Raw genomic sequence first — 51,724 nt, forward strand, 5'->3', positions numbered from 1 at the left:
TTTATTAATCTAGGGTAGTTAATATTGGTGCAGAAAACATCGATGGAAATATCGATACCGCGATGTTTTGGAAAAATGGAAAACATCAATGTTTATTTGGGACCATCGATGATTTGGTGCCATCACTTTTAGAAGAATAGAAGCAATAAAAGAGTGTAAAGGTTTGTAATTTGTAATTTAAAAGCCTAGAAGCCATTCTTGCCTTTGACTCTTAGAGTGGTCGTTTTAAAGAGCGTTTTGGGCATTATGAAACACGCACGGTTCCAAGGATTGCCACAAGGTTTTCTGACAACAAACCATGCAGAGCAAGCATGGAGGAGGAGCTTCAAAGTGCCATACAAAAGTCACGTGAATAATCCACATCAGCGTCGCAAACGCCTACACCACCAAATGATCCAGGTACTTCAACTTATTTTACTACGCTGCAATTGAAGTTAAAAACAAATATAAGTACATTGCGATCAGACGCCATTATACTGCTCAGGCAGCATACAGAGGCTGTAAACGAGACTGAAACTTGCGATCCACTAGGTTTCTGGAAGGTAAATTTTTATACCCTTGCAGGGTATTATAATTTTAGTCAGAAGTTTGCAACGCAGTGAAGGAGGCACCTCCGACTATATAAAGTATATATATTCTTGATCAGGATCAACAGCCGAGTCGATCTAGCCATGTCCGTCTGTCCGTCTGTCCGTCTGTCCTTCTGTCCGTTTCTACGCAAACTAGTCTCTCAGTTTTGAAGCTATCTGAATGAAACTTTGTAGTTAGCCTTCTATATACTCTCACTCGTATATATGTCGGAAGAGGCCGGATCGGGCGACTATATCATATTTTTACAAAATAAAATTTAACTTGTCCAGTTTTCAATAGAATTGGATCAAATTTGAGATATAGCTATTTTACTATGCTATACAATATTGCACAAAATTTTATGAAAATCGGACTACTATATCATATAGCTCCCATGAAAACGATCGAGAAATTAATACAATTAAATTTATAACTTTTTCAGTTTTCATCTGATTTTCATCAAATTTGAGGTATAGCCATTTTATATTAATCTTAAATTTTGTGTCAAATTTTATGAAAATCGGACGACTAAATCATATAGATGCCATACAAACGATCGTTAGATGTGGAGAAAAATTCACATCTGTGACTGTAAAACTGCAAATATAATATGTATAGGTGGATGAAATGAAAGCAGGTATTACTTCATTGTTTTTTATCACAAATATATATAATTTATATTGTATGGAGTCCTATTCATAGAAGTTCTATCTGCAAGGGTATATAAACTTCGGCGTGCTGAAGTTAGCTTCCTTTCTTGTTAATATTATTATTGTGACATAAATATGTACGTATAGAGTTTAAATTAAATATTGGAATTAAACACTTAGTATTTATATTTTTTGCATTACTTATAAAAATAAAGAAAAAAGAACAATATAAAGGGATCAAGCACTAAAAAAATGTGAACAACCCTGCTATACCATTCATCAGTAATTAATCAACAGTCAAGGCAGTGTTTTTAATGATTCATAGTTTAATGGCCATACATATTGTTAATGAATTTAATATGGGCATGTCCTAGGGTGTCATCAACAACAATTCATCAACAATTCAATGATTCATCAACACATCATCGTTGATTCATCAAGAATTCATCAAAAAATTCATCAACACTCATCGACAATTCATAAACGGCCGGCCATGGTGCTGGCGACGACTGCCGTCTGGACTATCGTCGTAACTGTATCGGTAGAAGTCGCAGTCGGCAGAGTGTCGGCTCGGTAGAAGTCGCAGTTGATGACTGTTGATGACAGTAACCTATTGATGACATGTGGTACTGCAGGGAACTTTGTGAGAGCAGGGAGAGCATTGTCGTTTAAATCAAAATATTAGCCTCATATTGCAAAATAAATCTTATAAACTGAATAGTCTTTGGCTAGATCGACTCAGCTGTTGATGCTCATCAAAAATATTTGTACATTTGTATATGCTTTATAGGGGCGGAAATATCTCCTTCATTGGAACTATAATACCATGAGCACTGAAAGGGGAGAAATGTTTAAAACGATGGCAACTTTTTTAAACAAGGAGCCGTTCTATGGCAGTGACTCAGCGATCAAAAAGAGACTTGATCAGAATGTCATTAATATGATTGTCAAAGACGTGCGCCCTTTCAGTTGCGTGCATGATAAATATCCAATCCGAACTTATTTTCGTGATGTAATATTTCCCAGGGAATATGATCAGCTACAGCGCAAAGTGCGTTCCGTTTATATAAAGTAAATTATGTGAGTTTAACAACAGATCTTTGGACATCTGCAAGAAACGATGGTTATATTACCATAATATGCCAATTCGTGAACCAGAATTTTAAATTGAACTCTGCAGTGCTATCTACAGCTCCTGTGGTAACGCCAACAAATCACAACGCACAAAATAATGCGGACCCAATAAAAGTGGTGTTGGCTCAGTGGCGTTTGTTATCAAAGGTAGTTACAGTCACAACGGACACTGATAGTACGATGAAGAAAGCGTGCGAGATTTTGCAATTCGAACATTTGCCCTGCTTGGCACATACTATAAACCAACAGGTTTAAGATTTTTTGAAAATTGATGTTGTTAGTAAAATTGTCTGTAAGTGTAAGGAAATAGTAATCTATTTTAAACAAAGCATTATAGCCGTTGCAAAGCTAAAAGAAGCACAGACAACTGAAGAGCCGCTTACATTAATATAGGAAGTAGCAACAAGATGGAACAGCGCTTATGAGATGATTAAAAGGTTGTTAAAAGTGAACGAATGTGTTACTTTAACTTTGATAAAACTGCGAAATGCACCGGCGCCGATTACAGAAGATGAATGCGAAGTTTTCAATGTGCTAGCCGAAAGCAGCAGCCTTTTCATGAAGCCACGCTATCGATTTCAACCAGCAAAAATGTTTCCGTATCGCTGATCATTCCCATTATCACAGAGATTCATCATAAAATTAATCAATTCAATACAATCACGCTTGAAGGGAAATTAATACATGACTATATTGACTATGAGAACTTTGAAACCCGAACAGCACCTCGGATCGCAACTCTAATTGACCCCCGCTTTAAAAAGGACGCCTTTCTTAAGTCATCAAATGCAGATCTCGCAGCCAAAGCGTTGAAGCAGGAATTGGTGTTCGCAATTTCCATCCATCCACGACGTCAACCAACAGCAACCTCAGAATAAAACAAAAATAATGAAAAAGTGCAGTCAAGTCCTGCGGATGCGATAATAGCACTAAGGCAACACATCGAAAAAGAAAACCTTGGAGGAAATGGAGACCTTCTAAAATATTGGGAGGTAAGACTTTAAAATTATTATGCGAAAAATGCTAAATAACAAATTTTATTATAGATGATTGCTGATGACTGCTCTTTAAAATTGGTAGCAGCTTGTGTATACAAGCCTCGTCATGCGAAGCGGAAAGTGTTCAGCAAAGCTGGACAAACTATTAATGACCGCAGGACAAGTCTCTCTCCAGAAGCTGTGGACAAGCTTTTATTTATTAATAAGAATTCACATTTCAATAATACTATTGATAGTCATATTGTTAAATTCCAGTTGTTTTTTTTAGAAACATCAATGGTTTTTATTTAAACATGGAAACATCGGTTGACGCACACATCAATGTTTCTGCATCCCTATCTCCAATGTTTAATATAAAGTTAAAGAATATAAGTTTCTTTAACTGTCTGCCAACTAAATCACATTTTTTTGTTGTCGACGCAAATTTTTTGTTTCGAAACCTAAAAAATTATATAGGTTTATAAAATAATTAGTGGATTCCTAATTTGACTAAATGACTGAATTATTGAATATATCGATGTATCGAAATAATGAGCCGATATTTTCATACGAATAGGGAACTACTTAACAAAGTCTGCGATTAAATTCGCAAACAGCTGATTTCAAAAGTTTTAATTTTCAAAGTGTAAATAATAGAGTAAAATAAAAATACAGCTTTTAGAGAAATTATTATCCATCCCCGAAATACCCCTTGGAGTTCTGGAACCAGCAAAATTTTTAATTCATCCTTAATATTATAAGAGATAATATAGGAACAGCTGTTTTCATTTGCCGATATTTTCAGTAATTCAGTCGTACAGGGGTCCCCTAATAGTCACTAATCACTAGGATAAAGTCGTCCGCCTTGAATAATTTGAAAATGTGAGAAAAGGGAGACGAACGGGAAAAGGTGTTAGCTTGCGGTGAGGAACATTTTTATGTACAAACTGTCGTTTTTGGTTCTTTGCAGACGTTGGATCATTTGTTTTATTAACAATACATAAACGCATGTTTTGACAATATACACATTTCGAAACCTTAGACTAAACAAAAATATACTTTTTTTTTCATTTCCATTAATACTCTTAACTTAATTCGAAAAGATAATTTTTTTTTTTTTTAATTAGAAAAATCATTGGCGCCAATTTCTTATCCCCAAATGAGTTAAAGGGTTTTGTACTTTTGAGAGCTCATAACACGTTTCAGAGAAGTTTTAATAGGTTTCCCTTTAAGTGTTTAAAAGTGCAAACTGTTAGAATTAAAATTACAAAATTAAATAGAGTTTATGCTGAAAGTAAAAACGGATTACCAACTTTCTTTTCTAAAAACGAAAGCGGTAGAAAGTGAAAACCGGAGCAGTCTTGTATGTGAATATTTGGAGAAATCGAAAGGGACCCTGCATTTTTGTACTCCATTGTCTCCAGAACTCTGCAATATTTAAATGTCGATAGAAATTGTTTTACTATGCCTTATATGTAGAAGATTTTTTTTAGAATACTTACTATGTAGTTTACTTGCGACAAGTATTTTGTTGCATTTTGTTACTGAACTCGTTATCCCAAATAACTCTGGTAAAGAGTTTGTGCCTTACTTTCACAGCAACAAATACAAATAAATTTCAAAATGTAACTAAATAAGTGTTTTATGCGCTACTAAAGTCACATTGGTATAAGTCAGCCCCAAGCCAGGATATAAATGTATATTTTTCCGGTTTTATTATTGCGTGTACTCCTATTTCTTTCCCATGTAATTTAAAACTTAAATTCAAGTAATGAAGATGAAGTCTGCTGTTCAGTTAACTGGGAATTATGGACGGCAAGCGGACATTCCGCAGTGGAAGAAGACAAAAGACCGGAGAACAACGGCGGATGCATTATTAATACGTGAAGGGAGAGCCAATCTGGGCAGTCCTTTCGTCTGAGCTGGGAGGCAGTGTGTGTGGCCCACAGCGAGTACACGGACGTGGCTCGGGCCGTGCCGTAGTCGGTGCGTAAGACGTCCTGCACTGCGAGCTCGTGTGTCGCTGCCTTTCCGGTGTGAATTAGCGTCGCGTGCCAGATGCAATTTCCTGTTGTTGTAAATTGCATCCAGCGAGGAGCGACCGGCGGGCTGTCCGGCATTCAGCTTCTGGAGGTGCCTTTAATTGCCGAATATGGCGCTGTCCGGGCTTATGAGCGCTCTTTAAATTGAAAGCACTTTGGCCACTTAACTGGCGCACACATCGCCCCAACTCGTCAAACTTTTAGCGGCCTTCGTCCTGGCGCTGATTCTGTGCATCAGCATTCAATTTGCCCCGTTGCCAACACAACTTGGAAAACTACAGCCGGGGCTGCGGCGGGAGCAGCTCCGAGCTCAACTATCTGCGGAAATTTGCTCAGTTACTTTTGTGCAATCCCCAAATCCCAGTTCAATTTTATCTATGTATCTATCTGAAACTGCTCGGCAAATAGCAAGCTCTTGTGCCAGTGTGTGCGGCTTGTATGGAACTGTTGACGTAAATGGACAACAAAGCCCGGCACTCAGCTGAGGCGCCCCTTGCCCTGATTCCTTGGTCCTGCCCAGCTGTCTGTTGTCGCTGAAGGGAAATGCATGCTTCGTTTAATGGCAACTGGGCTCGGGTCCATGTTTATTGCATTTTGCCTCTTTCTGTGGCAAATAAATGCTGCCGCCCCTGTGCCCCGTTGGCGGTTTTAAAAGGTAGCCTGCTTAATTTTTGTATTTCGTTTTCTTTTTATCACGACGCCCAGAAGATACGGCTGCAAACGTCTGGCCGCAAAGCTGCAGTGACTCTGTTGCCGTAGAATGAACCTTTTGCCTGGGCAAGCAGAGGCTTGATTGGCTGACCTCAACGCCTAGCGACCAACTAACCCCTTTGCCACCCTCGGCAGTTGCTGACGGTGCTGGGCTCTGAATGCACGATGAGTGCTGGGGGTCCTTGTTTGACCAGATTCATGCTTACTACGGCCACCGGGGCTGCTGGCCATCCATTCATGCTGCCTTTTTATTTAGTTATCCGGACCGCAGGCAAATACTTTGGCGAAGGCTCCACCACATCTACCTTGCGTCGGGGCCTGAGAAGCGAATGCGAAAGTTGATTCGGCATCGGGGCGTATACGCAATGCGTCCGTGTGCCTGTCAATTAGGGCTGGATTGTGAATCTAATGCAGCTCACAGGCTTGCAAGCAATCGATTTGTACTCTTACTCGCTCGCCCAATCCCTGCAGAGACCCGACTGCCAGAGTCGAGCCATTTGCGTGCAACTCCGCCGGCTTCATTTTTATTTGTTTCCCTCACTGCCAACCGACTGCACATCCTCCGGAGGGAGTTGCACAAAGCGAGCATTTCTCGCACAATTTGCGGACTGTTCCTTTGTACTTGGGCGGCGAATTTTGTTTGTGCTCGCACAACATTCTCCATTATGTGCCGGGGAGCTTACGATTTGCTCCAGTTTCGGTATCGAGCCAAGCCAGCGCAATCATTTTTATGTTATTCCCTCGAAGTCATATCTGCTTGTGAATGGATTCAGTTGTGTGCCATTGGTGATGAACTGCTCAGCTCTTCCGCCGCTCAGAAGCTAAGGCACCCGCTCACCGTCGAAAGTGTGCATCGAGTTAGATGCTCCATGTCCTGGCACTGGGAGCAGCTCTGAAAGTTCAGCCCAAGGCTGCACATGCGGCGCCCTCCCTATTCCCCAAAGATATCATTCACAACTGCAGTGAGTGTGTGTCTCGGTTTGCTAGGGAAATTTAAATACCGAATTTATGGACTACACAAAGGATACAACTCCGTTTCCCCATATTAACGACGTAAATGCTGCAGCTCGCCTGCTGTTTCTTACTGTCTCTGGCCGTTTCACTTTTAATTATTTACTGAAGGAGCTGGATATTAATTTTCCATTTTCATTTCCAATTACGGCTGGCTGCTCAAAGGGCAAAGAGCTTGCCTTCAGTGGAGCAATAAAGGCGACATTAATAATATCTGATGGAGAAGCGATGGCACACATTTTATACTGCTTTATACCGGTTACGGTGGCGCCACCGGAAGAGAATGTTGCATGAATATTCGATTAGTTCGCCGTCCAATGAGGCCATAAAACCCGATATGACGAACTCAAGGAGACTGGGTGCCTTATGTATTATGACATAGATTTTCCTTCCGATTTGGTCAGGCGGGAATTAATATGCCAGCGAAGTTGTACGGGCTAGTCAGGGGCAACATTTTTGGCACTGGCCAAGACGCTGTCCAAGTTGCTGGCTCCTTGGCAACATCTCAATTATTCCAATTTGTTCTCGGCCAGGCATTTCTTAATAATGACCAAGAGAATCGTGGCAAATAAAGGATCTGCCAAAATGGCAATTCCAAAACTTTTCCCTCCAAATTCTCGGGCTTTTATATCGGTGCATAAAATACCAAAAAATGAGCAAGCTAATTTCCAAGCGGAGCAGGGAAAAGTGAAATGCGATGTGCAATTATAGAAGCGGAGACAAATCCGGGAAGGGCCGAGGGAATAGCTCAATAAAAGGCATTCGATGAATTGACAAGAACTTGGCAAACTTAAATGTATAAATGCTCAAGGATGACTCTCGTTCCAAGACAATAAATTTACACAAAGCCCGTTAAGCAAAGGGCACAGTTAAAGAAGCAGCGGAAGTGCAGCTCGGAATTTTATTTCATTACGGACACATGTGGAGCCGAGGGCGAAGGAGCTATGCGGAAATGTCAAAGGCGACGGCAAGTAAATACTCCAGCTCCCGCCACTTGCTTGCTCGCTGTTCTCTGCGATATTTCCCGCATATTCAATGAGCAGAACAAGCAAATAAATTTATTCCCGCGCAGCTCTGTCCAAAAAACGGCATTCAATCAGCTCCACGTCGAGGACCGACGGGATTCAGAAGTCAAGCGGGCGCCCAAGGGCCCATAACAGTCCACCATCGATGGCCATTGCGCTGTGCCGCGGCATCCCCATCCCCATCCCCTCCTCTGGGCCTTCGGGGACATTTCGCTAAATCGGCTGTAATCAATCAGGGCCAAATTAAATTTCCCAGTGCCGCTTCGATTAAGAACGGAACAGTGCAATTGCTCGGACGAAGGACCTATGTATGTATGTGACACGCCGTTTGACTTGGACGTCGAAGGCCGAACGGGGATGCAGTACGTGTCGCAGTTTGCCTACGAACCGGCCTCATTTGGCGCTTCTAAATCCGACTCCAGATTTATAACCGCGCCGAGAGCCAGCGGGCCCGCGAGCACCGTTTACCGCCGGCTGATTGTCATTTTTCACACTGCCCATAGACGTCGTCATGATGTCCGCTGCGTGTGCGTGAGTTGAAAAATTTTTATTGCATACATTCCGGCCGTCAGCGTAATTTCTCACTTTTGCGATGGATGCAGAGCCGTGCGCTTTGTGGGAAGTTTATTAGGCGTCGGCACGGCCTGACAAATGGGTCTGCTGGGGAGGTAGGGACGGAGGGGGCCTCCTTTTCGAGGGAAATGGGCCATAATGGGGGCCAATTTGAGCTGGACGTTCTCATTACAGGGTATGGTTCCGTCTAGTTGCCAAAACAAACGGAATATATGCACATATATACTAGCCACGTCCCGTCTAGGTTAGTATTCCTCCCACCAATGGCATCGCAGTGCAAAGGGAGTTTTTCCTATACCCAGCAGGTCACTCAACGCCCCAGACGTGGGCAACCACCCACACTAGGCTCATAAATAAACTTCCAGCAACTCAAGATGATGAATTGTGTTGACGACTCGTTGGGGATCGCTGTTTTCTTTACCTAATTCACTAGGCAGCCTTTTTTTACGTTGTCGGGCATTTTTAATGACCGGTCTTTCATGGCCTCCAACTCCGCTTTTCAATTCCTCTTTCGCAGTCTATCAGTTGATTAGTCTCATTAACTGGGCATTTTGAAAAGTTTTCTCCCGTTAGGAGGTCTTCCGCAATCAGCCTCGAGGCCTTCAGCTTGGGCTGTCTGTGTGCTTTCTGATCCGATCATAATTGAAAGCGATGGACACATTGACACTGTTCTTGTGCGACACAGTGGAAGCGCTTGAATTCTCTTTGCATTACTTACGCAGAACAAGTTCCTGATATCCCCCAGGACGAGTTATATATATGTATGTACCTTCAGCGAACAAGCTAGAAAAACTTTTCCTTCGGTAGCTCGCACCCGTACCCCGATATTCGCACACCGTCGGCAGAAACGGAACCAAAACGCCACTAAATCAAAAGTGTAGGAAAGCAGCTCAGTGTCCGAGACTCCACTGCACTCTCCAAGTGCAGCATTTGCTACGTGAGAAAGTTGTCCTAAAAATTAATGCACTCTCCGCATGCAAGGGAAGCCGGAGTCGAAGCCGGAGTCGGAGTCGGAGCCGCCAGGAATACTCGCTGACGTCCTCAGGTCGAGCGGAAGTAGTGGCCCATAATGGCTCAAATCTGAATTATGCGGCAAAGAAGCGGAAGCCAGGGCCAGCGCAGGCCGGGCAGAGCAATGGGAATGACATGCGGACTTCCGACATAGGTCAGAAATCAGAAATCAGCATGCTAAGCACTTTGGCCCCACTCTGACGTCGCAGACAGCTGCCGTCCCTGGTCATCGGCTTTATCAATTATGCAAATGGCAAATTTAACACCTCGGCAACGTGGCACATACATACGAGAGTGCAGTTGGAGCGAGTGCGGCTTGGCCGGGTTAAGTTGGGCGAAGAGACTCCAGCGAGTCCCTGGGCCATAAATCTTGGGCGTAGGGAGTGCAGCGCTGCGACGTTGGCAGTTCGGCAATGAATTTAAAGTACTTTGTGTTTCTGGCGGAATTTTTAAGTGCTGCGGCAGCCCGGCGCTTGCCGACCTGACTGAGCTGTTTAATTTTACGGGGCCCGAGTCCGGATATCATGGCAAAGTGGATTTTTCCGTCAAACATAAAAGCAAAGTTTGCGCCGGCAATTAAAGGGAGACCCGGAGTGGAGTTGAGCGAGGCCCAGGAGCATGTAAAACTGCATAGCTCGGGACGCACCTGCCCGGCTGGACACGATGGAGACGATGAAGATGAAGTTGATTACGTGCGGAAATATTTTATGCGATTGCGAAAATGAAACACAAACGGCCAGCGGGCCATTAATTTAAATGCATGAGTGAAGGCGAAGGAATACCGCCCGAGTCGTAATATTTTTTCATAATTCTTTGTCGCTCTGCTTGTATAAGCATTTGTTTTACCACTCCGCCCACTCCCGCACTCCCGCTCACCCCGAGACACACCACACACCACACACTTGGCAAACTCCGTCAGCTGCTCCAGCTCCAGCTCATGGCTTTCCCCTCCTGCTGAGTTCAGCACAAAATGCCTTCGCTTATAATATTAAAATGGCCGGAAGCGGAAATTCAAAACGCCACTGCACGAGCGTGTATCAGTACGTATGTATGCACTTCATGGACTTCAGAGTGTGCGCGTGTGTTTTTACATATTTGATTCCGCCAGGGAACCTCAGGGGGCCGCTTGCATGTCGCACAGTATTTATAAAAGTAGTATGCGGGCATGCCAAAATAAACGCCCTGCGGCTCCAGACGGACTCCCAAGTCCAATGCTGCCCACATTCTGAATGCAGCTCAAATAACCCAGCGCTCTCCCTCTAGGCGCCTATTGTTTATTTGCCCTGCAACAAATTATAAGTACAGAATGTCGAAGGCTTCCTGGCGAGCGGTTGAATAATGACAGCTTGTTGGCATAACAAGCACGTGTCCGGGCAACGAAGGGGAGCCGGGGTCAATCGAGGCTGGCGAGAATCAGAAACCCTGGTCGCTGGTGCCTTGCATAATGACTCCGAGAAAGCCATTCGAAGGACCGACCAGTTCAACGACTGCAAACTTGGAAGCCAGACGGATCCATCTCCTGATGCTTAACAACACTTTCAGGCCCCAGGAGCCACCGCCTATTAAAATGGCGGGCCAAGGTCAATGCAAATGTCATGCCCAAGCCCAGGCATTCCGATATTATATGACATTGGTGCTTAGCGTGTCAATTATGTTCCGCCCGACAGCGTGCGAGCTTCCTGCGGATGGCCTCACCCAGGAGACGCTCATTAGTCGATTTGCGTTTTGCGGGCGGGGCTCCACGAGCGTGGATCTGTGCATCCGCCGGGACACGACCGGGCGGCATTCAGTGGCAGAGCTCGCTCCCACTGCATCTGGGTGATGCAACTTCAATATCATGTTCATTAAAATTAATGACTTTGTACATATTTCAGTGACTGCAATTAACTGCGTATATTGCCAAGGCCAAATGGTGGCATAATTTCTAATGACTAATGGATATTAGTTGACAAAAACTATCGAAGTCCCGACGCGGGCATCTGATGCCTTTGATGTTTACATGTCAAAGCGTCTAATTCAACGTTAAAACTGTCGGTTAGGTCGGTTAAGCAACTACAGTTGTAGGGCAAACCCGTAAAAAAGCTGCGTGTGATTATGCCCGACTCCCGATACCCGGTGCCTATAATTAAAAGCTAAATGACAATACCGTTCATTACTGAACGGTATAATTACTTATACGATAGATAAGATCAGAATCAAATAAAGAAAAAATCAGCAAATGCTTTATATTGGATCCCCCAACTGGAAATCACGACTCATACGGCTTACGATATGCTGCGAGTTTTGCCTAATTAAATATACATAGTTTTATTTCTAAAGTGTGACATCATTATTTGCAAACATACTTGATACACGCGTACAAGATAGAAATGTTGTCACCAAATAGTTCTTATCATATTCTTATATACCAAGATGAATTATTTCATCTGGATATACAGACTGACAGTCATACTGACGACTCGGCTGGTGATGCTCATCAAGCACTGTATATGTACTTTATTTCGACCAAGATTCTATTTGTCGCTAGTTCTAATAAAGATCTCAAAAACATGGTTTTTAATTGATCCAATCCAGGCATAAGCTTTTGTATTCAGTATTTTTTTTAATATTTACGTTCTAAAACTTTAGGTTAAAGAAATCAAAACAAATCGATTTGGTTTGAAAAACACTTTTGTCTTTTGATGTTTTGCACAAAAGTTATGTCACTGGATCCTGATCGACAGTCGAGCAAGTTTTTTTTTTAATTTTCTATTATTTCTTCTGATCCTTTTTAGTTAATGTGTTTACAATTAATATTAAATGTTCCATTGAGTTGTCTGAAATGAAATTTCTCTCTTATAGGAACAAACTTATTAATTAGGCACTTTTATTATACATATGCACGTGATTACAAAGCTTTATAAAACCTACTTAAAGGGCTCTCTACCTATCTGCTTCTCAGGAAATGAGTTATGGGTCCTAAATTAGCTTGCGCTCTCTGGAGTGCAAGAGCATTATACCACTCAAAGGCGTTTGCATACGAGTGTTTGCGAAAACTTTTTAATTATGCCAAGAACATAAAAATAAATTTATGCTTGCACTTTTTTATCGACCTTCGCCTAAGTGGGCAAGTGGTCAGAGTGGGCCAAGGGCAGGAGCGCAGGAGCCCAGGAGGGCGCCGTGCGTTGGCGATATGTTTTGTCTACGGTGAATTACGGCACGGACGTGATGATGCACTCCTCGCTAGCCAGTGCCCGGCAGCCATTGATGATAACTTTTTTCAGCACTTGCACTCAATACACAAATGTGCTATAAAATATGTGAAAAAATATTTCTTCTCTCACTGGAGTGGGCAGCGACGTAAATGGCTTTTGGCTTTACTTCACGGTGTGGCCCGGGCAGTGGCTCCCAACCAAGCTGCCTTGCCGCGCCCGATGTTGTGTTCTGCTGCTGTTTTCACTTTTTCTTTCCTCGATTCTCTGCACGGTTGCATCATCAATTATGCTTATCAAAACACTGAAGGGCTAAACTTTGCTGACCAACTGCTGCCCTTGCCAGGAGTGGGATTCCCCACCCCTACGCCCGCACTTAGCCTTCTGGGCCACGCCCTGCCCCCGTCCCCGATTGCCCCCAACTGCTGCAAGTGATTTGAGTGCACTCGACAGGTAATAAATATGAAGTGCTAAACACGAGATACGCGCATTTTTCTGCTTGCAAAACTTTTACCACATTGTGGCCAACAATATTGCAAAAGCTTTTAAACAATTGCCGAGGGCACGGAGCGGTGCAGGTCGGCCGTGGGTTTAGACAAGACGCAGCGCAGGAGACAGATACAGATACGAATGCCGACGGAAGGACTCGTGGCAGGCCAAGGGCAGAGCGTGAGCGGGCCGGGCTTAGCTGAGCGGATCTGTGCTGAATCGAACCGAGCTTAGTCCCGGTGCTTTCCAATCAATTACAACGGGCACGGGCAAATGCAGGGCGCAGCGAGAAAAGCACGCTCGGGTGGCACGGATTTACACAAATGCACAATAATTTCTAACATCAGCGAAAAACATGACAGCTTAATGCCTGCACGACGCAGGCAGAGGCAGAAGCAGAAGGGGGAGGAGGAGGAGCGCTCGAGTGCTGTGTGTGCACACCAGGTTGCACCTTGTGACCACAGAGCGTATGCGCAATTTGAATGATTGTTTTGCGTTCTGTTCGGTGTTTCATTTGTTTGCTCTCGCCGCGTGGGATCGGCAAGTGTGTTGATTACAGTTATTGCAAGTTATTTGCAAATTTATTGTGTGTGCTCTCGCCCTTTTAACTGTGATTGATGTGGCTTTGCCTTTGACGAAGCCACTGACTTTTAAAGTGACCTTTTTCCCCCTAATGAATTACAAATCTAGAGAATCAAATAACATATATAAATCTATTGCTTTATATGCGCTTAATGCATATTTTGATTCGAACTCGATTCGGAAATAAATTTAAAAAGTGTTTCTGTTTTCTTAGCTTCTCATGTAAATTGACCGATTTGACTTGACTGACTTGATAAAAAATACCTTTATAAAGTTTTCAATAATAACTTCACCTCAGGTAATATGCGAATTTTATATTCAAATGAAGAACTTTTGTCATTTTTCATTTTATTTTTATCTTAATTATTCGAATGTTTTATGGCACCTACAATGGATCAGGACTCCGTATTTGCATTGCATTCAGATTAACTTTTTTTTTTAAATTAGGCTATGCACAATTTTTGTACCCTTCCAGGGTAGTACAATTTTAGCTAGAACGCAATGAAAGATTCATTTCGGATCCAATAAAGTATTGCAGATCGTAATCTCATTAATTTTATAAATAAATAAGTCAAAACGAGCTAATATGGACAACTATATCAAAATCAAAATTAAAAAATGATACCTTTAAAGTACGTAAATTGGTTTTGTAGCTCTACAATTTATAAATGTATTAGCAATAAAAAATTGGGTCATTTAGTTGCAGTTGGATAATGGAAAACTGTAATTCTAATCGATTTTCACTGATTCAATGTCTTCTTGGGAGTTTCGAAACCTCGAAGTTAGTCGCCTTTCCTGTATACTTAATTTCCCTATCGTTGTATGAGCTTTTTATCTGAGATATATGTATAAATATTTATATATTTATATTATATATATATTTATATGTTAATTTTTTCAAAATTCCATTCCGATATTACGCGTTAAAGTGATCGTACCTGATTTAAAATTGACCATAATAGTTTCCTTTGAAGTTTGCTTATTAAAAAAGTATACAGGATGGTTTCGCCTCATATGGCTTTCAGTCCACAAAATAAATTGTCTATAAATCAAGTAAAGAACATACAGAGGATTGTACTCGACCGTGCGATGGAAGCTACCGAACGCGTTTAGGGCCTGTAATAAAATTCCAGCTTTATTGTGTAATAACTTCCATGTTTATTATCTGATTTTACTCAAATTAGGAAACGACCGCAACAAATTATTCTTTAACAATATTTACTTTAAGCCCAAATTCATGTAAGATAGATAGATAATATTTCGGGATTTTTGAAGGCGGAAACGTGCGGAAATTTAAAACAAACTCGATCTGCTCTTAACAAGTATAAAAGTTGTCATAAAGGTGCTACCGCTCTTATAGTCTCTGAGTTCAGTTCTTCTATACAGACGGACAGCGGGAAATGTCCAAATCGACTCGGCTGGTGATTCCTTGCAATTTTATAAGTATTTTACGGGTTCAGAGACACCTTTCCTTGTCTGTAGAATACGTTCTTGGTTGGCACTAAGCTATACTCAACGGGTACCGAGAATAAAATATGTATATAGTATACAGAGAAGAATGAAATTGAACAAACATTGATATGTTCTTTTTACCAAAGTGACCATTGCAATATTGCAAATAATATCGCATCGTTGACAATATTTTTCCTCCTGCAAGCAAAGATTGTTCGTATGTACAAATGTATACTTTAAGGAACTCAGAAAGTCGTTAGTGAAATATGTTTGCCAGCGTTGCAGCTCCAGCACGGGGCTGAAACAGGAGAGGTTTAAACAGGAGAGTCTGCGGCGAACTGGGGGCTGTGACATGTCATTAAAGTTAATGCATTGGAAAATTCGATTATCCAACATTTTTATAACTTCACCATAAATTGATGTCACGGCTGAGCTTTTAAGCAAACAGGCCACCGAAAGAGCCCGGCTTAACAGCTGTCACCGTGTGGCCTGCGGCTGTGTGTGTAACGTTGCACGTGTGATTGGGGTCTGTGCTTGGGGTTTGGGGTTTGGGGTTTGGGTTGGGTTGCTCAATTTCAATTTCGAAGGAGGTGGCAGGCTGGCGCTGAAATTAGGCGGCACTCACGGGGGCCCGAGTCTTAGAGGTTCGTGCGAAACTTTTTAATCAAAACGGCAAATCGAAAATAAAAATGGCAAAGTTTTCAATCTCACAAACGTCGAAGGCCTTCGACACACTCAGCTCGAAGCTGTCAACAGCCAATTTTGCCCATTTGGCTGGAGAAATGTGCGGAAAGGATCCGGCTTCGGCTTCGACTCGGCCCGCCTGAAGTGGCCTGGCAGGACCTCTCTCGCAGTGTGTACACTATAATTTCTTGCTGAAATTTCTCCATTACTTCTGCAGTTCAATGTTTTACTTTTGAGCCTCCTCCGTCCCCCGTCCCCCGTCCCCCGTCTCCCGTCCCCGTCGACCCTGGCCTGCGCCGGCACTTGTGCATGGCAAATTTACCCGGGGTTCATTTGATTTGCCAAAACTTTGGTGGCCACAAAAGTTTGCTTCTAGGGTCTGGTGGCAGCGTTCAATGCATTTGATTTCACAAACACACTCGACAAACTTTTCGCGAACTTAAGCGGAGGCAGAGGTTGCAGGGAGTGTGCCCAAGTGCAACATGGTCGCTGGCGAAATGAACGGCGGCGAGGCCCTCTGAATGAAATGTTGACAGAAAGTAAACTGCCGGTCTTAAGGAAAATGTCGAAAAATAATTGGCGCGCCGTTCAAAAAAACCAAAAAAACCCAAAAAAAGGACTTGAGCAAATAGGCATTCGACTGCGCGCGGGTGTGTGTGTTTTGGGCCAACAATGGAGTCCAATTATGGCGTGTTGACGTGCCGCCTTCACAATGGCCATCGATTTGTCGTTTGGCGAGAAGTTTGCTGGACGACTGCAAGGCGTGATTGGCAATTGCAAAGCCACGGACCACTTGAGGATTACTTACCGAATCGCATTTTCCATCTGCCCACTCCACCCCCCTTCCCCATAATGTATAAAAATAGATAAACGCAGGGAGCTTTTAGTTATTATTTAAATTACATTTATTTTCCATGATAATCACTTGATTTATTTGAATGCATTCCTGGGACACCATGCACTTCTCGTTTGGTATTCTGACGTTTCGCATTCTTGTATGTATGTACGAGCACAATGTAGTCCTTGTTGGGTTTATTAATATAATTACTATTATTAAATTCATATTCGTCAAATTGTTGCAAGTTGAAATTGTACAGTTATGCGCTGGAGCATTTACATTGAAAACATTTGAATGGATTTATACTTTGTTTGTTGGTTACTTTTGCCACGTCCCTCGTCCATGCCGTGAGTACAATACCTATAATAATTTCGTCTGCTCTCGCCAGTGACTTTTACTAATTAACGAATGGCCATTACCGGCCACTCGATGTACATATGGTAATAAAAATTATTTACAGTGGAAATGCTTAACAGTGAGAACCAACTGAATCCGACTCGCTCCTTCTGGACCGAGTCAAATTACTCGTTAATTGTCCAACGGGCTTTGGGCATACGCATACACATACAAACACATCAAGGAGGCTGTGAAATCGCTTTAGTATCGTTAGTTTATCAATAGTTAGTTTTATTATTTTGCAGTATCAATGATTACGCTACGCTGGGTTGTCCCCTGGGTTCACACTAAGGATCTATTCAAACTTCAAATGGTATCCCTTAACAGTTTTATGTTTGTAATTACGTACCGACCACGAACGAGCGGTAGTTAATGCTGGCTTAAATCTGACAACACATCAATTCGAATTCGAGGAGATCCCCTATGTGGTATTCTATCGTAAGTGAAGACTGCAGCCTAAGTGTAATAAACAGTCGAGAAGTTGTACATAATTCGTTACGTAGATGTTTGTTTCTTGATTGAGGGTTTTGCAACTCGTGGGCACGGGCAGGAACAGGATGCAGGATGCGGATGAAGTTCTCGAACAACACTCCTGCCCGTGCCGTAGCCGAAGACGGGACGGATTGGAGGTTGGAGATTGGAGCGTGTACGTTGCGGCGATTTCAGTGTCTTTATCGCTTCGGCTATTTGCCCGTAAAGTAATTAATTTTCAATTCTCTGATTGGGCTGATTGATGGAGTTTCGTTATCCTACACTCGACCCTGTACCCCTGGTCCTGCGACCTGCCCGCCTTTCTTTGCGACCAGTCCTCCTGCTCCCTTGTGTGTTTTTGCAATTAATTACAGCTTGTTTTTGACAGTTTCAAAGCCCATAAAGCATCCGCATATTCGTTCAGCGCCCCTCCTTTGCCACACCATCTCCGTCCCGTCCGCTGGCCCTGGCCAATATATTGCGCATTTTCAGTCGGTTGTATGCCTTGTGGTCGCTGGTGGTGTAGCTGTATGATTTCCGTTTTTATTTACACAATTTAAATTAATTTTTTCTGCATGCGGTGAGTGTTGTGTGTTGTGTGTGTTGTGTGTGTGGTGTGTGCGTGTGCGTGCTATGCCATTTGCAATAAAATGTATTTACAAACTTAATAACATAATTAATTAATATGGGTTGATGTTCTCGTTCTTATTCTCGCTACCGCTGTGTTCTGGGCTGCCCTTTTTATACTTTTAGTTTTCAATTAGCAATTAGTAACAGTTATATATGGCGTTTTAATGCGTGTTTTGTGTTTTTTATATAATATACCTCATTTTTAATGGACTCAAATTGGCTACTTATGCAAATTCCGCCTCCACTGAAAAAGTTTCAGGGCTGCAACGCATTCAACTGCTCGAACCGAGGCATTCTGAAGTGAATTTCCGCCGGGAAAGCCGGCTCACTGGGATTGCAGCATGAACACATACATACATACATAGCATAACTTACAGTACGTATCATAACAGTGAGTACGGCAACCGAGGAGTCGGGGCAAGTAATCCGGCGCTATTCGTAAACGCAAATCACATATGTATAACAAAATCCCTCTAAACATACTGTACACAATCAATGGGAAGTGAGTTGCCAACTAAACTAGGACTTATCTAGACTTGTCTGGATGTACGAGAGATGCCTGGCATACGTACGGTACACACATGTATGTACATGTATGTGCCAGCGATTGGATTAACTTGATTTTTACACTCGAGTGCGCAGCTCTCGCTGGGCTTAGCTTAGCAATTATCCTAGACTCGGGGTTACTCAGTTATTAACTCGGTTTCGGTTTAGGTTTAGGTCTAACGCTTGGAATAGCTTAAATAGGATTTCTTTGTCGTCGTGCTTCCGACTTCCGCTCCGGCTGCCGCCGCTGGCCCGTACATCCGCTTAGGTCAGGAAGATGCGTCTGGTGGAGAGCAGAGGAGGGACTTGGGATTTGCATGTAGCTGCAGATTGGCTCTAGGGACACTCACCTCACGACAACCGTGTTCAGCAGGAGGCAGGGCGCCAGCATCGACCTAAATATGTGCGTCAGGCGATCGGCCGAGGATGTCTTCCGGCGAGAGATGGCCGCCATATTGTCGCCTGCAAGTGACAGCGGGATAAATTTGAATTTGAATTAGAACTGAAATTTGTTTAGCGACAGACGGGCGAATGCAATTATGTGCACCAACAACCGTGCTCTGCATTTTCCCACCTTCATTTTCGCCTTAATAAGCTGCAGGCACCGCGCCATTTGCATACTTCGTTTAACCGTCTTATCATCATTGTAATTTCAATGCTAAAATAAGTGGAAAATCTGCCATAATGACAGGAAATAGAGGCAACTTAAGGCAGCCGACTTTTTTAATACCGCATACCCATTATATGACAGTTGTGGAATCTAACGGATCGACTAAAAATAATGCTACTAAAGCTATGTAAAACGTATTTTATACAGCAATGTCGTCTTCAACTTGCCCTGTGCCCGATGATTTAACCTACAAAATACGTTACATTGTTTCGTTTGAATCGAAGAAAATATTAATAATAAATCTATATAAGTATAAAACTTAAAGTACTGTGCCATCTCGATAGCTTTAAAGCTGAATTCATAGTTAGTTTAAAAACGGACAGACAAACATGGCCAGATCGACTCTCTGCTGCTTAGGAATGTACAGCAGCTTTCTTACTTGCTATTTCTCGTAATGATCAATTTGTAGTTTTTATCTAGTTGGGAAGTACTTCTGGGAAGGCTTTTGGCACCGCTTACCTTTCGAGACGAAGACGTAAATGCTCGCCGGCTCCGTGTTACTGGCGGAGCAGGTGTAGTTGCCGGAGTCGGTGATCTGGGGCTCCCGGATGATCAAGCGACTCTGTGTGCGTGGCCCCGGAGTGGTCTCGATGGTGATGTCCCGCCGGGAGTCGACGTAGTTGATCAGACGATCGTTCTTCTGCCAGTACACGTACTGCGGTGGTGTTGGACTCTGTGAGGGAGGTGGTTGAAGGGGTTCAGTGAGCCTGCGGGCTGCCTGCTTCATCTTTCGCAAACTCACCTTCTCAATAATGCAAACCAAATTGATTGTTGAGCCCATGTCGACATGCAGCTCGCCGGAGCCCAGGATGAAGGCCTCCGGCACAACCACTTGAAGATTCACAAAGTGCGAGATGATGCCAGTCGGTGTCGAGACCTTTGTGTTGGTCGATGGTGGTGTTGTCGGTTCCGTGATAGTGTGTCCGGGAAAGGGAGAAAGCCGGCAAGTGGAAAGAGCAAGTGCGGCAATTGAGTGCGATTGGTATTCGTAATCAACTCGAATCTTAATGCTTCAGTAAACTGCGAGCAGAAATCACCCTCCCATCCGCCTGACCCGGATCGAGGAGCCGTTGCGAGTGCAAGAAATGTTGCACTCATTGAAATGCAAATCAAACAATTTCAATTTGGCACGCAAAAATGAAACAAAAACGAATGCTTTCTATATAAGTGGAGCGCTTTCTACACGTCCCAACTGGTTCCGGCCCGGACCTCTTCTCCAAAATATCCGGCAGGCAGCAGTTGCTGCTGCAGCTTCTCCGAATCCGCTGCCGCAATGGAGGAGGAAAATAATCATTTCGGCATATTTGCATGCAGCTCTCGTTTTCCGCTCCGCCCCACTACACTCCGTAGTCGGTAGTCGTAGTCCGTAGTCGACGGTATGTATTCCGGGTATAGGAGTCCAAAGACCGGAGTCCGCAGTCCGGAGTACGGAGTCCGGAGGGGACATCCCATGACCCACTGACTCAGCCTGACTCACTGACTGACTGGTTTGCCCTGGCATGCGGCTTCTCATATTGAAATTGCATGCAAACAATTTTGAAATTGAAGCTACGTTTCCGAAATTGTTCCCCGCTTCCCTGGTTGGCCCTGAACCAGCCATAAACCCTCAGCCCTCATCCTTTCTCCTCCATCCATCTAGTCAAAGCAGCTCGAGTGGCACTTGTGCTGCTGCGCAAACAGAGTTACTGTCAAGTGTCCATTTCAGCAGTGTCTAACTTTGTTGCATTTCGGTTGGTTGTCTTTACTTCTTGTCTTCTTCCCTTCCCCCGGCTTACCCCATATCCGAATCCAGGTCCCTCCTAAGCTGTTTTCCTTCTTTCCGGACCGGGAACCCGCCCCTTCCATATTTGCATTCGTATGACTTTCGAAATTACTTGCGTATTACTCCGTCGGGGAGAAATAGTGGCCTGAATTTGTCAGTGTCCCGGCTATCCGGGCCCGTGTTCCGGCCATATCCGCTGCATCCTGCTGGCAGACAGTCACACGTTTTTGGCTGGCCAGTGGCCACAGAGGCGGACTTGTCAGCCTCATCGGCCGAACCCCCATGAGCACTGCGTTGGGACTGCCCTGTGTGGCAGGACTCGGACCGGCTGCTGACGACAGCTGACGAGCTGCCCGCGGGCAGGTGCCTTAAATCGAACCTTTGCATACAAAACTGGATTTGCATTTTACAATTAAATCATGTGCAGGAAAACAAATCGACGTGTCGTGAAATCTGCAGGAGCAAAAAGCTCGCCCGGAGTACTCGGCACGGGCACGGGGCACGGACACGGATGCAAGGAGGCGAAACGAGAGCGTATGCAAATGCGACTTTAGTTTATTTCAACTGCGACGCATGCATAAAATATGGAGCCATCATGGGGCGACCGCACCCACTCGTCCCTCATTCCACCCATCCCCCGTTCCGAAGGGTTGCCGCCCACTCACCTGGCACTCGTACATGCCGTGATCCCGGCGCTGCACAAATTTTATCTGCAGTGTCCACATGTTGGAGCCGGGCGTGTGCAGAATCGCGAAGCGCTCGTCGTTCGTGTAGAGCTGGGCCCCCGACGAGAGGATGTGCCAGTCCCGGCGACGGATCCAAGATATTTGATTCTGTTGACGAAAGGCGACGGCTTTATTAACGGCGAACAAATGGAAATCGAGTACTATGAAACAGATAATTAATAGCGATACAAAGTAGGCAGACAGACAGAGCCGTTCATGCAATTAGCGAAGCATGCGAATTTTTCTGGAAAAGTAATTAAAAAGTGCTCGGGAGTCCCACCGCTGCAACCGCATGCCCATGTCAGTGCCGCGATGGCGTTCCAGGACGCTTTGTGGCAGATTAAATTACGACATGGCTTTACGGGTTTATAAACTATTTTTAATGTTCCGAAGGACAGAAGCAGTAAAAAATGAAAACTTAAAAAAAAAAAAACGGGATGAAAAACTAATCAGTCAAAGGTAGGTTTTCTTTTAAAAAGCAATTATAAAATGACCAAAAACGGAAGAGTGTGCTTTCAAGTTTTGCAAAATATATGAGTTCTTAAAGCCATAATGCTAATTATCCCTTTGATGTATAGGGTTTAATTGCATATATTTACTTTCTTTTAAATGTTTTGTTTAAATTAAAGTTTCATTTGTAATACTATTTCTATCCCTCATTATATTTGAAAACAAAATAATTCAAAACTAAAAAGACTTTCATCGAAGCCAAATGCGATGAAAGATACGTTCACGGTCGCTCAAAAATCTGGGATGGTCTGGACTACGTTTGGAAAGTCGTGGCCTAATTAATTGATATTTCGGGCTTATCTACAGGCCGATCCATTGCGTGTCCATTGTGGGACTTAATTGCTTGTTAGCCAAACCGAATGTCAAACAATGTGTACTGAAATTGTCATCCTGCCAAACGTTTGCTTTCAACTACAAATTAAGCTCTTGTTCGGCTGTTGTTCGTGCTCGGCTGCTTAACAAATTAGACTTTTGCGTGCCGCGTTCGAGGAAACAAAAAGGCAAAATGAAAATGCCATATAATTAGGCAGGAAAATGAAATGGAAACGAAAACGCAAATGGGGAAATGGGAAAATGGAAAAGTGGGGCAAAAAGTGCAAATGGAATATGCATATACGATTGCAGCAGCTGTGTTCCGCCGCGGATCCCGCCTATCTCGCGCTGGGCTCGGATGGAATTCAATTTTGCAGCCACTATACAAAGCGCTTTCCATGCAAGGACTTTGGGGATTTAGTGTGCGGGATGCCAAGTGTGGGGTGAACGCTTTTCGCATTCGGATATGGCTGTGGAGTGGGACAGGACAATGAGGACCAGTTCGTGCACGTTGAGAAAAAGCGAATTGAAAAGCAAGGAACACAACTGAGGAATGTCGTCGCAGTCTACGACGACGTGGTTCGACGAGGTACAATTAGAGAGACAAAAACAAACCCAATTTACACCCACTCTGTCCACGCCGGAGACCTTGCAGACCAGAAAGGCGGTGCCACCCAGCTGGACGGTTGTGTTGTGCGCCATCAGCTGTTGGAAAAGGAGACGGAGAGCAATGGGGGAGAGAGAGAAAAAACACAAGACAAAAAGTTAAAAGTTCTTTTTTAAGGTATCAGGGTGGGGAGGGCTTAAAACGCGCCCGAGTCGCACAATTAGTCAGCAAAACAGAGTCCAGGATCCAAGAGCCAGGAGTCGGAGCCGGAGCCGGAGCCAGAGCCAAGGACCCAGGGCATATAATACATCAGAGTCAGAGCTGTCCGGACAGCGAGGACGATGTGCAGGAGGTCCGGATGTCTGACGGTTGTGGCGTGCTTGCTATTTGGATAATTAGATTCGAAGCCAGCGCGAATGAATTATAAATAAGCACTAAAGATTAATTAGTCCCGGCGCAGGAGCAGAGATCCGAATCGGAGCGCGCCTTCTACGATGGCTGGTAATTAGTGTTATCCCGACTGGCTCCGATCCGTTTTCGCTGCATTTTTCGGGGGCTGCATTAACATATTGATGGGCTGGGACAGGCTCCTGTTCCTGCATCTGCTCCTGCTCCTGCTCCTGCAGTGACCACTGTCTTTGCTGCGGCCAGGACCGCGTCACGTAGCAGCTGCGCTCGCAGCCGATTCAATTTGAATCCGAATCGAATAACAGTTCATTGCAATCGGTCGGACAGGCCAGGGGGCAATCTGTCATCGGGACTTACCTCACTATCCTCGAACATTGGACTGTCGCTCGAGTCGAGATTATTATCCAATTTTGAATCGGCGTTCATGCCGCCGCGCATCCACAGCTTCTTCCAGTCGTTATCTGTGAGTATTGACTTTTGATCTGCAATCAGAGAAAGAGCAGCAGCGTTAGACAAAGGCATCTGCGGAGTGGTGAGTGCATTCGCAGTGGCAAATCGTGTTAAAGTTCGGCTTGGTTCCCATCTTCTGGCCCTCAAATCGGATTGCCTTGATTCGAATGCAATCAGCAAAAGTGTCTGGGGTTGTGCAGTTGCCAAATGGATGTGATTGGCCTCGGGATTGAGCAATCCAATCTCATCCCCGGCCACAGTCCCCACCCCCACTTCCCCTATCCACTCCACCCAGTCCCTAAATCTGAGCCTGTTGAAATAATAAAGCTCTTGATTGACGTGCCCAGCGTGTTATTTATGATTATTGCCGCTACACGGCCTTTATCGATCTGCCCACTTGTCGGGCGCACACTAACACGGCTTAGGTAAGGCGCTTTGTGTTTAATTTGCCTTTCCGTCTGTCTGTTTGTTTGGACAACCCGTCCTGCTCCTGGCAGGCATTAAAAGCTAGGCAAGGCACTTAAATAGACTCCCCTGTCGGGGATATAATTTCGTTTTCCTGCAGTTCAGTTTAAAGATTTTTCCCATTGCTTCATCGCAGTTAATGACAAAAGCTAAATTAAAGGGTTGGCGGAGAAGACTCTTTCCGTTTCGGTGAAAGATTTAATTTCTTGAAGAGCTCCTTGGGAAAACTTTCCACGCGGTATCTGTTATCCGAATCTCTGCTCAAAATATCAGCTCAAGTAGCAGCTAATATGCCGACTTTATCAATTTGCCCAGTGCCCAACGCAGGCCAATCTTATTTTTAATCACTAAGACTACCTCCCACGACTAATTAGGAAACTTAGATTGCCCAGGCAACCCGGCTGAGTAGTGCAGCTGGCCGACTGCCAGTCGAAATTAAATTTACGCCGGACTGCGCTTTACTTTACTTTTACGCTTCGCGCTGCGTCCTTGCAGCCTTAAAGGATGTGGGGGCTTGGAGGTGGAGCTGCTGTTATAGGCCCCAACCTGTAGGCAAGTGGGCTGTAAAACAAAATTTATCCGATCAATCAGGCGGACGTAATGCAAAAACCCCTGCAGGGGAGCTCTGCCATTTGTTATTTGTTGTGCGCAAGGCGAAAAATCGAAGAAGAAATCGAAACCCGAAATGCGCAATGTCGTTGTCTGCAGGCAAGTATGTGCCCCTCGTCCTTGCCCGGCTCCGGTTCTGGCCGTAAAACACAGCGAAGCGAGCTCACACTTTTATTGCCTCGTAAATTTTTATAGTTCATACTTAAGGCATGCGTATGCAATGCCACAATCCTGTCTCTCTCTGCTTGTGCTTGGGCTTGGGCTGGGGTGTGTGTACGTATGGGGATCGGAGTGTCATTTGTTAGCGCAGTGTTATTTTCGTGGCCGAGTCCGCAGTGACGTCAAAGTTTTCGGCCATGCTGCATTGATTTTAAATGTGCTCCCAACTCGCTAGCCTTGCCAGAAGCCAGATAGCCATTTGCTGAGACAGTTCCAACGATTAATAATACTTGGGCCAGGCAAATCGAGCGGAGAAAGCCCACGGACATAGGCGAGTCCACTTGAGGCGACGCGGTTTATGACGGGTCAGGTCGCTTTCGGCGCACAGACAAACACAAATTCCTTGGCCAGGCACACCACCACAAGGAACACTCTTTATCTCTGCATTTGTATGCATGACAGGACCACACATGTAATCGCACACGCACACGCACACGGGGACTCTGGCTCTGGCTCTGGCTCTGGTGGCGGGGCAAGTGCAAGTGGAAATAGATTGCGGATGTTAAGAGGAATGTAAATGCTCGGCTCGAGACACAAAGCCAACGAACTGCTTGCCGGGAGCTCTCTGGACCTAAGGTCAAGTGGGGTGTGGTGTGGCGGTGGCACGGAGGCGGTGGTGGGGGTGGGTGCGGAGGCCGAACGCGATAATAGTGAAAAAACACGCACTGCTAATAAAATGGCTAAAGCCGCGTATTTCAACGCATCCTGTTCGACTCCCGGCCATCAGTACGTGCGCATGTCAGCTGCCTGCGGCTTAGGCGTGTGAATTATATTATGCCTGAAAGTAGGCAACTGTAATAAAACTTGCGCAAAAAGCAATAGAAAAAGGTCGCCGCAACACCCACTTTGCGAATCGCTCCGCTCGAGCTTCATTTCTGGGCTAACCGGATGCCGCAGCCAAAGGAGCCAAAAGCGCCGCAAACACACACACTCACGCACACACACAAGTTTTCGTCTTCTTTTTCGTTTTCAATTCGTTTCGTTCGGTTCATCACATTTTTCATAGCATTCGGCCACTCTGGGCGCCCCACCGCTAAAAAGCGATAAATAATGAAGTCAGCAAGTGCGTCTGGCATGCTCGCATGTTTATTATTAATAATAAATATTTCTTGTCAATCTCTCGCCCCGCCCCCAACCTCTTAAGTTGTATGGCCCGCAGTCACGACACATTGGTTATCGTCCTTGTCGTCCTTGTCGTCCTCGTAGCTGTAGTTGTGCGCACTTGTCATGTTTCAAATTATTATTTATCTGTCTCAGTCGCAGTCAGCGCGCTGTCGGCGTCTCCGTCTCCGTCCCGTCTCCGCCAGCGTCTCTTGCTCCGCGGTGGCGTATACGTAATATTTAAATTCCCAGCCAATATGTTGGCACTGGGTGCGTCAGTGTGTGGTTGTGCGAGTGTTAATCCCCAAATCTGCTTAAGTCGACGCTCTTTGCCCACCCGGCAGGAGTGCTTAGCCCCTCTAAGCTGCCTGGCTCCGCGCGTCCTGGGGAGCCGTAACCCATAACCCATAACCTGAGACCCTGTCTCCGTGTGCGGGTGAGAGATCGCTCCCCTGGCCTCACCTCATATGCGCCATGAGCTTAATTTTAAAACCGCTAAGCAAATTTGCGAAATAGCTGACAGCGATGTGCACCACGCCCTCACCCACAGCCATCATCTTCAAACTCATTTGCACTTGAAGCAGGAGAACGAGTGCGTCGACTGGAACGGGGATGGGTATGGGGATGGGAATGGGAATAGGAATGGGAATGGGAATGGGAATGGGGACGAGGACAAGGTGAAAGGCGAGAGGAAAATGGAAAATCTGTTGGAAAATATCAGTGTTAGTCCCTTGTTTGTGCCCGACGGAGTGCGTGTGCTGGAGCGACCTTGAGCCCCGAGCAAGTGTGGCACAGACACACAGTCGGACTCCACCCTGCCTGCTTTCAGGCATTCACTTCGACAATGATGTTTTTGGCCAGAGAAGCCAGAGGAGTGCGTCTGAGGAAGCCCTTGGCCCGGCTGAATGGGATCGGGTTGTCAGCTAGAGGACCTGAAGTCGAATCTGTGCAAACACGCTTACGGAAAACTCCGACTTGTGGAAAATCATGGTGCTGAAATTAATCCAGCTCGGCACAGGCCAGGGTATAAGCGCTTCGTCATTCCGACTGAAGAGAGATCCGCCTTCCTCCTTGAGTGGCACGCATATTTTCACACTCCATCCTCGGCACACCACGCTTTCCGCCACAGTGTGCTCTGCACTTTAAAAGTCAATTTAAAAAGTTTCTTTCGACAACGATTTTCCAGCCACAAGGCGTCGCAATAAATTTTCAATTTTTGCACTGTCACGCGAGCTCAGTTTGCTCTTTCGCCTGTAAAGTGTCCCGCCCCCGCCTTTCCAGGAGGCTGCGTAATGAGCGGACCGCGCGCTTCGATAAGGTGTCGCCGTCGTTGCCGCCGCGGCGGATAATTTATGCGTAACGCGTTTGGCCGATGGAGAGCGGTGGAAACAAGAAACAAAAAATTACAACTAAACTAAGGCAGGAGCTCGGGCTCCGAGGGGAGTGTGCCGACTTTGACTTTGCGTGGCGCCCCAGGTCAAAACCAAAAGGGCAGCAACAGCGCGGCCCATCAACAAGGTGGGTCGCCCTCGGTGCTAATCTTTCCCCTGTGTATTTTTCATTATCCTTATTATTTGTGAATGTTACGTGTTGGCCATAACTTAGGCGCTCTAACGATGCGTATACGTGACGTACACATAGGGGGCACCCGAGGTGAGTGCCTTGGGCGTGGCTCGTTGCCGCGGAACGTCGTCCATTTAAAGTAAATTAGCGGAAGGTCAAGACGCAACGCGGCGCAAGCGAAAATTAATAATTATTATTTGAGCAGCAATCGTCGAACGAAAAATTAGGAATTATTTGAACTGCAATTGCTGCGAGAGTGCTTGGAAGCTGTCACCTTTGATCCTGGTTTCCCTCTGCTTTTGCCCACGCTCGGTTGAATTCCATTTGCGAAATGGATTGCAATTTTATGCATTCCTATATATATATATATGTACATACAAGAACTGCCTACTGCTTTTCTATAAAAATATATATTCCGAAATAAAGTTTTGCGCCGCAGGTGTATGCTTAGCACACTGCCAGGCGGAATAAGCCGGCGCAGAGATGATAATAAAATTCCTGGCATAATAAATCCGAAAATTGGCAAAGTTTCGCGCCGGTCACGTTAAGGGGCTTTAATTGTGGGCCTGGCGAGCAGCTCTGGCTCCCGGAGCTTGTAACGATTTGTTGGCTTTGTGAAAATAATAAAATAAACTGCTGAGGACTCTGTGCGGTAATCGGAAGAGTCCGTGGATTGGACTGGGCGAAGAGGGCCGCATAAATTTAGTCTTAATTTACTTAGCACTTCACAAAGCCTCTCGCCAGCTCTGGCCCTACGAGTGCCCACGGCCGATGGAGTAGCCCTAATTAAATTCTGTGAGGAGGAAAATAGCTTGCAAGGAGATCTTGAACGCACCTGGCTCGAGGGTGGTGGCCAGGAGCAGCGTTGGCAGACAGAGCAGCAGGATGCGCAGTTCCATCAGGTGCAGAGGTCGCCGCAGACGCAGCAGCAGCCGTGGCGGCACCATTCTCGTATCTCTCTCTGTTCCGCTTCTGTGACTGCCCTGTTGCAGCTCTCCTCCAGCTACGGCAAACTGCCTATGCCTGTGTCCTAGTGTCCTGGGTCCTGGGTCCTGGTGTCCTGCTGTCCTGGTGTCTTCAACCGGGGAGGGGGCAGGCACATCGATGGGTATTGTTCGGCTGGCTGTTGTGGCTGCTTATTAGGGTTAATGGCTTTTTGAATGAACGCTCAGGATCCTTTCAGCTGCGGCAGCAACACAATGCCACCATTCCGGTGCACACATATGCCCAGGCGGGCTGGAGGGGCTGTCGGAGCTGTCGGAGCTGGTGCTGCTAGCTGGGTGCGATGCGTCGCTGATAAATGATGCTGGTCCAATGTGCAGCGCTGTCTTTTTTTGCCTTCTGTCTCTGCCGTCAATGCGATGCTTCTGTCTGCTGTCGGCCTGTTGTCCTGCGAGTTACAATGCTCCTCAGCCTTGCTCCTGCCGCTCGTCGCAAATTTGCAGCTCGTCGCGCGCTTCTTTCTTTCGGGCTTTCTTCTCTAGCGGCGGGGAGGGGACAGAGGCGGCATGCTCTCCATCATTTTTCATGTCACTGCGTGTTAGCACATTAAGCCGAGCAGGGGTCCGTGTATCACTGGCTGTATCTATCTTGTATTGTGGGACTGGCAAAAAATTAACACTCGCTTTTTATGAAATTACATTCAATTTGCTGTAGTGGCTGTTCCGCCTGCCTTCTCCCTCCGTCCAGGACAATGACAGAAGCGTAGTGCCGTGGCGTGGCGGCGATGATGAATCGTTTCTAATGTAATGTTCTGGAGGACCTCGCTTTGTGTAGGGCTCTGTGCAGCGAGCTGTAAGGATAAGAGTGGATAAAACTGCATGAATATTAGATGGCCGGATAAACAACAATTTCTGGGAATTAAATATGTGAGAAATATGTGTGTAGCAGTACAGAGCCTAATTAAAATTACAATTCGCTTCGATCGGACTCCTTCTCGAAACGTACATACATACATACTTGCTGCCGTCCCCTAGATCCCCACAGATCTCGGGTATTTCGACTCATTTACATATAGAATGAAATTTATTTATTGTTCAAGCTAATTTGGCACATTATTTATAGGTCAGCGATGACTGGGGGTGCTGGGATGGTCGGGAATGCGGACCCTGTCCGAGATTATGCATAATGGCCACTGCTCGAATGGTCGTACAATTGCCCTGGCGGACCTCTGGCCAGAGTTTTCCATAAATTTGTATTTATTTGGCCGCACGCGTGAGTGAGTTTATTTAAATTTTTATGCTGGGACGCATAAAAAGCGGAGCGCACTGGCAACTTCGTCAAAGTTTTGTGGCTTGTCATAATTTTTATCGCAGCGCGGTCTTTGTTCTATGTCTGGTTTTATTATTGCTTACATTTTATAAGTTTTTATATCTGCGTCGATGCTTATATCTTCATGGAGCTTTGCTGCGGCAAAGTTTATTCAACTTGCCGCGCAAATAGCGCCAATGAATCCGCATTTCGTGGAGCGATGTGCACATAAATTAAAATTGAAATTCGGCCGCAGAATGGCCGAGCGTTTGCTCATTTTAATTACAGAACTATGTGGCTTTCTGAGCTCCCGCTTCTCTGCTCAATTTCCGAATTTCTGATTTTGCGCAGCGGCCCGCAAGTATGCTATGGTATTTAATTAACGCCACTGCTCTCATGGCCAAACATTAGCAAATGTCATACGGCCCGAATTTATGGCACACTCGTGTGCAATTCATTTAAATTGATAATACGACTGGGCTTTGAGGACTTCGAGGGCTTCGAGGGCTTCCAGGGGAGGCCAGCAGTTGTTATTTGCTTCTTTCGCCCTCGCAGTCCGCATATCGCATCGCAAATGCAGCAGTTTAGAGTAATTCGCAGAGTAAATGTCATGCCAGAGGAATGCTTGTTTATGTATCCGTATTCTCCGAGTACTGGTGCGAGTGCGAGTGCGAGTGCGATTGCGAGTACGAGTGCCAGGCGAGTGCTGTTCTACACAACTATGCACTTAAATGCAGTCACGTACACACACAGCGACGTACGTATTATTATCTTGACACAATGGTGCCATAAAACTTAAAGACCCCCACAGCAGTTTGCCGTTGCCATTGCCTTTGCCTTTGCCTTTGCCTTTGCCGTTGCCTTTGCCTTTGCCTTTGCGAGGGCAAGCGCTGAAGGACATGGCATTTGCCTTTGCCTCCTCAGCCTCAGCCTCAGTCTCAGTCGGTTTCCTCTCTCTCTCTACCCAACCGGACCCAGTCCTTTCACTCTTTCTGTTTCTGTTTCTGTTTTTCCGCCGTGCTTCCCAGCCACTCCCTCCGCCCACTGCAAGTGCGCATTTGTGTGCATTTCCCCCCACACCGCGCTGCCTACGTTGCCTGTTTTCTTCTGGCGCTCGGAGGTTATATGGAAATTGTAATAAGTTGCAAACCAAAAAACTGATGTCATGAGGTTAGTTGCTGTGGCTCAAGTTTCAAGCGACAATCATGTGCTTTTCTTTTCCTTTGTGCTTCGTTCTGTTTTGTTTTCCTTGGCTGCTGACCTCATACTTCATTTTGTAGCTTTTGTTTAGCTTGTCATCTGACTCGGCTCTGGCTCTAACTGCGGATAGCAGTGGCCGTTTCCCTGGTTGGGAATGTGCATGGGGATGTGGCTGTGGACCCCTCGTGATCGTTGCATAATGCACTGCGATGGTGCGATGGGCCCGGACATATTGTTATTTCAGCCGTTTGGCCACGCTATGGCAAATGTAACGGCCTGCCAACATACTGGGGGTCCGCACTCCCTCACATACGAGCGGTGGGAGCCACAGGAGCCTGCAGGATAGAGATGGCAAAGGACCGTGTATTATGCTTGACAGTAATTGCGAAGGGTAGTGCATTATTAAAATGTTTATTCGGGGATTTGGCCCTAGGAAACTAAGAGGTGGTCACCCTGGCGTATGATTGATGTGCTCTGACAAGCTCCCCCGCTCCCTCAGGCCATGCGCCATACCTATTTCAAAAGACTGGCTAAATGTATTATTTAATCCAAAAGAGGAGGTACTTGTGTCTTACAGTCAATACCTCTATATAGTTAGTATCACAGACAAGCTGGATAGAGAATACAAATGTTGAACAAGTGGATCTAAAAATGACTGTCATTGTTAATAGAGATAAAGCGTAGCTCTATTATACTGATCAATTGACGGAAATAAATGAAACATCTTCTTGTTGCCGAGATTTAAATTCTTATGAGCAATAATCAATAATTCGCAATACAGATCACAGAGCTATGTTGCCCTTGGACGATCAGATAAATTTGTGGGGGTTAAAAAATCGATCTGATTTACGATAGGTTTAATGGGTAAATATCTTTTCCTGGCTGATAACTAGCCTCCTTGAAGTGAGACTACAATCTAGCCAATAAATATAAGTATTTAGTACTTTAGACATTAGTTCTAGATATGAACACCTAATCGATTTATTTTCGGCTTACCTCCACAATGTTCAACGACTTTTAACGTCACTGAGCGGCAGAGTTGGACCAATAAAATAACCACCAACTATGGCTTGGAAATTATGCTTAAATTGCAGTGAATGGGGGCGCCAGCATTGGTTGGCTTTTTAATTAGCATTCGTAATTAACACGATTACAGATAAAGCGAGGAAATTAGATAATTATTCCGGCTAACTCCGGCCTTGCAGTCGATGGCATTAGTCATGCCCACTCGGATTGCCTCGGATTTCAGGGGCCAAGCTATTTATGCGGAATTGCAATACAAATGGCATAAATGCGGCAGCAAGCCATAACAATGTCCATTTCGTGGCTGAATTGTGGACGAGCGGGTCAGCCTACTCCTCCCCCATGCCACCAGCAATTCGAAATGGAAATTCCACGTTACGCATTTTGATTGCACTTGAGTGCCCGCATAAAAACGGACATTATATAAATTTCGCCTTTTTAAGTGCAGACAACGCAGTAACAGTGTAATGCCATGTATCTGTGTGCTGATGAGCGTGTGTGGTCATTTGCCTCTCTCGTGCACTGGTAATTGTTTTGCGCACATTTCCGTTTCCGCTGCGTTGCACTTGAATGCCCTTAATTTGCGCTATTTTTTTTTACAGAAATCTCCTGCGCCCTCTGACTCGCTCTTAATAATTGACGATTGTCCGGCCGCCCGCCAAGAGCGAATGTGCAATTGTCATTTAAGGAATAAATTAAAGCGTTTAAGCAATACTGGTTAAACTCTTCTAATGTTTAACTGTGTATATATATTATTTTATTTATCATCCCCAGTCGATTTTCAAGAGCTGTCTGGAGGACACTTCACCAACAGTTATCTTTCTATCAAATGTGAATAACATTCTCAAAATTAATGCTCTCACTTACAGACAAGTTATCAACTGAAGATAGTCAAGCTGCACACACCACGCACTGAATATGTATGTTGGACATATTACACACTTGCAGTGACCGGGACCCGTGATATATGCCTAAGGTCACAGTCGCGCAGTGTGCTCGAAACTTGTTTGTTTGCCCGAGGGGGTGCTGCAAATCCTTTCTTGGGACTTGTTCACAACATTTAAGAGCGAAAGAAACTTGCAAGTTGAAAAACTTTTTCAATTTAGGCACGCCGCGCCCCTGCAGCCCCCACAGCGACGGCATAACTTTGAGTTTTGCGCCTGTTAATTTACCGCTGAAAAGTGCATTGGCCACATCTGAATTATTCCGAGCCATTGCGTGTCTGCGAGGACAGTTTCTTGAACTTGACGCGGGCCCACGAGGGGCAGTCGCTGCCCATTTATCCCTAATTAAAGCCACCCAGAGAGCAGTGAGGAGATAGCTGGGAGCAGGGACAACGCTGTCGACAGCCCGTTTAGCGGGTGCGAACTCCAAGTCGCTCGTAAGTATGCTACGAAATATTTAAGGCGTCCATCCCTTCGACCCTTCTTTTATGTGTGTGCGAGTGCTGGTGGGGCCCAGAAAAATCGTGGCAGTTATAATAAAAATAAAACTATTCTCGGTGTTTATTTAAGTTTGGAAATTGTACAAATTTTCGTAAATTGTTTTGTGCTTTGCCACGCTTGTTACAGGCCGAACGGACGAAACTTTCCCGGCCATCGCCTAGGTATTATTTGGATGTGTGTGTGTGTGAGTGTGTCACTACATTTTCGTCCTTTGCCGTGCCGCCCTCGCCCCCTCGCCTCCCTCGCCGCCCCACCAAAGCCCTCTTAGTAGTTTCTACAGCATTTGCTGGATTTTTTTTTGTGCCGTGACTGCAGCAAAGTTTTAGTTTGCCAATTTTGCCTTTCCGTTCCCTTCGTGGGTTATTTTCCTTTTTGCTTTCCACTTCCCCCGCTTTCGTAGCTGAGTTTCGCTTTTTCGGTGGAAATTTTTGTTTCGTTTTGTGCTTTGTTAGTTCCGCTTCCGCTCGACGCTCGACGCTTGCCCGAAACCAAACCGTTCTCCAAAACCATTCTCCTGCCGCTCATGGCTTTCCAGCTCCGTAGATACCAGTGCTCTATTTTCGTGCATGTCTCGCTCGTTTTTATTTCGTGTGGTGTTGTCAACTTACTTCTATGGCTGGTGATTTATTCTTTAAACAATTAAAGAAAACAGCAAACAAAAAACGTGAAAGCTGCGCAGATAGCCGTGTCGCAGGCGCAGCTTTATGAATTTTTCAGTTGAATTATTTACAGGAAAGCCCAGAATAACGCTCCGCTGGCTGCTGGTGTCCCTAACTGAACATGGAACCAGCACAGCACCTATTTTCCTAAGCGGCGGGAAAACGCTTGGTCGTTTTTTGGACCTGGTGGAATGTGAATGTGGGGTATCTGAACTACTGCCTCTGCCATCGCATGAATCAGCCAGCCATTAGTCACATTTTTTGGTGGTGAGCGATTTTCCCCCAAAAATGTATGCATCCTGACAGACCCCAGCCAGGCACTTCCAATGCATTGGGGAGCAGCTCGTCAGCCGTCGGTCCTGGCCACAGCATAACTAATAAACGTGACTGCACTAGTTTCATACAAAATTAATTTCGCTTTTTTGCCTTTTCACGTGTGTGGTGTGTCCCCTGTGCCAGTCAACTGGCACATAAATCTTGGCAGGTATTTCATTAAGTCGGCGGCGGGCGATGTCGCATCGCGTCGCTGCTTATAAATATGTGCAGGCACACCGCAAACGCGCCCTCGGCCACCCACCGCCGCCTTGGAGGCGGCCAAGCCTCGTACACCTCTAGCACATACCCACCTATAAAGTCGTGTAATCGTCTTCATAATTCGTGCCAAGACAACTCGACTCAAGCCACCCACAGGAGCCAGGGCAGCCAGCCGGCATAATGTTTAACGCTGGGCTGTGAACAATAAAGCGCAGCAGCGAGACTATTACATACACAAACACTCCGCACTCCGCACTCCGCACACGTGCACATTTGGGCTCCTGGGTTCCGGGGGAGCGCCAGAGGGATAAGTTTTCTTCGCTACTTCGGGAAAAACTGCTGAAATTATGCGCATTTATCAAAGCAGCAGCAGCACAGCAGCGCAAGGAAAACCGTGCAAGCGAACGAGCGCACACACAACTACAAGCGCAATTACATGTACTCGTGCGCCGCGGCACATGGGGAAAAGTGCATGTAATTTTGTGTCAGAAATTATAAACTCGGCACACACACGCGGAGCATAAATTCACACAGATCGCACAGAGAACGGAAGCCTTGGAGCTGGAGTTTTCGCTGGGAGCCCAAGAAAGAAAGAGATTAAGCTGCAACTGCCACGCCTCGTCTATGCGCCCCTGACTGCGGGCCGTGAAGAGTGTTTTTTAGCTACCTCGAATCCCTTTAGCAGTAAATCCGTAGCACTATTCGGTAGTTATTCATTTACCTCAAGTGAAGTTCATGAGAATTCATGAGTATTCATAGCTGGCCCATCTTATATTTTCTAGCAATCTGCACAATAATATTTAACAAAAATGCATTGCCATTAAGCCTGAGACATTCAAGTTAAGTAAAACTTGTCAACCGAATATTTCTGCGCGGTCTTGCACACTTAAAGACGGAAAAGAAAGTGTTAATTTGGTCACGGTCTTAACAGCAAACTCCTTTTTCCTGCATTCTGAAAAATACAAGTCTTATTGACCTCCTCGAAAGGGAAGCAAAAGCCCTGTTATTATTTTTGCAATTCCCTTATGTTATTGCCATTTCTTTAGAGGAAAAGCGTGGTAGACACGCAACAAATATTGGACATACTCAGAAGTCCGTTTGACAATTTTCTTCAAGGAAAACGTTTTTGAGTTGAATGGTAAGTCCACTGAGAAAAAAGTCGGATAATGATAAATAAATAAAGGCGAAGTGGGCTAATTTTGAATTGAAAAGTGATACATTTTGATTTGAGTTGAGCGCACAAAGCTTTGGTTTCAAGCACTCTCGAGAAACCTTTTATTCACTTATTCACTTAATCACTAAAATAAAAATGATTAATGAGATCTTGTTTCTTAAAAATAAGAATATAGAAATAGTGAAAATCAAATTTGAAAAAGGCTTTATATATTTTTTGCGGTTGATCTCTCTTGTGCTTCTGTGGCCCAGGAGAAAGGGTATCTCGGTGTGTTAGCAGCACTTTCAGAACCATTTTTCTGCGCTCCCATTTCACACAAAGTACTCCGGAGTCCGGAGTCCGGAGCCGTAATCTTTGTGCCTGTTTTATGCAAATTGTCGCCAGGCCGTATTTCATAAATGCATGAAATTAATTTCGCCCGAAAACCTTACCGCATGCAGAGCTGGGTGCGAGTGTTTATGCGTTTTGATTGATTGCTCCCACTTTGCGGTGAAAGCGCTGCCCAAAGTTCTGGGCTCCGCTCCCTGCCAGAGCTAGACTGAGCGTGAGAAATGCATTTGAATTTACAATGTGTCAGCCCGAGCACCATTAATATGCCTTTGCCCCGACAAGCCTGCCGGAGGGCGGTGTGAGTGTGAAGGCGTGCCAGGGCAGGCAAGGTGGGCTAGAGGCCAAGAAAGAGAGAAAGGCCAGGGCTCGTGCCCTCCGATATTTATGATGTTAGGGACGCAAGTTCGGCAATGCATAAATATTTCCACATGCCGACACCTCCCGGCCAGATAATAACGACTTGAATTTACGATAAACGCTCTCCGGCCGGATTTCTTTCTTTCACTCCGTCTTTATTTCGGCTGGGGTCCGTTTCGCCAAGCGGAATGTTTTCAAGGACAGCTCGCAGGCCGCATAATGCGAACCGGTGGCCATTAAAAAGGGTCGCAGGATCAGGGCCGGAACAAAGGTTGTCCGGCCGCAAGCGCTCGCCTTCGCTTTCGATTAAGCGGCGGAAGTCCGCGGCGCGGCCAGTTGTCCGTGGCCCTGGAGCCGCTCTCCGGCCATTGCCGTTGCGTGGTGGACATCATTGCCGCCATTAAGCCCTAATGACCGTAATAAATAATAATTTATTTTACCTGCAGGCCATACTGAACCCCACGCCGCACTAGCCATGCGCCGCCCCGGCATGCATGCGGATTTGAATTTGACGGCTGCTTTTGTGGGCCAGTGCGATGGCGATGGGCATGGGCCTGGGCATTGGCATGGGAACGAGTTCTCCGCTCTGGAGTGGCACTAAAAACAAAAGGTTATTGTTGCATACGCAATATTAATTGTTTTCTTGGCCGGCGAACTCTCCTGACAGGGATTTAAGTGGCATTTTATGGCCACACCAAAGGAGCCGCAGGGCTGATAACTTGGGCGGCTTCCTGCTGGCTGAACGGTAATTACAAACACACCAAACTTTCTGGCCGCCTAATGCATGCTTATTAAAATTTTGTGTCATTACAATGGACGGAGAATTCGCTAGGCCCGGTGGGTGCGGCCATTCCGTGCAGGTGCCAGCGCCTAATTGTCCGGCCGATTGAACCCGCCTCGTCCGGGTCGACCTGCCATTTGGCAAATTAAATTTGATTACCCCTCGGCGAGGCTGCCCCGCTGCGGGATTCTTAAGAGGCGGATGGTCCTAATGTACACATGTACATACCTTGATGCCACAAAGAATCATGCTGCGCCCAAACGCATTTCCCAGAGAAGTGCACCGCACCAGACCCTGAGGAGGCGTCACCAAGCGGCCGCTTGGCTCACTGGGTATAAAATCAATAGGCGACAACGTCCTCGACAACGGCAGCATATGCTGCAGCTGCGGCGCAATAAACATGGGCGTGAAGACCACAAAATTTTATGCAAACTCATAAAATGATTTTTACAGCTAGACAACACGAACAAAAAATAAGGCCCATTGTGGCGGGGTTGCTGCCACAGAGCAGGCATAGACAGCCAGAGGCGTCCATAGATGGCCACATAAAACTGCCAGCAAAAAGTGCAGTAAAACATGGTGCCCAAACGTGTTTGGTTTTGGCTTTGGCTTTGGTTTTGGGTATTGTGCGGCTCGGGGCGCTAAAGCCGCTGCCAGCGTCAATATTTTCCCTAAGGCGATTTTGTCGATTTCGCCGAGCTCGCCAACAACCGCAAAATAACCAACGGATTTTTATACACATTGTTTGCTTGTGCTCGCATTCCGCAAGCCGAACGGAGGGGATCGAATCGGCACAAAATATGGGGGCAAAATCGGTGGCAACCAATATAAACTGGCTTCCATATGCAGGCAAAGGCTAAAGGCGGGGCGGGGCCCGAGCGCCTACCATCAGCCTGCCTCGAATAATAGAAAATAGAATTCGAAGCGGGCCACGCCCAGGCGTCGTGCATGTGTGCTTGGCCGGCTTTCGGGCTGACCTCGGAGGATTTGCGGCATCAGTTGGACAGTCATGACTATTGAACTAATATCCAGGACGGTGAGGGAGGATTTGGGCCAGGATTTGGCAGGCCGGCCTCAACTGCTCCCCAGGCGACACAAATTTGAGCATTTTATGACAGGCATTATGCCAAGAGCCCTCTCTGCGTTTTCAGCGCAAGAGGGCCCTGCCAAAGATATTTGACATTTGCGTTTGCCTTTGCCTTTGCCTTTGCCTTTGCCTTTGCCTCAGCCTTTGCCTCTGTCAGTGTCTGCACGCAGCTGAGCTGCATAGCCCCGAATGCAGGCTAATTGGCTATGTACAAAGGATAACTGGCAAACGGTCTGCAAACGCTGCGGGCGGGGGACAAACAGAACGGGAACAGGAGCAGGAACAGGTCGGCCATCAAAGCCATATGGGGGAGCACATCAAACACAACTGTCGCACACGTGAGCCACCTTTCTGGTTCGCACCCGCACCTACACACACCCACTCAGGAACACACTTCCCCTGCCCCTTGGCTGGCATTAAATTGTGTGGCTCAAGTGTTTATGCAGGACTTCAAAGCGGAGCGAAAACAATGCGAAGGAAGTGGAAAATATTTACATATTATTGATTGGCTGACAAGTCGCCTGGCTCCCCGAATGTGTGTGTGGTGTGTGTGGCTGGTGCGAAACCGTTCAAGTCGACCGAAATGCTCGAGCTATAACCAAAGGGGCGAAAATATTGCGTATACGACTCGTGCGACGCAATTCCCCTGGTGGCCATAAGCTCGGAATAGGAAAAGCGGAGGCCAGCAGGGCCACATGTGTGTGGGGCAGGATGAAATTAAGCAAATCCCAGCTAAGCAATTCGTACAAACATGCAAGCATTTATGAGCAGGAGCAGGAAAGTCGGAGCGTGGGACTGAGCTGTTCCCCGTTGCATGTGGGGTTCATTAAACTTATGCTTGGCATGTTCAGGGCCCTCCCCGATTCTGAATCCCCTACCCAAGTCCAGTTATCCGGCTAGTGTCAGTGCAGAATCGTTTCAATTACCCTCACCTGCATCCGTGCAGATGCTGGCAGCAAACGTTTTCACGAATAAATTCATGAGCTCGACTTGTGTTACATCGGAATTGGTACGTAATGTTACGCTCGAGGATTCGCCTCATCCGGTTATTTATAACTGGAGCATACGACTCGGTGCGGTTCAAATAACATGCGTTTTTGGGTGTTCATCTAGAGTGAAATCTCGGCACACTGTGCTTCAACCACAAAGTCATTACGAATGCAACGTAACCAAGTCGCGCTGAGCAACTCTGGATGCTCGGTAAAAAGCGAAGCAGAATTATTATGCTTCTGCCCGTCACTGCCGCAACATTATTCTCCTCAGTTAATTGCGACTGGGATCGCCGTCTGCGAGACAGAGGGAGACGGGCCGGCACTAAAGGGAGGCGGAGCTCGGAGCTCGAAGCTGGGGACGCCACAAAGCAAGAGTTCCATTTAAAAAATAATGAGTTTTCCGGCTAGTACGATGGCAAACAGCGAACAGAAAGCGCGCTTCGATGGGCCGTAGCGATGGAGGTGGACCCAAAGTCGAGCCACACTACGTCGACAGAGCAAAAATTAACTTTAACCTTAATTATAAAGCTGACAAAACGCCCGCCGACCGGGAGGACGTCTAAACTCCCGATTTAAGTCACGCCAGGCTAATGAGAGATGAATTTGAGATAGCTGGAGGGACTCGTTTCCCCGGCAATCCTTTTCGAGCTCTGGGAGGCCCGAATCACGATAAACTTTCGGTCAACGACCAAGCAACCACACTTCGGAGCAGGGTCCAAGTGTCTCTGGGCATTGAATATTTTAATTAATTACCAGGCGCTTCCATTGCAAATCTCAAGCGAAGCGAACGCAGCACTAACGGGCGCAAAAGTGTACAATTATTCAAATTCAAATGCAAATGAAAATGAGAAGCGAAAATAAGTTGCCTGCTTGCAGGCCTCGGCCATCTCATTTAATTCCCCAGGCCCGACTCATCGTAAATAATAGCAGATAACGCCGGAAGGGAGACAAAGCAAATGGACGGCGGGAAGTATTTCTGATTGCAAAAGAATTTAGTTGTGATGCAGGCCAGTAGCGTGATGGCAACATAATAAACACAGTCGGTCCTGGCTTGGGCCTCGTCCTGCTCTCATTATTCCGCTGGAGCTCGTTCCTACATCCAACCCTGCCCCTCACTCGCATTTAAATGTGAATGGCTTTTCGGCGTTATCTCCACCTCATTTTATGATCTTTTAAATGTAATTGCCCCACATTATGCAGATGTGTGCCGAATATGTACGCTTTAGTTATTTGCTTCCCATAAATACTGGCGGGGTAATAAATGAATTGCCATTTCATTTGCAGTCCCCCCTCCGTTACCCCGCTCGGTAAGTTGTGAGCTTGTTTTCCCTTCTAACTCGCATCCTGCTGTGCATGTGTGTGCGTTGAGTGAGCATTTGTAAAATTTATCTTTTGTGCATCGTAAATCTTGCTGCCTTTTCAGCGTTTCCGTAAAATTTATATCCTTATTTAAACTTTCTTTTTATTTCATTTAATTTGGAATGCCACCACACGCTCAGCTTATGCGCTAGGTAAACACAAACAGAACTCTTACGTAAGCCGAAACGGAAGCCACACAAAATGTGATCTATGCAACGATTGCTTGGCCCTGCCCGTTATATGTGGGATCCAAGGTGGCCCAAAGCCCCCAAAAAGTCTACCCTTTTAGCCAAAGTCAAATAGTTTTCGAAAAAGCATTCAACTCTATCATGCGTTTCCTGGGAAATTAACATCTTGCCTCTCCCCGCACGGCCCTTGCGGTCCTAACTAGCTCCTCCTCTGTCTCGGTCTCGGCAGTAAAAAATACCATCTGTTTGCCTGTGCGGGCCTCTGTGTGTGCGTTCGGCTCAACACTAAACTTTTATTTTAGATTAAGTCAATTTGCCCAACAGCCCCACCACACCCCCACACCACACGCCTCACACTCCGCATTATCACACATGGCGGTGTGTGTGGCTGTGTGTGTGTGTGTGTGTGTGGATGTGGGACTGGGAAAAGTATTTTTCATTTGCTTCGCTGCCCTTTTTATTAACAACATCCTCGCTTCCGAAGCCATTCGAAAGGAGAGCATCCAACTATGCACGTATTCCGCTCCGCAGGACTCCTGCGGGTCGATTGTCTGCTCTGACTGTGGGCTCTGCCCATTACTACGTATACGCAACGTGGTCTCCACGGTGTAATCGACAAAGTTAAATTTCGCACTTCGCCGGCAACTTCTTGGCCGAGGCCCAATTCTCGATTCATTCGCTGGCCGCACATCATCCACGTGTTCCTCCTCCGAATGGGCGAGGGACAGCCCTTGGACAGCGGGTTTAAAGCACGCCATAAATTATGGCAGAGGCTGTCTGGGCCGAGCAGCCCTTTTCGCTGCCTGATTGCTTGATTTATCCACTGTCTTTAGGCTAAAGACTTTATTGGAAAAGTTTGATTGGAGTTCCCACTACTTAAGTTGTCGCTCCTCTCTCCGTATCCGGGCTGCCACTGATGCCGCTGATGCCGCTGATGCCGCCGTTGCGGTGGCTCTGATTGCTTCATTTCACGGAAGGACCCAGCGGGAGTGAGCGGCCAAAATGTAACGTGATTGACGTCAACGCTCTGGGCCCATAAATCATACATGCACGCGCCAATAAGGCACAATTTTGAAGTGTTTAAACATTAATGGGCGCCGCACAATTGAAGTCAATCCATAAATGATAAACGGTTCCAGAAAAAATGTCCCATTAAAAATACATACAGAGCTTCCGAGAGACGGGTGAACCGGTTTCCTAGCATCGGATTTAAATTTCAATCTCTTATCGTGGCAACAAGTTGCGAACTTTAGGTCTTGTAATCAGCGTGGATAAAATCAAAAATGTATTTCTAAATCACATAAAATTTGTATAGCATCTATAAAAAAAAGATATATTTACAACCTATGGGAATTATTATAATATTAATATTTTATTATAATATGTTTCAACGGACACGATCTAAAGTTACATAATTATATTATATAACATTATAGAGCAAATATAGAACACTCCTGAAACAACATGGCTGTATCTCGAATTAAATGAAAACATGTTAAAAATTGAACAAGTTAGAATTTTTTTTCAAACACTTTTTCGATCATCCCGTGAGTGAGAGTATATATATATAACTTTAAACTGCAAGACTAGTTTGTGTAGAAACGGACAGACGGACAAACGAATGGACAGACGGACATGGCTTGATCGACTCGGTTGCACCCTGCAAGTATTAAGTATTTACAACATTGCAGGGTATTATAATTTAACATTTTTTTACAAGCGTAGGTACAAATATTGTTTTGGCTTAGCAATAATATATGTATATGGTTTGTAATTCGAAATTAATTTTCTTTAAGCCGCCTAAAATTCCTTATGCATTCACAACTTATTTTTTGTAGACTAAAATATGTATTCTATAGGTGTTGTATTTTCTAGTGTATCTTCACAGGGAAATAAACATATATTTTCGCTAGAAATATATTGTTCATAATTGCACTGATTATTATCGAGTATTCATTTATATCAGCGGCGGGAATTATTTTCCTATCCTTGATTATTCAAATATTAAGGTATTTCAAGCACCTTTATCGAAAGTCTAATAAAATAAATTCAAAACAAAGAGGCGCACTTTGGCGTAAGCTCTCTGCACCCTTGACCCGGCGTTGTTTAATTTATTATCTTGCGCATAAATCAGGTTTTAATTATGTGCCATCCCGCTCCCTCTCGCGTGCTCCTAATGAAAAAGTACGTAAAAACGTTAATTACCTGCACAGCACTTTTAAAAAGCAGCGCCTTTAATTACAGCAGATCCTGTGCAGAATCCGCGTCGCAGAGCCGGCATCCTGGCAGAATACTTTAACTAAGCCGCAATTATTCGCGCGTCTGGCATATGCAATTGAATGTTTCATATCACCACCGCCCCATCCCCATCCCCATCCCCATCACCATTACCAGCCCAGCTCCGGAGGTTACAGGCATCTGGAGCTGGCGTTTTGGCTTTCCCTGCGGTTATCCGGCGGAGCGGGTCGCCTTCAAGTTTGCTTTGTTTCGGCCCTGTTTGTTTATGACCTTTTGTTGCTAATGATTGCCGGCAGACGGCGGAGTGCTCGGCCCGACTCATGTGGGTGCGTGTTTGAAAGTGTGCGGTGGAGATTTCGTTCTTGGCCGTGTGGCTTTTATACGAGATTTGCAAATTGCCTTTTATAATATTTAATACGCCATGTTGCCGGCTGGTTGTCGTGCCGCAAAACGAGCGGAACTTTCGGCCCGGCCCGGGTGGCAGTATTCTACTTTCATTTTATGCCTTTAACAACGCTTTTATTACTTAATATGGCCGAGAAGGCGCAAATTGTCGCCTTACCGGCCTTGCCTTGCCCCACGGCAGGAAGCCATTGCGAAGATAGTGGCCTAATGTTTTCCCAAGCGGTTTTAATATGCAATTAATGTGCCCTGCAGTTTCTAGTGACACGACAATGACAGACGGGGGCTATGTGTTTGGTTTAATGAATAGTCCATCTGCACATAAATCATACGCCCCGGCCTCGGCCTCGGCCCCCACAGTCAGCACAAATAAATCAACGCAAATGCCTGAGTCAAGGTCCTGGGCGGGCTCCAGATCCAGTCCTACATGCAGGTCCAACGCCAGATGAGAGTTTTCTCCTCCCCTTCGAGGGGCTCTGTCGCTACACGAAGCCCTTGAAGAAGTTGGTTTTCGCCGGAGTCAAACTGACACTTTTCCCAACATTTTCGCACCCAGGACAGAAAAATGTATCGCAGACCGCCCGACCCCTGCGGACGCTGAAAGTTATGTTTGGTGTTGGTCCAGCTGCTGCCCAGGACCTATCAATACCAAATTGCACTCGCTTAAAATATGCTCAAAGTTAGGAGCCCATTCCCTTCTCCCGACTTTGTTTTTTTGTTTTGTTCCATTTTTTGGGCTCTATGTCTTCCGCTTTTGCTGCAAAAACACATTTTAAAAACAAAAGCCAGATACAGAGGCGAGGCAGGAGCAAGAGCAAAACCAGACCCAGGCCCACGCAGAGCGTGCAGCCAAGCGTATAATTAATCTGTTGGCATTAATTGCGGCAACGGCTGTAAAACCGCATCGCCAGCGGAAACGGAGCGGAGTGCGGACCTGGCAACGCGCGGAGAAACGCCCGGCATTATTTCAACGCTCACAGCGGCGAGATAAACTAGAGCGGGCACTCTTCCGCGCTTAAATGTCATTCGAAGTTAGTCAAGTGTGGCAGGCAAATATAAATCTGCCGCCTACCCGCGCCTGCCAGCAAGGCGGCATCGGGTATTGAGAGATCTGCGAAGTGGGTCAGGGCGGTGCGAGTCCGATTGTGCCCACTAACTGCGCTTTAAATGGCGTTTAAGCCTGTCGGAGAGCAGATGTGCCGAGGCACCCATCTGACCTGGGCGACCATCCGGCTGTCCGGCTGCCCGGCTGTCCGACTGCCTGGCTGTCTATCCTGCAGCCGTAATTAATTGCTGACCAAGTTGGGCACACGCCAACACATTCTCACCTGGCAGGGCCCTAGATAAGGGGCAAAACGAGTGCACAATTTATAAAAGTCAACACTTGAACACGTTTTGGCTTTCCTGGGAAGGAGAACAGTGCCGCCCACCGACTCGATCCGGGGCCAGGTCACTTCATTTTATTATCAAGCGTATTTCTGCACGTAATTGTTTTGACGTCACTTTGCAAATGGTCCTTTTTGCCGTGCTCCTGCTCTACCGTTCTGCTGTGACCTCAGCCGATGGTATCGGGTGCTATTCAACTGGTTCATTAACCCACAGATTCGTTATTAATTTCCATGTGTCGGGCCTTGCAAGTCGATCGATAGGTTTGTCAGTCCGCTCCCAATAACTTACCGGGTAGTAGATGTGAGCCTCTCGCTACCTGAAAATAGAACCAACAAAAAAGAAACCTAATTAGTGCATGATCAAAGAAGAGGATTCTTGGGATTCTGAGAACGGGCCTCGAAGCGCAATCCGACACTAGTTTCCAGCTTGTGTTGTTTTTGGCAGCTGCGCCTGCGACTCCTGCCGCGCCCGGCACAGTCAGGACTCCCACCCAAGCCCAGTCACACATTCGCCCCCAAAACAGAGGACATCCTCGCTGATTGCCGCCTGCTGAGTCAGGCAGTCAGCCTCGGCGTCAGCACTTTGCATGCTATTGACATTAGTCGAGGCCGGGGTGCGAGCCCGTCTCCGAATCTGAATCGGAATCTGAGTCTGAATCTGAATCTGAATCGGAATCGGAACCCGAGTCAGAGGATGTGCCGGGCCTTTTGTCTGGCTTAAATGCAATCAATGCGACCTTAAGGGGGACGGAATGGAGTCGGAGGTGGTGTTAAGGCGCGGGCATCCTTTAATCTGAGTGGCAAGCGTGAGTGAGTTCACCTATCAGAGATACTCGGTCGTGGCACTAGAGACTCTCTCACGGAGCTATTTCAATTAATTATGGAAAACGTTCTAGGGAAAAATGATATAAATTAATTATGCTCGCCTCGCCAATCCTACGCAGGGGAACCTAAGGCAACAAAGCTTTAGCGGAATAATTAAAAAAGGACACCCTGGTCCAATCCGAAAAAGTAATTATTTGACTCTTTCCTCCGCTAGCATCCCATTCCCATTACTTTTCCGCCGCTCGGCCCGTCTCCCTCGTCGGCCGGGACAGAAAACTTTTGCAGCGAATTAAAATTAATGAAAATAAATTTTCAGAATTGTTTTCAACCCCTTTTCGGGGGTACAGGCCGGTGAAGTTGACTCTTGAAAATGATTTGAGTGTAATAAAGCAAAGAGACGCAAAGCAAGGCAAGGGCCGCCGAGTCCTGGCGGGTCCCTGCCGACTCGCCAGGGCCGTCATTCCCCTGAGGTGCCCTGGCACATGAAAGCACTTAAGAAATTTAGTTCTTGTTCCCAATCTTGTATTTGAGGTCACAGGGTCTGGGGGTCGGCGCGACCTTTCCCTCCTCGTCCTCGTCGTTTTGTTTGTTTGGCCGATCAGAAATCTTGCAGGCGCTTTTGACTTCGCTTCCAAGGCAACATCCTTCTGCCGTCCCGTGGGGAGGCCGTTGCCCAGTCTAATGCTAATCTTCGAGCCGATTTGGGACGGCATCAAACTAATTAAATATTCGATTAGCGAGAGAGCTAAAGGGACGATGGGTGTCGGACGAACTGACAAATTAAAACCCATTAATATGCTCTCGCATCGCGTTTCATTATGCAGGCTTGGCTGGCAAGGTTGGCGCTTTGCTTGGTTGTCAGAGGTACATTAGTCCAGGCTCCATGCTCCAGGCTCCAGTCTCTCTTCTCCAGTCCGATCCCGATCCCAATCCCACACGCTATCCCTTGGCCCTTTTTCGCTTTTCTCGCGCTTCGTGTTGCATACACTTTTAATGCGGCCACGGGCAATGCGCGCTGCCATTTGTTTATTTAATTAAGCTCATTAAATGGCGGCTACTTTGAGCTACAGCTTTTCGCCGGGCTTAGGTTGTCCATATGCTGCCCAGCAAACACACCCACACTCCCGCCCAGACACACACCCACCCCATCGCACCCCACACACACGCCCGCGGGCACACACATGCATAATTAATGGGCGGCTTGGCGGCTTCATCTGATTATGAGCATATTGAGCTTTGTTTTGGCCATATTGTGCTCGCAACTGGAGGCCCCAACGCCCTTGGCAACTGTTTTGAAAAGATTTTGTATTATCCCTTTTAAGCCGCCTCGACTGACATTTAAAACGCCTAATTAGCTGCGGGCCCAGCCACTCGCCACTCGCCGGCTGATCCCATTTTAGGTCCTAATGAAATTATTGGAGCATGTCTGTCATGCATCCGAGAATCCATGGCATGTACGGCCATCCATCCGAGCCGGCTTCGACGTTCTGGGCATGGAATGACCGCTTATTATGGCCAGCTGCAGACAAATTTAATTTATTCAAAATGAGACACAATGTGAGCTCGTGTGTCCTTGGCGAAATTTTGAGTGGCCAGAGCCGGAGCCGGAGCCGGAGCCCTAATGTCCCCAATCCGAGATGCCGCCCGTATCCAAGGCAATTTTCATGCATGAGCACACCTTGGAGTGGAGTGTTATTTAAAAAGGAGCAGCATATCCTGACCAGAGCAAGTGGCCCCACTGGCACGGGCAATTTCATTTGAATTGTGAAAGAGCCCCTTTTTATGCCTGCGATTATTTTATTTTTATTTATGTGGCCCCCGGATGGTTGGGCTAGGTGCTAGGGTCCCATAAATAAGTGCACTTCCTGCTTGGGGAGCGCCACCTAATCCCCTCGGGGTTATTGAACTTTACGAGCTCGGATTACATACCGCAGCCCGAATGAGTGGCAACAGGACTGGGAGTGGGAGCGGCAGCCGGGCTAGAGATAGGTCGGACGGACCCTCGGCGATTTATGTGCCTACGTGTGACTGACAAGTTTATGTTTTAATTTTTCTCAAACTCATAAATTTGAGGCAGTTCTGGGAGATTTAAAAATGGGTGCCCCTGAACTGCGATATAAATTCCCAGGCTCCGCAAGTGGATCCGCCGCAAAATACCCAACTGAGTTATGAGCTAGAGTCCCTGAAGGCGGGGTTTATTGAAATGTGTGTCGAATTAAAACCCGACTTCGACCCGCCACGGTATTTTTATACCCTGCTTCCCAGTCGGCGTGTGGGTCCTTTGAAAAGTGTTCCGTAATGGCATTATCCACACTCGACTGCCTCGCGGCCCATGCATCGATTTACACTATTTGACTTGCTCCTCCTCCGCTCGTCCTGTTTATTTTTGGGAGTCCAAGCAGTGCTCCTCGCAGTCGCCCAGAGTTCCAGCCATTAAATGAATTATGCCTGTGCGAGCTGGGATAGCAGGATAGCAGGATGGCAGGATGCGATGATGCCGCTTTTCCCCTTTGCGTTGAGTTTAAAACTTTTTGTTTATCTAAACACCCAGTGGGCGGGGACAGTGCGTGCGGAGCGGTGAGGAAATGGCCTTACTTTGACGTACTCTACTTAGCCCAACTTGGCTTTTCGCCTTGGCCAGGCTGGATCGTCGGTGCCACAAAAAGCCTTTCAGCGACGAGCCTTTAAAGCGTCGGAATTGAACCGCCCAGAATGTTGTTTTTGCGTTTCCTGCCGTGCACTTTGCCGACATTTATCGCTGCCACTGCTGGATGCTGGGAAGTTTTCCTCCTGCCTCCGCCTCCGCCTCCGCTGTCCCTTCTGCTCCTTCTACGCCCGCTGCCAAGTTGCTCTGCTCATTGTGCCGGAATGACCAATTTTTGTGATTTTCAATTAAGTTAACGGTGGGAGAGCGACCTGCCACGGACGAGTGGCTGCCCCTCCTCTGATTGCTTGTATTTTTGTATGTTTTTTTGCCCGTTTCGAGCTTGTTCCCGGCTCCGGCTGCAGCTCCGTCGATCCGTCGCTCCTTGGGCGCCCGGCACCATTAGCCTGGAAATTTATCTACATGCAACTGACAGGTGGCTGGTGGGCACTGACCAGGAGAAGAGGAACAGCTTGATTTAGTTGGGCCAGGCGGGCTGCCACATTAAATTGGTCCGCCACTCGACGTGGCAGCCAGTCCTGCACACGGACACCTGGACATGGGACTGTGGACACTGGCCCGAGGATGCTTACGGGCAATTGTGTGCCCGGCTGCTGTGTGGTCAGCTAAGTGCTCGCTGCTAAATTGGCTTAAATTCAATAAGTTAATGGCAGCCCGCCTTCCGCACGTCTCCAGACAGCTGCAAGCGGTCGTCAGTGCTCGTTGCACCCAATTTCATTTTGCATGTGGCAAGTGTTTATTTTTGGTGGCTCCCATCGGCTCTGATTACATTGGCAACTTTGGGCTGGGCGGGCTGGTGGGCCGATTGGCAGCTGCGAAGGCACTCTGACCTGTTGTCCGCAATAATTCGGTCCACTCTGCTGGGCAAACAAAAAATGTATCACGAAAATGAGTTCACTCCATTTGCTGCCGTCGCCGACAAATAGAATCGACTTCGCATGCCATTTGTCCCTGTCAGCTCCCAATTTGCGATTGACAAACGATGTGCGCTGAGGAGACTGAGACTCCCGGAGTTCTGGGAAGTGCGCAACAGTCATCGCCGGTTAGGGCCATCAACATTATTTAATACAAGTTATGTCCTGGCCTAAGGGCGGGTGCCTGGCTGGGCCAGGTGAATATAGAGCACACGTGATCTTCGGCTGGGAGCTCGACGGCGGAGGAACCCTTTTAAGATGTCAGGTTGCGTTCTTGTCCGGCCCGCCTGCGTCTAATAAACACTGACGCCAGCACTGACACTGATTCGGGGGGGCAATCAGCAGCGCCCCTGCGTGGTCGCCCTTCTGAATCGCCTGGACCGGCTCCGCTTGTTTTCATACTCAATTAGCCTTGACAGTGATTAATACTGACCGTAATTTCATTAAATCGCCTTTTGATACGACCTCCCGCCCCGGCGAGCGGACATCGACGTCCGGCCAGGGCATTGAAGCCATCGGAGCGTAGGCTTGGGCCTGGACATAACTTCGTTACTTCTTCGATCCGCATGCATGTTCGACGTCCTGTGACCAGGGAGCTGGAAGCCAACTGCGCAGAGTCCTTGCCCACTGCATATGGTCATTGATTATTCGCCGGGGACAGACCTCAAGTCCTTGAAGCCACCTTTCTCAGATCGACTTTTTGGTAAGTGTAATTGTACAAGTACATTCTTTAAAGTTTCTGTTCCCGTATAGGTGGTGCTGTATACGAGTACTATAACAGCAAACATTTTGAACTGAGAGTAGCATATATCATATATCAATAATAACCTAATCTATTCGTTGGGTCGGATACTACGATGAAAGAAATATAAAGCATTGACAGATTAATACAACAACTATGTATAATTTTCCATGCGAATTAAATCAAATTTAAGGAATATAACTTTGGTTGCGTTAAATGCTTTTCCAGGCGGGGGAGAAAAAGGAGCTAATAAAAGCAGTAGTGAAATGACGCATTTAATGGAATGTAAGTCATTTTAATTACGCAAATAATCTCTTTTTTGGTGGCGATTACTTTCACACTTTGTGTAACCTCCATTGCGGCGTAATATATTAAATAATACTCCATAATCCAGTGCGCTTGAATTTATTTCGCTTTACATAGTTAGTTTGACCCTTTTCCGCTCTTCCTTTTATTTGATTCTATTTTTTTAGCCACATCGATTCACGAATTAAATTTAGAATAATTTTGCTAACAACATTTTTGTTTTAGTTTGGAACTTAACTTGTGTGTGTCTAATACAAACGATGTTATGTTGACCTGGTTACCCGGAATAAATTCAACATAATATCTTGTTTATTCCACGTCAAGTCAACTTAAATTAACTGTTTTAGCAGTTGTTTCAAAATTTCTATATTTCGGCGTTGCTTACACATAATTTCATGTTTTGCAGGCAAATTCATTCCCAAAATTGGTGTATTCTCGAATACATGATTTGGTGCTTATGCATTTACTTTTATTCCAAATT

General features: G+C 46.1%; 1 protein-coding gene across 5 annotated transcripts; it reads right to left on the reverse strand.

The window, feature by feature from the left end:
* Positions 1 to 16,983: 16,983 nt before the first annotated feature.
* dpr12 (defective proboscis extension response 12) lies at positions 16,984 to 46,115 on the reverse strand. Of its 5 annotated transcripts, none has more exons than XM_086827625.1 (9): positions 46,081 to 46,115; positions 29,220 to 30,176; positions 24,335 to 24,459; positions 23,593 to 23,664; positions 22,081 to 22,248; positions 20,396 to 20,530; positions 20,113 to 20,326; positions 19,334 to 19,445; positions 16,984 to 19,266 (listed from the first exon to the last, which is right to left on the reverse strand). In XM_086827625.1, exons 2-9 carry the CDS (start codon positions 29,329 to 29,331, stop codon positions 19,248 to 19,250), a joined length of 957 nt encoding a protein of 318 aa, XP_086683751.1. In that variant the 5' UTR covers positions 29,332 to 30,176; positions 46,081 to 46,115; the 3' UTR covers positions 16,984 to 19,247. The 5 variants fall into 5 exon arrangements, with proteins under 5 accessions (XP_086683751.1, XP_086683747.1, XP_086683749.1 ...); XM_086827621.1 differs by having other exon boundaries at positions 23,578 to 23,664; XM_086827623.1 differs by having other exon boundaries at positions 23,593 to 23,667.
* Between the last annotated feature and the right edge of the window lie 5,609 nt (positions 46,116 to 51,724).

The sequence above is a fragment of the Drosophila serrata genome, unplaced genomic scaffold (assembly GCF_035046125.1).
Source record: "Drosophila serrata isolate PLE 108 unplaced genomic scaffold, ASM3504612v1 contig_183, whole genome shotgun sequence".
NCBI lineage: Eukaryota > Metazoa > Arthropoda > Insecta > Diptera > Drosophilidae > Drosophila > Drosophila serrata.

Coding starts and splice junctions, on each gene's coding strand:
- dpr12 (XM_086827620.1), bottom strand. CDS start 29,331: ATGGTGCCGCCACGGCTGCTGCTGCGTCTGCGGCGACCTCTGCACCTG. Junction 20,531..22,080: donor ACGGCATGTACGAGTGCCAG/GTGAGTGGGCGG, acceptor ACCAACACAAAG/GTCTCGACACCGACTGGCAT. Junction 19,446..20,112: donor TTACGTCTTCGTCTCGAAAG/GTAAGCGGTGCC, acceptor TGTCACTTGCAG/GCGACAATATGGCGGCCATC.